Source organism: Lonchura striata, chromosome 6, assembly GCF_046129695.1.
Source record: "Lonchura striata isolate bLonStr1 chromosome 6, bLonStr1.mat, whole genome shotgun sequence".
NCBI lineage: Eukaryota > Metazoa > Chordata > Aves > Passeriformes > Estrildidae > Lonchura > Lonchura striata.
Genome location: NC_134608.1, coordinates 22768916 through 22829863, shown reverse-complemented (window position 1 = coordinate 22829863; position 60948 = coordinate 22768916). Strand labels below are relative to the sequence as shown.

At 44.6% G+C, this 60948-nt stretch overlaps 1 protein-coding gene across 3 annotated transcripts; it reads left to right on the top strand.

Moving 5' to 3' along the window:
* Positions 1–1168: 1168 nt before the first annotated feature.
* IFT43 (intraflagellar transport 43) lies at positions 1169–44217 on the top strand. 3 transcript variants are annotated; one of them, XM_077784019.1, is made up of 10 exons: positions 1169–1258; positions 1794–1883; positions 7573–7602; positions 16817–16884; positions 29226–29255; positions 29725–29771; positions 41186–41258; positions 42600–42675; positions 43013–43075; positions 43880–44217. In XM_077784019.1, the coding sequence occupies exons 1-10, from the start codon at positions 1217–1219 to the stop codon at positions 43988–43990; spliced, it is 630 nt and encodes a 209-aa protein (XP_077640145.1). In that variant the 5' UTR covers positions 1169–1216; the 3' UTR covers positions 43991–44217. The 3 variants fall into 3 exon arrangements, with proteins under 3 accessions (XP_077640145.1, XP_021398470.1, XP_021398471.1); XM_021542795.2 differs by lacking the exon at positions 1169–1258 and adding an exon at positions 1399–1492; XM_021542796.2 differs by lacking the exons at positions 1169–1258; positions 7573–7602 and adding an exon at positions 1399–1492.
* The last annotated feature ends 16731 nt before the right edge of the window (positions 44218–60948 follow it).

Genomic DNA, 60948 nt, shown 5'->3' with positions numbered 1-60948 from the left:
TGTAGCTGTGTTGTTGCAGCAGATGTTTGGAGGAGCTGGGGAGCATTGAGAAATGTGGGGCCATATTCCTATGGCCCTGGTGGTGAAGCATGGTGCTAGGTGCAAACTACCCTCTCTGCCTCATGAATGCTTGAATCTGTAATTAAAAGAAAAGAACAAAATATATGGAAGATCATAATTTCATAAAGCCCAGTGAGCTTGGCTTCAAAAAAGGAAAATCATGTCTCACTTACTGAATTCCTTGAACATGTCAAGATTTGTAAAGGGAGATAATATCTTTTATTAGGCCAATTGATACAGCTGGAAAAAACACACAAGCTTTCAGGCACAGAAACCCTTATTTTATGTTTTTTTTTTTTTTTTTTCCCAGCTGTATCAGTTGGTTTAATAAAAAGTTATTACCTCTGCCCACAAATCTTATTTCACTTAATCCTTAGTTCATCACAGCACAACTACTTCAACATGTCAGTAGGAATGGAAAAAAGGAGAATTATTTGATACCACTTATTTAGATGACTTAAAATTCCTCAGCCAAACCACGAGCTTCTACAAAAGCTAAGCAGGTATAGAGTGAAATCTAGTGCCTTTAGTAAAAGATATTCCTGGGTGGCTTAATAGTTTAGACTTATGGAGTCAATTTTCGTCATTGAGTGTTAGCAGTGCAGTTTGTGGTGGTACAGTTCTCTATCGCAGCAGCAGAAGAAATTATTTAGGCTCATGAGGATGGGTGAAAATTGTGAGGAATGTGAGATAGCAGAAAAAAAAATATAGGCAAAGTGACAAAGTACTGGAAAACTGAATGTTTGTTAAACATGTAGATTTATTTACAATTAATCTGTACATCTGCCGAGCTAAGAAACGGGTCGTGTTATACAGCTCAGTGGACATCTCAGCACAACTCACGGCTGAGAAGCATGTGTGTAATGATCGTTGTGCTTACATTTGATCCTTGGCACTGCCTCCACCGTGAGCTCTGGGGACCGGCTGCCTCATCTGGAAAGCTGTGTTAGAGAGCCAGGGAGAAGTGGGAAGAGCATCAGCAGCCATCGGGAGACTTTGGCAAAAACCTCTATCAGGAGAGATGTGCAAGGCTAGGATTTATCTGCCTTAGTGGGAACTTAAAAAGTGTCTTCAGAAAAAGCTGGAGAAGGCAGAGCGTCAGACTGTTCCTGGCGCGCCACACCGCAAGTGGAATTAGAAAGGGCTGAGAACCCGCATGAGGTGCTGCAGCAGCGGTGTCCCCCTTAGTCAGGCCAAGGTTCTAGGAGTGCTGCGGGGCTGGGTGTCTCTGCGGCTGCCAGGCGCGGGTGCTGGGCCGGGCGGTGCGGGGCTGCGGGCCGGGCCCGCGTTGCCGGGGCTGCGGGCCGAGCCCGGCGGGGCCGGGCCCGCGTTGCCGGGGCGGGCTGTCGGCCGGAAGCACCGGCGGCCCCGGCGGCGGATGGAGGCCGAGCCGGAGCGAGCGGAGGCGCCGCGCAGGGGCGGCGTGGCCGGGGTGAGCGGGGCCGGGGCGGGCCCGGCCTCTCTGAGCGGGGGCTCGGGGCCTTGGGGCGCGGGGTGGCGGCCCGGCTGCCGCGGGCGCCGTGCAGCGGAGGGGCCGGGCAGCGCGGCTGGGCGGGCCGCGGGGCTCACACCCCTCACACCTGCGGCAGCGGAGCCTCCGCGCTGTGCGGGCACCGCGCTGCGGGCGGGGCGCCACGGCGGGGCCGGGCCTTGCGTTCTGCTCCCTGCAGTGAAACGGCTTTTGTCAGTAACTGTGTGCCCTCTGCTCCCTCCTGCTTTCCCCTGCACTACAGGTACTAAAGATGGGCCGTCGAGCCCGCCAAGACATCTTTGCGGGTGAAAATCTCAGCAGGAAGAATTCCTCGTCTGCCTGTCTTGGAGAGGTGGGTGTCCTGGCAGGAGGGCTTGTCTGTTGTCCTGCTGTTTTCTCCAGTGGAGAATTATGAGTTTCTTCTGAGATACCTTCCTACATGGTGTGCTTTGCCCTTTGAATTTTGTCCTTAGATTTGGGACTCATGTGACTGCCTTGTCCCTTTACTGATGTTGCCCTTTGAATAGTAGTTTCCACACTCCTCTCTAGGGCTATGGTTTCTTTCATGTCAAGTATGGTGAGTAGTATCATACAGGACTTGGGGCCTCTCCCTTCTGTGCATACATATATTCCTGATATTTTAATTTCTAGATTTCAAATATGAGCAGGCACATCATTTTGTGACCAGTTTTGCTGCCATCTTTGGTCGCAATGCAGATAAACAGATGCCTTACTTTTGTGCTTTGCTTTGCCTGAGCCAGAGTATCCCTGACATGGTCTGTATCAAATTTGTGTTCTTTTTTCATTTTCTCTGTGTGCGGCTACAAAGGTCATACTAGGAGCCATCCTTGTAGGTAATAATGTGCAAACTCAGCTCCCACTTGTTTTTGGAGGAAAACTTGGTTCAGAGGCTGTTCTATTAGTACACCTTCAAATGGTAGAAGGGGGTCAGGAACCTCTCTTTCTCAGGGGAGTGAGTCAACATCCTCAAGTATCCAGAAATAGATCTGAACTGTTTCAATTGATTTTTTTGCTTAGCATTGCAGAATGCTGAAATTGTTCCTGGAAGCTTGCTGTTGGATGTTAGCTTGGCTTCTCCACAGACATCTCCTGCTAGAAGGAGCAGCTCTCAAGAAATGCCGTACCAATTTTGCTCCCTGACACATACCAGATAGACAAAAATGTCATCCAACTTCCACTTTGTTGCCAGTGGTATTTGTTTAAATGAGGTGATGCTTACCATTTTGCAGTGCCAGTCAGTGGTCACCAGTATACCATATTCTTGTCTTCTTTAAACTGGAAACCCTTTTTGCCCTGCTGGCCACCCTGCCACCAACTCTGCTTCAAGCTACTCTGCTCAGAGCCCTGGGACCTTTTTTCTTGGAGTGACTACTTACCCCCTGATTTCCTGTGCAGTGACAAAACCTTCCTATTACACTGAGTAGCTGTGTCCCAGACATCTGTGCCAAAATGGGTATGGGGGATTTTTCCTTTGAGACCCTGTGATGCTGTTGAAAACGGCATTATTACAGCTTAGCTTACAATAACACCTCATAGAGTAGACTTTTTTTTCCTGGAGAAAGTATGATCTTTTATTTTGATAGGCATAATGGAGAATCATCTTCCACCTAGGAATTCTCCCCATGGATATGCTGTAGGCATTCAGGATGAATTCTGGGAGGGAATGTGCAGAAGATTCAATCTAAGAAATAGAAGTAACCGTTGACCTCATAGGTGAAGAAAGTCTTGGGGAAACGAGCTGGTGGTTTAAGGAGGCGTAATCATTAGCTGGCCTCCACATTACGGTGGCTCGCTGTCAAGATTGTTCTCTTGCTGGAACTGGCCATCCTAGTTCATGGTCTGGTTTTCTGGTTTTAAAGAGCCCAGGGCATTATGTAGCAGTACAGCTGATGGACTGTAACTTACTGTAGTTTGTTTGTGCTTACTGCTCACATCACAAGCATTTCAATAGCTAGGAAGAGATCATAGTGGTTCCAGGACTTGGGCCAGTCTTGAAGAAGATTAAGAAATGTTTAGAGTGTGCTGTTTGAAAGCAGTGAGCTTTTCAGCAGCAGGAGGGTGAGGACTTCCATGCCTTACAACATTCAAGTATGTTAGTACTGGATCTTAACCACCAGGAAGAATAGTTTGTGTCAATAGTCTCCCTTCAGGCAGGTCTTCGTTGCTAAATGTTTGTGTTAATCAACAACCTTGGAGGTACTGGAAGAAAGACAAAATCTACTGTAAATAATCCTCAGCCTTTTCCTTTGCTCCAAAATTGGAGGCTTTTTTTTATATGTGACCATATTTGTTACCAAAGTGAGAATTTAACAGAACTAATATTGTTTATTCCTTCACCCTAGATTGGCAGTCACCTTTTACTTTTTTGGAAGCTTGGCCTTATTTTGCTGTTAAGTGATGGGGTTACAATGGATGTCTCAGCCATCTAGTCATCTTGAAATAGGCAAGATTTTTAAAAAAGTCCATTTTTGTTTTTATGGAACTGGCAGTAGTGAATTAGGCATCATGTAATTTATCTCAGCATAGAAGGTTTTGTTCTTACTGATTTTTGAAGGTAAAGGGGTTTGTCTTAGACCTTTGCCATATTTACACCCTCATATGCAATTTCATATTCAGGTTAGTGATTTTGTCTTCCTCAGAGATTGCTCATAGTTTTAAAACTAGTTTAATTCACCTTGACTCTTTTTTAATTTTATTTTTTTTTAATTCCATGCTAATCAACCCAGTTTCTACCCATCTCACATTTCTGGTATGAACATACCATTTCTGTTACTGTTTGGGTCTTTTAATGACACTGAGGAGCATCCAGGAAGTGTTTTCCAGTCAGAACAGCTTGCTTGAAGGAAGCAAAAAGTACCTGTCTATCCATGTTTCAACATCTGGGCTTATTACAAGGAAATTCACTTAGAGGTGGACAATTACTGTAATTAAAAAGATCTTTGTTTTGAAGTCAATAGGCAAATCATCTGACTTGGAGCATAGATCTTATCAGGTTACTGCTGATCTCTGCTTGGCATGGCCTCTCTCTTTCAAAAGAGACTCCAAACTGTGTGTTGCTCCCTACAACAAATGTGTGTTAAAACCTCCTTCCCCAGGGCATAGTTGCCTTGTAGCCTAATATACTTCTTCCAAGTTCTATGGAAACACTATGATATCTTAGTGTTTTTCAGTGCCTGATGTGTGTATGTATCTCCCACAAGAATATTCTTAACTACAGCAGCAAATCCGTAATTCCTCTGCCCAAATCTACTTCATAATTCCCATTCTTTGTGGAAGTACCTGCGTTCTCTTCAAATGTAGACCTGCTCAAGGGGCTCATGAAAGGTCACAAAGCTCACACTCTGCCCATGTGACATGCAGAGCATTCCTGCCTTTTCAGAAGTACAAGTATTAGCAAACAACTCTGCAGGTATGTGTTATTTCAGCAGGCAAGATGGAACATGATTCTCTGCTGTAATTGGTGCAGTTGGCACCCTCGTGCAGCAGAGGCTGTGTGCGCTTCTGCCTTCAGAGCTCCTTGGTAATTCAGCAGGCACTTCTTGGGCACCCAGGGGAATATGCTGTAACTGGGAATTCCTAGAGATAAATCTGCTTGCTGCATGCCAGAACTCTGCATTTCAAACATTCATTTCAGAGGGGTAATGTATCTCTTTTTCCATTGAGAGGCCTTTCCCATCCCGTGGCTTGATTACATTTACTCATCTTGATGCTATCAACTTTTCTGACAGAATGGGAGAAACTCAAGCTAGTCATATTATTTGTATAATGAGAGGGACAGATTATGTAATGAGATCTGTTGAAGATCTTTGCTATCCCATCCTAACAGGACTTCTGGACACTTCTACAGAATAAAAGTCAAACCTTTTTCTTGGCTCTAACATCACTGTTCCCAACAGCCTGAATGCTGGCTTGATGACATCCATCAGAAGAAGTTGTTTGGCCAGGTTTGGAGCTCTTGATGAGATTGATTTGGAAAGTTGAGTGGAAAAGCCTTTTAAAAATGTATCAGCAGATTTTTCCTTTCCTGTTTCTTCTCTCAACAAGAGTGAACTATTTGCTGTCCTGTATGCAAAAATATTTTAATGTTATCCTACTTCCATGATCTGTTTTCTTTATCCAACAGTAAGGTGATTCCCTTGGGACCTTGTTCAAGAGTTCCCTGGTTTCTGCCTCTTGCAGTCTGATTTTGCCATTGTGTCTCTGGCAGCACTGTGTAGGTCCTTTGAATGGAGACTGCTTTACTAGACAATGGCCAGCCTAAAGGATGAAGGTTTTCTCTATTTTGAGGACATTTCCACACAGGTAGAACAAAATGACTCGATATCAGGGTTTGCCCAAAAATCAAACTCCCTGCTGGCTGTCTGCCATGTTTCACCACAGCCTGGGGAAAGGTTCTGTGCTTTCACTTCTGAAATTGTTTTTTCTCTTGTTGTCCTAGCTGGTATTTTTAAACTTGCTTATGTAGTTGTGGTCCTTGGGTGGTAGTTAAAAAGCATTTCTTGCCGTAAAAATACCTTATTGAGCATATATTCTGTTAGACAGATAAGAACTTGGGCCATTTGTGCTGTATGTGATTTTAGTAAAGCAACTGTCTGGACTTCCACCACCCAGTTTACAAACACTCCTGGCAGTGATGTTTTAGGCTGACATCCAGGCTTTGTTTTAATAGGACTCTACCTAGCCCAAATGAGTAAAGAATAATAATAATAATAAAAAAAAAAGAATTGCTGAGGGTGAGACCCATGTGAAAGATTGCTCCAAGAAGTGGTTATTTAAATGTTTTTCCAACATGTGTTGCCCAGCTGGATTTTCTTCCATGCTAGTGCAAGTCTTGTACTGCTTGGGCTCTGTACATCCAGAGAAGCTTAGGTCAAGCCTTTCTGCTTTTGGCTGTGGGACCAAGCAGGCCCCTGGCTGACAGATACATGCTTCCAACAGATTTTTACCCGTTGGGCAAATCTGTTTTCATTTGTGCTACTCATTGGTAAGGACACCTTTGTACCCCAGCTGCTCTAACCTGCGTGTAGCCCCCCTCTGCTCTTGTTGTAGTGAGATCATAAGACCAGATGACAGCAAAGACACAAAATGAACTCAGATACCAAACCACTTCCATGAGAGATATATGCAGTTTATGAATCACATGGGTTCCATGTTCCACAGGAGAGATGATTTAATCCAGAAGAAAAGTCAGGGGGGTTAGTGGAGTGTTTCCAGCCATCCTGTGCATACTCCTGGTGTAGAGTCATAGGTCAATCTAGGAAACTCTAAATTCTCCTCCTGAATGGTTCTGAAGACTGTGATTTCTAGAATAGCATAGAGATTATTGGGTTCATAATTACCTCCTTACATTTGGTGCCTAACAGCACTGGTTGTTGCAAGTGCTGACAATCTGCTCATCTAAAAGGTTCTCAACCAGTTCACAACTTTCACAGTGATTAACGGGCTGATTTTCTTGAGTTACTTATCTACCACACAACCAAGCTGCTTCCTTACCAGTGTTAGCTAAAGATCATCTGCTGAAGCTATGGCAGCTGTCCTAAGCTAACTGCTACGTCTTGTGCTCCCAGGGGAAAACCTGAGGTTGCCTTGAGAAAAAGTAGCTTCTGAAAAAAGGGCTGTAGCCTGCTACAGTGTATAACCCCTAGTACGACTGGTCCAGCATCAGTTCTGGTGTCTGGCATGGCTGCAGTGACTCTCCATATGAATCTTTCTAGGATCCTACACACCTGAATGATTTGAATTTTATCATGCTATAGGGAGAAGGAACCAAGTCTGTTCTCTTCTTGCTTATGTTTGGGTTTTGGTTTTTTTCCTTTAACTACTGCAGTTGGCATCTGCATAAATGACTGGATATAAAATGTTGTAATGGTGGGATCAACTTTGTGCTTTGTTCAATTGAATAAGGTTGCAAAGCATGTGCTGCAGGACAGTCATAAATGTCAATCTTCAGACTGTTTTTTGTGCAGGCTTCTATAGTGCTTCCTTTTAACTTCTCTCTTTTTCCCTCCTGACCCTTCAAGGATGAAGACTATCAGCAAAAGGTTGACCATGTAAGTCTAGAGGCTTTCTAGGTAGATGCTGGCTCCTCTGAAGGGAACTAGTAGGATTAACCTATTATGTGTCTGGAGATTACCTTAAGAGGGTACTCTAGTACAAGAGAAAAAGATAAAGTTTACTTTGGATGCAGTGCCTTTCCTGCATCCTCTGTTTCTGATGCTGACAGATTTTTAATTATCTTTGAAACAGCTGCTCTTATCAGCTGCTGCATCTTGTTTTGAGGTCACAGATATATATGTGGCCACTAAAAATATGCTCAGTTTTCATTTAAGTCAGGACAGCAATTAGCTAATACAGTACAAGACCTGACTTAACCTAGATTGCTGTCCAGTATGGTTAGTTTGCTCTTATAACATGAAAACTTACCTTTAAGGATGATGAAGTCTTGCTGGTGCCCCAGAGGAGAACGCCTTTGTATTTTCTATAAGTCTTTTATTTTTATTACACCAGCACTGAATGCCAGAATCTGTAGTTAATAATGTCATAGTGTTTCTTACCAGGCTCCTGTTACACACTGATGAGGAATACATATATCCTTTCTTATCCTTCACCAAAGCTAAAATACACCTTAGCATTAAGTTAGCATTAAAAGCCAGGATGATGCTATTCAGAACAACCTGAGAAGTTCTGCCTGTTTCTGTTCAAGTGTTTGGGCTAATTGCTTTGCACTCTCCCTAACCATGGAATTTATATTGCCCAATTTTTCCTGCCTAGAGTTGCTCTCTGCTAGATAATTAAAACGCCTTCTCCTGTGCTCTTAATTCCTTATGCTGAAGGACCACTCCAGTACTGGTTGCACAGTAGATTCATCTGTGAAATTTAAAGCCCAGAAAAGAAACCCGTATCACCCATCTCATTAATTCTGGCCTCAGAAGGGTATGCTCATCACAAGGAGTCAAGACTATTCAGATTAGCTCAGTTTTCTCTTGGTAGTGCAAGAGATGATATTGTAAAAAAGATCCACTGGGTTTATTTGGGAGTGATGGATGGTTCAGGACTATGCCCAGAGCACTTTTCCATTTATCAGGCAGACCTCCCACTGATGGGTATAGTTTTGGGGACTGGTTGCCTAATAGAAATTTTTACTGATAATTGATCTAATCTTCTCCCCACCCGCCTCGCTGGAACCAGTCCTTACAGTCATTTCACTGGAAGTAATTCCACCTCCATACAGTGCCCTAAATCATTGATTCCCAAGGTCTGCTGTTGAGTGCTGGCTGGTCACATGCCACAGGCGCCTTCTTGCTTCTGGCTGCTGAATTTCATTAAAATAACTACTGATGTGACTCTTCCACATGAGCAATTGTTGCTTCAGGGTTGTTATGCAATGGTGCCTGGCAAGGAGATTTTACTTAGTATGAGCAGTCCCTGCTTTGAAAACCATTTTCATTGGGTAATTCCTGTGTTCTTTTTTCAGGCTTATGCTCTTAAGCATGACAGTCACACTTTGTAGTATTTTTCCATTTGTAAAAGTCTGTAAATGGTATAAAATGGTTAACTGAGAGTTCAGAAATCTGACTGAGCAGTAAGCTGCTTGTATCTTATAGTACTATATGCTTACGAACTTCTGTTAATTGTATCATAAATATCTTTCAAATCAACTTAGTGAAACTTTGTTATAAAATGTGATTCAAATCTTGTTGCAGTATATCATTCCCTTAGTAATTGCCTGGCCAATCTGAAATACTTGGCTTCTTGAATCATTTGTCTGAAGTTGGCCCCTTCATCCCCCGGATGGCTCCTACGACCCTTCTCTGAACTCCCTTAGGGCTTTGCTGAGTGTTACAATCTGAACTCTTCCTGGATTTGGTCCCTTTCCTCTTGCTGTGCTGAAGATAACTTTGTAGCTGCTTGAATACTAACAAACAACTTCATCAGGGTTGTCGATGTGAACGTACCTGCTGAAGTCCTGCCCTCCAGCCATCTGCCTGCTCTGAAATTTGTTTTGCATCCTTTGGCAAACCACTCATCTTACATCTGAATTTTTGCCAGTTGAATCACTAATTTGGCTGCACCTTCCAAGGCTGCCTGGGATATTTAGCCAAAGGCTGTGAGGCTAATCAATGGTATAATAAAGGGTGTATCCTAATATTTCAGTTAATTTGTAGAGGCAGAATAAGCAGGACTATGAATGTGGTTGTGAGCCAAGATTTTGCTGGGAACTTTTTGTGGCTTTGCCATAGATTTGCTTTGGGACCTTGGAGAAGTCCTTCCACTAGTTTTCTTTAGTCCCTGTCTGAAAGGAAAGCTAGAGCTTTATGCCTTATCCTCATAACAAAATCCATATCCTGCATTGGGTGCCTGTGTAGTATGTAGATAATCTCAGGATGGGATGGTAAAGAGTGGCTGGGAATGGCAGTGTGTCTGAAACCCTGTCCTTCTATGGAATTCTGGCCCCATTCTGCAAGCTCTGGGAGTGCATATCCTTGCACTACCAGTGAGAGACCCTGATCCCCAATCCTGTGTTTTCTAGCCTTCTGAAGTAGAGCAGGGCTTTTCCTTGCCTTCAGGGACCTCTATTTCCTGAGTAAGCAGATGTTCATTTCAGTGTTGCAACCTCTTGCTTTAGATGTAGAGATTAAACTGGCATCTCCTTTCCAAGCTGGAAGACACTGATTTTATTGTCCTCTTCCTTCTCTGAGAAAGATGTAGCAAGTAATGTTTGCCACCTCCATAGGGAATATTATATTTCATGACAAGCCTATGAGCTGTTCTGAGTTTGAGAAGGTTCTCAGTCCTTTCTCCTGAAGCCACTCTGCTTTGCAAATGGAACCAAAAGAATTTTGGTACCATAGGAAAGACTTTCTAACTGAAGGCAACAACATTTGAGTGGGAAAACATCAGTTCCAATGGGTCCAGCTGGAACCTCATCCTCTAGTTGTGCTTTGGTAAACGTGCCATAGATAGTCTCAAGGTCCTTCACAGACTAAAAACAGGGACAGCAGCTGATTTCTGACCCTTACACAGGTGAATTCTGGCTTCTGTGGCTCTATATCACCCAGTATTTGAGTGACAACATGCTTTAAGGCAACAACTGGAAAGAGGATTTGAAGATTGGACCTTTCCAGAGGGGGCATCAAAGTCCTTTTGTAGTTCTAGTTGCCAGTGCTTCTAAAACATTTGGGTGAAACAATTAGCTATTGCTTTTTAGTTTAAATCAACATGCCAGGAACATTGTTTTCATTGAATGTTTGTTGGGAGAACAACTATAAAAAGAATGCAAGTACCTGAAATATAAAGCCAGTTGTGTTCTTAAATTGCTAGGTCACCCAGTTGGGTGAGGTTGAGTGAGTGTATTTGCATTCCAAAATACAGTGCAGAATGATGTGGAGATCCCCTGGTGAGAAGCAACCTTCACTCTACCTGGGGAGGTACTAGCTTCATTACCAGAAGTACCTAAAACAAGACAATTTCCAGACTTGGGCTGACTCATGTGGATCCTGCTTGCAGGTGTGTCTGCACCTGTGGTGTAGACATGGCCCGGGGCTTGATATGATCAGGGCCTTTAATCAGAGCGGTATTTTCCTGACCCAGTTCTTACCCTTGCATAGTCGTTGGCACCCAGCTCCAAACTCTCATTCCATTGTCTGGTCTGGATCTGTGCAGCAGCCACCCCTCAAGTGCTCTCCCCTACGTTTCCTGAAACCTTAAAACATGCAAGTGAGGAACTCAGCACCAGCTGTACTCAGCTGAATGTTGATCAGGGGACCTTATTTGTGTAAAAATAATCACAATGGTTTGGGCACTGTCTTTCCACTCTGGTTTAGAGAGTTCATGACCTAGGAAGTCATAATTGTAATGCAGTCACAGTAATTTCTGTATCTACAATTTGCACTGCAATAAGATCTAGAGTGTTGGTGTATGGCTGGAACAAAAATTTCCTATTCCCGAAGAGTTTACATCTTACTGCAATGTTTTTCTCTAGCATCCTATTCTCCTCTGTGATCTTCAGCTTGTAGAGGAGCCTTCAGCAGGGGTAGCTGCATTTTGTATATGGTACGTTGCCAGGGATTTGCTTTCTTAGGCATGCAGTTGGGAGTGGGGTGAACTGGCAGTAGATAGCTCTTGAAGCAATTGGCATTTCCGAGAACCTGGGAGGGTTCTCTGAGGCAGAATTTCCCGTGGCTATTGCACACTGTGAATGCCCTCCCATTTACGTGGTCATCCTAGGTTGAGCTGCATTTGTCCCTCCATGTCCCAGAGTTTGTCATGTGTTTTTGTCTTGCATTATTCTAGTAAATACCCTCCACTGAAAGGATCCAGCATCCAAGGAAGCACTGGGTTTTTTACCTGCTTCCATTTTACAGGGTTTGCATATTTTTTTTTCCAGCGGTCTTCTGGTTGCTTGTAGAAATGCTGGACTCCCAGACTGTTCCTGGGGACCTCTCATCTGGAAGTTGGCCAGATTCTCCAAGAGGAATCTCAAAAATGCAGCTGAACTTTTGTTCCCTAATTAGGCCAACTTCCCCAGTGTGAGACCTAGCACTGCATGGCCTGGAGCTCCCCAAGGCCTTGTGCAGCCTCTCTCCCGTGCACCCCGACTGGCTGACCGGCAGGGCAGTTATTTTCAGCTTTCTGAGCTTATCTCCTTGCCTTTTGATGACATCTTCTGAAATAGCATTTCTAATCAGCCATGTTTCCCAGCCTTTCTAGTAGTATCCTGCCTGCTTGTCTACCTTGATTTGGATTAGGGACAATCTCATTGAAAATAATTTTATTAAAAGCTTTTCCTTTTCCACACATTTATTTCATACTTTGAGTGCTTCTGGACCTACCTCGAGGCAACAAAAGAACTGTAGAAGGTGGGAAGGTAGATGGGAAAATATCTGAGCAAAAGTAGCATAAGGTGGTAGCAAACAGAAATGCTGATGCTTAGGAGGGCTGGAGGGGCACTTATAACTATGGATTGTGAGAGGATTCTACCTAGTGACCCCTTGTTCAGAGAATCAGATTGTTGTGTGCTGATTCACTGTTTTACTGCAGGGGAGAACAGTAACTCCTGAGACAGGTTAAGGTGCCAAATGCTGCAAAGGTGACAGTTTTCTTCGAGGGTGCACATCAACTGACAGATGTCACTGTTTTGGGAGAGCAATTCTTGATAGCTGTTTAACAATATGAACTGCTCCTTTACCTGTGATATTTGAAGAATATTTGAAGGCTCCCAAGAACTTCTGTTTCAATAACAATTTCCCTAGTAAAGGAAAGTCAGTGACTGTGAAAAGAAGGACAGTTTGAGGATGAAATACAAATCCTGTATTTTCTGCTCAGTATTTAACACATGCAGAAGTCCTTGGAGGGTATTCATTAAAATCAGAGGCACTATTTGAACCGTTTATGGACATGATAAAGAGAGCCAGCAGAGATGGGTTGTTCTTTGCAAAAAGCCCAGGCTTGCATAGATCTTGGAATTGATATGTTTTTGATATCATACATGCTCTGAGACCAGTACAGATTATTTTACATGGCTGTTTGGGAGCAGTGGGGCTATTTGACTTACAGCTCCTTAAATGGCAGCAATCAAAACTAATTCATCGGGCCTGGTTGTGGTTGTGGAGATTTGCTTTTCTTCAGTCAAGGGAGCCTCTGGCATCTTGCTGGAGAAGAGAATCCTTGAGATTGCCCATACTTCTTTCTTTCCACTTCTTGGTCCATATTGGATAAAAATAAGACACCTACATACTGTGTAAAATCTCACGGTGTTTGTGTATTGGAAAAACATAGCTCCTACATATTTCAGGAGAAATATGACATGATAGAAGAATTGTGTGTCCTCTCTTGCATGCTTTCAATGTCATTTAAGTCCCTGCATCCCTGCACAGAGTGCTCAGTGTTTCAAAGGAGTTGTCATGTTGATGAAGGTAAATTAATGCATATTTCCAGACCCACCTGAGAATCTGAGGGACTTAACATGCCCATAATCTGCCCCTGTTGTGGAAGGTCCTAAAAGAAACTTTGCTGGACCTTTAAGATTCAGAGACACACAGGATAGTTTCTTCCATTAAGGAAGCAGCATCCAGCTGGCACCTTCAGAACTGTAGACATGATTTGACAAGTAGCCTGGAAATTTCTGCTCTAATGGGGAAGCCAGGTTGGAATTCTGCATCTGTCTGATAAGAAAGGGCCTGAAAAACAATAAAGAAGAAGGTAGAGTTTCTACTTTGATGCAGGAGAGATGAAATTCAGGCCAGTCATTTTTCCAAGGGAGAGACAAAATACTGATTATGGATGTAGTATAAAAGTTTTGGTATGGAACGTGGCCTGAGAAACTGAAAAAATGCCATCACAAAAATGGTGAGCTGAATTTCTTAGGAAAAGGACCCAAACACAAACAAAACAAAAAACTCAGACCATGGCAATTTTCCTTGGAAAAGGGAGGATCTGCAGAAACTCAAGTAGAGGAGATCTGGAGATCAATACCAGACAAAACTGACGTGGAAAGGAAAATCCCAGCAAGTAAGCAATTAGTTGATCCTGTGAAAGAGACTGAGCAGCAAGGCCTGAGAGACAACACTGTTATCAGGAGCTGGTGAAATCGCAGTGTTCTGAACACTAAACTGTTTGGATGTATAGCTGTATATTTGGGAACACTCGTACAAATCTTGCCTAAGGTATACCAGTAGGTACCAACAAGTTTTGATCATTTAAATCCTGCAATCTTTTTCACCAAAAAGGTATGTTTAAGAGCACATTTGCTGCATTACAGAAGAACAGTGTACTCTATTTCTTCTCTGATCCCTCTGGGGTTGACATTTGTCCCACTTACTGCCTCAAGCTCTTGCTTGCAGCTGCAAAGTCCCCACCTGTCACCATATTATGGCAAAGCATGACATTGCATTCTCAATTGTAAATTATGTTGAGATTTTGCAACTGTGAAAGTATGTGAAGGTAAATTTATTTACTTGACAAAACTGTATGTGGCATGTGACCTTATTGCAGCACTTTCCAGGCAGCTAACAAAGAAAAGCTATTTCTCCTCAGCTGACAGTTAACATTGCCTTTCCTGTTGCTAGTGCTCCTGTAGGCAATTCAGAAAGAATTACCTAATTTATTGCAAGAGGAATAAAAGACCTGTAGGTGTATATGAGGTGTTTTTCAGGATCTGACAGGTTTTCAGGGTTGCCTGGTGTTTGTGATCAATGAGAACATGGTATAACATTGGCAAGACATTGGAATCAAACCCCTGGATGCCCTGGAGTCATGCCTTGTGCAAAGACTGGGCCAGACATTGTCATCACCCTCTGATCTGGTGTGCCCCACTTCAGTTAGCTTTGATCTGAAGGCTAATTTTGATGATAAGTAAATTAAATTGCAGGGGCATTGAAGAGCCCTGGAGATGCTGCATTTTCCCTCAGCCTTATGGCCCAAGTTCTTTGGTGTCATTTTTGTATGCCCGTGCACCTTTGTGAGGAGTTGCGAGGCTATGTGTTGGAAATATGGCTTGCTGGCTATTGGAGGGATAGTGTAAGGGGAAAGGGTTTTTTTTGCATGGGAAGCATATGTGTGAGAAGGAGTGTGGTTTTGAGTTAGGGGTATGTGTAATGAGAATAGGGATGTTTATGTGGCATGCACGCCCATATGTGGTGTGTGTTCCCACTTTTTTCTGGGCTCTGGGTGTGTCCAGATCAACTGAATTCAAAATGCTCCTTTTTTGGCACTGTAGCCTCTTCTCTGGTTTGGCATCTTAAGAATCTGGGAGAATCATTTAAAGATCAGAAAACTCCATTCACTTGGGCCCCTGAAGGCTTCACATTCTGTGACATGGTCATTCCAGTCGACTGAGCTCTGTCCCCTACGGATGAGCCCATATAAGGAGGCTGTTTCCTGCATTTCACGCTCCCTGCCTGTCCCTCTGCCCTCCTGTGCTCCCTTTGCTGAAGAAAGTTGGTATTTTGGGACTGCAGCTCCTGCCTCATTCCTGCTCCCTGTTTATTTTTGGAGGATGACTATTTTTGCTCCTATCAGAGAGCTATGCAGGGTCATACCCCCTCCCTGCAGCAGGCAGAGGCTGCTCCTGGCAGGGTCTCTTAATTTCCCACACTCACAAACAATGCTTCTATTTCAAGAAATAAACATGTGAGAGACCCCTACCATCAGGGGTTAGCTCGATGCTGTCCTCATTAGTGGCAAGAGGTGATTTGGCTTTGGCTCAGGGTTGACCCCACCACACATGCAAGGTCCTCTCTGAAGTCAAAAACTCCTCAGGAGTCATCCCACTCATTTACTTCTGTAATAAAAGCTGTGGAAGCCACCTGTGCCCCCACCATTCCTTTGCAGTTAGCATTTTTTCTCTGTTTTGTGGCATCTTTTACCCAATCATTCTTTCTCATGATGGTCCATTCACAGGTCCCTGTAATCCATCTTCTGTCACTGGGCACCATCAATTGGGAGCTATGTAAGCTCTGCTTTCTGCGTCTGCTTTCATCATTGCCTGCCATGCAGAACACTGAAGGCAGTGCCATACAGAGTTCCTCAGGCTGGGGGATCCAAGCCCAAGACTGTAAATGACAATGGGCAGCTTCCAGATGGTGGGAATTCATGGCCCCATTTAAAAATTCCCATCATAAGCCCCAAGCTGAATTCCCATTTTCTCTTGCCATGTGGCAGAGTGCCACACAAGACAATGCAAGAATATAGCAGGGGATATCTTTAAGCTCCAGATGATCTTCCCCTTTGGATTTCAGTGGTGGGATTCATCCCAACTAACTTTGGAAGAGTTTAGGTACGAATCACTGTGTCTGAAATTGGCATCTATCCTCCTATTCTAAGCAGTGGACAACAGCAGACTTTTTGGGAAAAACTCCTCATCTAACACAAGATATCTACAACATGCTGTCTTGTACCCTAGGAAAAGCATAATGTGATACCTCCCACTGGTATGTAGGCAACAGTGATGAGCAAGTTCCCAGTGAACCTTATTTTGCTAGGAGAGCACACCTTCTGTGGATCAGTCAGCTACTGTGTTGTGTGTCCTCAAAAAGTCAAAGGGACATAGACCTGAAACTTGTCAAGATACTGATTAGGGTGATGCATTTTTTATTTACAGACAAGACATCCTGTCTTGTAGTTTGTCTTCCTTTTATTTTATTATTAAAGAACATTTTAAACACTAGCTCTCCATTATATAGTAGTGTTACATTAGTGTGTGTGTGTGGACCTCAATTGGCTTGACAGAGCTATCTGTAACATGCCTCTTTCTCTTTATTAAAGGTTCCACCACCTAAACCCCCACGCCGGCAAGGAGGCTGGGCAGATGATCCTGTGCTGGCACCTAGCAAGTGAGTCCTCGCCTCCTTCCTTATTAAGAGGGATTCAGGTGTGGAATAAAGAATCATTACTAGTTGGACCTTGCTGTCACAGACATTGGAACACTCTTCCTGGGTCTTTTAGATGGCCTTTCTTTCCAATATCAATATAACTTGTTCAAGCCATTTGAAGTATTGCTCTTGCTTGGTTCCATTGGCTAATTGACTTGGCAAGGATTAGAACTGAGTACGTGTCCCTGTTTGCTGGAGGCAGCATATTCCTTACCTGGTACAGTGCCTGGAAGGAGTCAAGAGCATAATAAGCATGTTAAATGCAGGAGCTGGGATGGGGGGATTTAACTGGTTCCGTTCTTTCCAGGAGAGTGACATATGACAGCACCACACTGACAAGAGTGCAATGAATACATCAGGATTTAGTGATCAGCCTTGACAGGAAAGGTGAAATTTGTCAATGTTTATGTGTGCATAGGGTTATGGTATAATGGAGATGGATGGAGATGGTCAGCAAGAAGATGTGAGGAAAACGTATACAAATTGTAGAATGTGTGTGGAGAAGTCCGATGCTTACATGAAGGACATGTAAGACAAAGGAAATAGTTGGATGTGGTAATAGAATAAATATGAAAACTAAAGGACGGTTGAGACTGGGAGGAGATTACTTGCTTTCAAATAGTTGTTGTTTTCCAAGCTGAGAAGTTATGCTGATGTTGTATTTCATATTCACAGAGCTGAAGGACTGAGCTGTGGAGTGGTATGAGATTGCTTGTGTAGTTAAAGGCCTTTAATAAAAGTCTATATGTCTTAATAATATATACTTTGGAGGCACTCTGATTTATGAAAAGTTACCTGTTTTCTGGTCTGAAATTGAGAATGGGTGGGAACATCCAGAAATCTGTTATACAGTCAGTATTTTTTGTGAGAGGAGAAGGGTGGTCTGTATTCTGGGGTAGCCTTTCCAAAAAACAGTACTTTTCTGGGAAAATTATCACTCCATTTGTCTGTGAAAAATAAATAGTTTGAAAATCTGAAGACTAGAATAAAGCAAAGAGAGAATAAATCTGGAGACTAGAATAAAGATCTCAGCCTGAACTCCTGTTGCTTTCCAGTTTAACCCTGATAATGGTTATTTTCATAGGGTGGCTGCAGCTAGAAGTTGCCATTGCAAAGATGCATCCACCTCAGAGTATGAAAAAAGTGCCACCAGTGATTCTGGATCTTTGTAGGATCAAGCAGAAACTTTATGGAAATGTGACAGCAGACAAGAAGGTTCAATTTCATTGTTTAGGAAAAATAAGTTATGTAATTGTTGGTTAGGTGAAGGACTGGATTGGAGGTAATACATATGCAGGGCTGTGCCTAATGTGCCCTGAAGGCCAGTGAACAGGTTCCTAATGTAACAGCACTGTGCCACGTGCTATTTTGCCATGTCTTCCATTGTTTGACATTAGCTTAATCCTATAGATTTGCAGCAGTAGCTGTTGGTGGTGCTCCCCCAGCATCTCAACTGCATGGGTTACAAGACAGTGTAGGTGTCTCGAGTAAAGGCTTTTATGGCATTGGATGTAGTTCAAATGGAGAAGCAGAACAGGACCCAGGGTTGTAGACCTTTTTGTCTCTGAGAATCTGCACACTGGGACATGAGACCAAGATGCGTCCCTTGCTCAGTCATGAATGTGATATGTGATATCTGAGAGTGTTAATAGCAATAAGCATTTTTATTGAATAAATGTTATGACGTTTGTTCTGATTTTCTCCAGTCACTGAGGTACAAGGGTTTTGTATAGCTAATTCCCCTGTCTTTCCTTTCCTGTGTATTCTCCCCAAGCTGATCTGTCTTCTCTCCCTTAAGAAAGTCTGAGATGCTGGCCTGTAGGGTTTGCTTTTTTGACATATCCCAGGGTAAAGCCTTCATGTGAAAAGTCTGAGTCATTGGCTGATGTCATACCAATGTTGCTGTAGCTTTGTTGTTTCTGTTTTCTCAGGCTCTATCTCCCCACAGCTTTTCAACCAATTTGACTCAGTTTGGAAGCCCATCAAGTTAACTTGCTCCAAGTTCACTAGTGTAGATGTAGTTAGAATAACATGCTTCTGTTATTATATCTGATTTAGGTTTAAGCCCTTTTTTGACAGTGTAACTGAACCTACACTTGGGAATCATTCTGTAAGAAGTAATTTGATTTTCAGAATAGACAATGCTAAAATCTGTTTTTTTCTTTCACTTAGGAAGAATAAGCAGAGTGGCTACTGTTAGATTTTCTGAGTTATGTAAATATATTGTGTGTCAGATGGAATACTGTGGCCACTTGTGCAACGATCTTGTAGCTATTTTTGCTATTCTTTCTTCATTTGAAGTCTTAACTTTTAGTTCTGTTTCTGACAGCTTTAGTCACTTACAACTGCATATGTGTTGCTTTTCCTGCAGGGATGCTTACCAGTATGAAATGATCACTTGAAATTGTTCTTTTTATTTCCATTTGGCACATGATAGAGTAGAATTTAGTTTGTAACCTGTTTTTCTACCTTTATGCTCTCTTTTAGTCCTTTATCTGCTCAGCTCATTTCATTACATGCTTATGTAAACTTTTAAGTATTCTTGCCATCTTGCTGATTATTTCCAGCAGACTGCTGCTCTCCCAGACTGTTGCAAAATAGGAAGAGGAGGAGGACTCTTAAAGTTTTCCAACCTAAATTTTTAAAAAATTAATTAGCACAGATAATGTGTGAGATACAGTATTTTATCATGAGTTCCCATAGCACTTGCAAGTGTCAGATATTTAAATTGCTGAGAACTATCAAAATTATCTATTTTACTCACATATTCAAATGCCAAATGTGGGAAGATTATTTTGGACTCCTAGTACTCTTATAGAACAGTTGTCATTGCTAAGAGTCCCATTTTGTAAATCTGAGTAACGATGAGGACTACTGGTAAGTGTTTGAGCAAACCCCCAGGCTGGTCCTTTGCAAACAGCAACTAAATGGTTCAAAGTAGTGACTGAAAATTAATTTTTCCGTACTGCCAGGCCATCTGTAGCTGAATCTGCTGTATCTAGTTAAACTTGTACTCAGAAGAATCATTCTCTGTGAGAAGAGGCAGTCTCATTGCTGCCCCAGCAACATTCTAGCCCCAGTATTAGCAGAAAGGGGACCAGCTAAGAACCTGGGCAGCCACTTGGGGCCTAATAACCTGCTGAGATAAATAACAGTAATTACAGCTGGGTTTTCCTACAGAAGCAGCTCTCTAACCACTGGATGGAGCCCAAGTGCCATTCTGAAAGCTGTGATGATGTCCCTAATTACATCAGTGCTGACACTTGTGACAAGCAAAGCAGAGCTCTGCTGTCAGGTTATCTCACGCATCAAAAGGAAGAAACACAAAGTGCCTACCAGTGGGGGAAGGAAAATGGAACTCAGTTTTGCATACTGGTGTGGATTTGATAAAGGAGGGGTGTTTCCATGATTCATTTAATTCCAACTTCTTCTGATCTCATCTCTCTGACTTTTCTCATAGAATTTCTTCCATTTTCCTCTCTAGCAATATTGTAATTTCTTTGCTTCTTGGGTCTCTTTCAATTTACCTGGGGTGCTTGATCCCTTTGGTCTTGCAATGAGCCCCCTAAAATTCCTACAGTTCTGTAGGCAGCGACTAGGGTTGTTGAAGAATAAACACAGCATGTTTCAGGCAGCCCTGCAAGCAAACACAAGTAAGAAGTCCCTTCCAGTGCCTGCACATGTACCTCATTTCTTCTACATGGATCATGGCAGTTTAGCGACAGGTGTTTCAGTTACAATTGAAATTTCCCCTTTCTCACTGATAGGACACGCAGAGTTGTAATAATCAAGGCTTGTTTAGGAAAATTACCATGCTGAATTATTTTGGAACAGAAGTGATAGAGTGCTGTAGTGTCCAGGAGTGCATTTGTCAAGAAGGTGAATATTAAGTGCCTGCAGAAAGGAAGAGGATACAGCTGGGGTGACCTTTAGAGCACGGTAACCCAGCCCCTGTGTAGATATCATTAAGGCTCTGAACAGTGGGCAGTGGTGAGATTGCACCCTGGAGCTGGAGGAAAGTTATTTAAGAGATTAAGGGGGTTTATGATTCAAGGTCTCTAGAGATAAGTAAAGTTAAAAACCTCCTGTTTCAAGAAGGTTTTTCATTCAAGAAGAATGGGCTTAAACTATCCTGTATTCTCTCAATAAGAAATGACCCCTGAGAGTGCCTGGTTTTAGAACCTCTAGCAATCCCTGTCTTGCATGTGGGAGTAGTAACATGCTCATGAGTTTCTTGGTCTGGGAGAGTGGGGGAAAGCTTGTGTCATTGCTTCTGTTCTCTAGTCCCAATCCAGCAGTGTTGTGGTGAATCTCAATCTGGACTTCTCTGTGACACTGCCATGTTAGGAGCAGAGCCAGACTCCTGGCTGCATGGGAGATGTCAGCCTCACTCTGCAACTTGCAGCCATCTGTGGATGTCCTAGTGAAGTGAAGAATATAGGCAGGGAGGATCAAGGCTGCCAAGTGAGGGGGCACAACTTAGAAGGAGAAGAAAGAAAAGGAAGTCTGATTAAGTTTTGTCTTGAAGTGTCTGTTTTTGGGTTTGTCCCTGCATTGATCTGCAAGGGAATGAGGCAAGTAATGGCCCCTTAGGGACCTTCAGGACTTTCCTCTCAATGTCAGCCGTCATTTTCAATCACCCTCTCCCTCCCAGCCATTAATTTTGGCCCAGGATCATGGGGACTTGTCCATCTATCACTCCTAATTGACACTAAATGATCTGTCAGTTTATTGATGAACGGCAGGAGTGGAATTGTCACAATATATTTTACTTTCTAACAACTCCTCCTGACAATTTTACCTTGTCCATCTCACTCTCCTCACATAAATCTCCATTGGCCTCTCATTCCTTCTCCTGGGCTGATCTGGTGCCAGCCACCTCCATGCCATCGGCACGCATCAAGGACATCAAGATGGCGGTAAGCTGCAATGTGCAGGCCCAGGGGTGGGTTTTTTCCTCTCTCTCCCTGCCCCCTCCTCTTTTTTTTTTTTTTTTTTTTAAATAGGCTGGATGTTCCAGGAATGCTAACAAGCTCCTGTTCTCCTGTCCCTTCATGTCATTGCTGGGGTGAGCTCTCCTTGGTGTTTCTGTGTAGACTCAGTAAAGATAACTGGCAGAAAAAGTCCCTAAAAGACAGAAGAGTCACCTGAGAATCTCTCAGTGCTCTGGCTGTCACAGGGGATTTTTATTCCTTTTAAACCTACTTAGTGTGATTTGCAAGAATTTCCTGAGAGGGGAAAGTGTTAGACTTATGTCCATTTATGTGTTTCCAGTGCTCAGAGAAGCATGGAAAAAGAGTTTTACTGCTTCTTTTTCCTTTCCCCCCCTTTTTTTTCTTTTCAAGTTTTTTTTAACCATTTTTCCTATTTTTTTCTTTTTTTTCTCATTTTTAACCTATATTTCTGTATACTTTTTCCCAGTTAGTGATGTTTTCTTTGACTTATTTTTCTGGAAAGGTACTGGGCAATGGGAGGTCTAGTAGGATTGCAGCCTCTTGCTCCCCTAGAAATGAAACTGGCATGACAAAAACAGAACAGAAATGTGGCATTTTTGGTAGTGGTCCATGTAAGCTGCTGAAGTGGCAGAGCATTCTCAGGATGAAGTCTCTTTGACTTTTTTTTTATTTTGTGATTGAGGACAAAGCATCTCCCTTTCTTATTTCTCTGCATCGCTGAGAAATGTCCCAGCAAATTTAGGGGATGCTATTATTGCTGTTCCAAATATTTCTGTTTTAAAATAGCAAAAACTTCTTGAAGATCACATACAACTTCCAACCCTTTTGTATCTGTCATAGCCAAGGCTAAAATCTTGTCTGGCCATTGTAGGTCACCTGTATATTGGCTGTGAAGTCTAGCTTAATGCAGTTTACCTGTTGAAAGGGACCTGAGATGACTTGATATACTTGCTTGGCCCTATTTCCCCCTCCCCCAGCCCCTTTCCCCATAAAACCCCTCTACTACTCTTAATCCAAGTTCTTAAAATATCTTCGTTCAGAAGCTGTTGCTCCCAGATGACAGAACAAGATACCATTCAGTAATAAACACCGAATTCTTTCTACTGTTTTTCATATAAATGTTTTCAGTGAGGCCAGTCACAAGTGAAAGGTCTTTGAACCTCATAATCATGGGTTTGCTCTCTGTTGTGAGATTTGAAAAAAACCCAAACAACCTTAAATACATTTTCTGTCTCCTTTAGCATTCAGTTTTTTCCTATAACCATGAGGATCCAGAGCTGTGCTTTTTTTTTTCTTTAAAAGGAAGCTGAAATGCTCCTGTAACCTCAAGAGTAATTTTTTTGTGAGAGTTGGACTTTGTGCTTACGGGAGGCCAAGAACATGATCCTTGGATAGGAGCCCCTGTTCTCAGGGACCAAAGATATGTAGCGGATACCTCCAGAAACTGCAGCACTGCTTTCTGTTTTCCCACACAGCAGGAATTTGTATTGAGTGGTGTTGTTTTTTCTGTTGCTCAGTGGGAGCTCTGAACAGCTCTGTTGGTCAGTTCTCTATCAGTGAGCGAGAGGGGGAACCCTGAGAACATCTGCTTGGGGGATGATGCAGTGAGTGGGCTGAGGTTAAGTGATCCTCGGGAGCACCCTCTGGCAGCTTGTTCTTTTGTGCCAGTTCCTGAAGTCCTGCTTGCCAGAGCTTTCCTCCTTTGCTGTTTCTGTTAAGTAAGCCCACATATTAGGACATGAGGAGAAATAAAAACACTTCAGCTGGAGATGAAGTGCCTCACAAGTCCATTTCAGCTGGAGCTGGCTAGCAGCAGTCCATCAGATCCCATCTCACAGAGCATGCCTGCTCATTGCTGCAGCCATCCTCTTCCAGAGCCATGCTCTGGGGCAGTGTGTTCAGCATGCAGTCTGACCAGCACAGGCAGCTTGTGAGGGGCCAGAAGATGGACGGTAGGGCCATTACAATTTTAAAACGTGTGTCTACCCAAAAACTCCTTGTAGTGATACAGATGGCCATACATTCCAGGGCTAGGAAGTGGAGGGCTGTGAGGTGACATCCTATGATGAAAATAAAGGCTCATAGCGTGCTGAAATCAATGGCAAAACTTTCCTCGATTGTAGGAGGTGTGAAGATTAAACTCCTTAATTTTGTAAAGGAAAACCTGGCTTTTCCAGGCTGCCACAGGCCAGGAAGAGAGGGTGGAAACTTAAAACAACATATCAGCGCCCCAGAGAAGGTGCAATGGAATAGCTGAGAAGGCACCTTGTGGTGCTTTCCAGCACGGGTAGCAGTTCTAATTTACAGACAGCCTTGGTGAATGTGTCTTTTCCTGTGCCACAGCAAACAAGCAGTGACTGAGACCCACCCTCGGAGAGCCCCGAGAACTATCATTTAGCACATGTGTGTCATATTGGATGTGTAACTTAGTTGTGCCTTAGGCTATTGAACAAGCTGCAACTCCTAGCTCACCGCCCACTCACTGTGGTGATGGGCGCTCAAGGAACATTTGAGCAAGAAAGTACAACGTCTTTTTTAATGTTTTTCCCCTCCTCCCTCAGGCCTAGACCTGAATTACAGTCTTTACCCGAGAGGCAAAAGGCTTCGTGCCTCCCTGTGGGCTGAGCCAAGCCTTCGGTGTTGAGGTGGGCATGGTTTTGGATGGAAGCACTGAGGTAGAACTGCTGACTTGCTTCCAGGGCACCCAGTCTGTCTCTGCCCGCCTTTAGATCGCCTTACTGTCTCCAGATAAAATGCATCTCTGAACATCACAACCTTCTGCTTTTCCTCCCGTTTCATTCTTTTAGCAAGAGGGGTGCTCGGAGCGGCTTTCTGGTTCCACGTGATTCGTAGCCGTGGTGAGGCAGGAAACGGGCCAACGCACACACGGGCAGATGAGTTTCTGTCCCGCTGCCCGGCGAAACGAGAGCAGCCCTCGTTCCGCGCCGGGCTGCCCGCCGGCCCGGGCTCGCAGCGCCGCGCTTGCCCGGCAGGGGGCGGCCGCGGCCCGGCGATGCTGCGGCTGTGGCGGCGGCGCGGGGCGGGCGCGGCCGCCAGCCCGGCCGGCGAGCGGGCTGCTGGCGCTCCCAGCCCTCTCCTCATCCGTACTGGGCGTTCCCGTCCCGCCAACTCTGTGTGCGGTTTACCAAGCTGCGGTAATTCCCTTTTCCTTAGCTGTGCTGCCCGCCCTCACACCTCCCGCGCCGCATGAGAGAACCTCGGTCCTGCACAGAGAGCTCCTTGGGGCCTGGCTGTGGCACGGTGCAGGACCGCGGGTGTGTCTGGAGCTCTCGAGCTGTGGTTTCAAGGACGTTTTTCTCCATTCAACCCAGTTATGTCCTCTGCTAAAATAGGTTAACGGTGTCTAATTAACCACTGCACATTGTCATGCTGCATAAAGATAGCATCCTGGCTGTTCTCTGAGTCCTGCCACTTTATCTCCATTTAGATCTCCGTGGTAGTGCATTAAATGAGAAAGGAACAGTTTAACGGAGATGATGTCTACATTGGAACTGCGTTCACCCTTCAGCACAGAAGTTGCGGGCAGCTCAGCTGTGCATCGGGGCTGTGTGGGAGAAAAGTCTCGGGTTCAAGGTTTAACTCATTCTTATTGATGTGGACGAAGAATTCCTCCTGGGCAGAACTGAGCAAAAACACTCAAGAGAGAGATCAGATCTATATCCTCTGCCCCAGGGCTAAGCTAGGAGACAAATAGGTATTCTGTACTAGGAGTGACGTACCGTGGGATTACACAAGGACTGTCAGGGTCCTTCACCCAGTTTCACAGCTATTCAATACCCGGAAATAGAGAGGGGATAAGCAGCTGTCCAAAACCAGAGGAAATATTCTGGGATTATAATTATATTTGGGAGTGCTGAGGGCCTCTCAGGGAAAGGGAGTTTAAAGGGAACTGTCCAGGTGATGGAGTGAGTCCATCTTCTTTTTCCCTCCAGATGCAATGGACTTGTGAACATAAGTGAAAAAAAGCAGATGTATCCCCGTCTTACAAAAATGGGGTGTGGCTGGTGTATGATACAACAGACTGAATGTATTTCTGAGCACTGCTCCTGGGATGATATTGTTTTGTTTATACTTACTTGAGTGACTGTAGCTGTAGTTCATATTCAATTGCTCATTTTGCAGGTCCTTGTTGCTGCCCTCCCTGGGCTGTGCCTGCTGCTGCAGCAGACAAAGCAGGGCAGTGCACTTTGTGTTGCTGAGAACATGAGAAAAGAGTAGGAAAGCTGTGTATGCTGGCTTGTCAGGTTTGTTCTGCATCTGCTTTCACTCACCGTTAGAAAGCTCATGAGATGAAGAGAGTGCTGTTTATCTAGACCTGATATTTCTGAAGGAGAAAATGTTGGTCTGAGTATGTGGCAATTTGCATTGGCAAGACGAGATTATTCTTAGGAAGGGGTACTCCACAACCCTTAACAAAATGTGATAACATCATGAAGAAATCCTGCCCGTAGTACTTGGAGAGCAAAGATACCAGCAGTTGATTGGTTCTGCAGGAATACTGTCTCCGGGTAGCCCTCAGCTGAGTGTATGGAATGGACAGAATTGAAGGTGGGGCATCTTTTGAAGATCTATTAATGATTTCTCTTGCTGTGTTGAAGGTTTTTAACCTTAGGACACAAGACAAAGCTTATCTTTCCTCTCAGAGTCACTTTGTTACGTAAATTTAGGTACTGCAGTTTCACCAAAAAAGCAAAAAGACTGGTTAAACCAAAAATGTTTTCTGAAATTTTTCCCCCAGTCTGGAACAAGAACTCAGAAAGTAATTTGGCACCAAACAAAAGGAAAGTAAGCTTTATTAAAAAAAAAAAAAAAAAAAAAAGGAAATAGCAGGTTGCATGATATCTTGTTTGCTTGATCATTAGGGCCACAGAGAGTGTAAAACATACAAGTCCTTTCTGTACTACAGAAGCTTCATACTATATTTTTGGGATAGTTTTCTACATGAGAGCTCATGAGCCGACTTAAAATGCTAGTTTCATCGAATAATGCTGTATCAAATAATATATTAACAATCATATCCAGAACAGGCAACTGGAAGCAGATGTCTCTCCTAAACAGAAGAGCAGCCATTTCTAGGTCCTGCTCTGGTGCTGTTAGTATATAAATGCTCTGTATAAACCGCAGTACTGTCAGCATGAGAGACTTGCCTCACACAGTGCAACCTCTAACACAGGGATTAAGGTGCTCTCCTGGGGGCTCTGACCGTGGGGCTATGACTTGTCCCTGGGAAGAAGAAGGAATGATCTTGTTTGATGGGAGAGTTCTAACTCCTGGGCTCTGGTGTTAGGGCTCTCCCATTAAAGAAGCCAGTACTATTTCCACACCCTCCCGCACATGAGTTTGTTCCCCAAATTACTGTTTTTTTCCAATATATAGTGTAGCTGTTTCATAATGAGGTATTTGCTTTTTGTCCTGAATAAGTCCTTTCCTAAGAACAAAGAAAAGCTGAGAAAGCCTAAGTCTCACAACATAAGCAGAGCAGTCTCTGCCTCTAAGACTAGCATGATTGTCTTCCCTGTGGACTGCCTGGGTATCAGTCATGACAGGGAGCTTAGGAAAAAGAAACAGAAATTGCTTACAGGGATAGTAGTAGTGACCTTTTCTCCTGGGAAGTATGAACATGTGGAGTGTTTCATTCCTGCCTGAAGATGGGAGCAGAGATATAAGGAGTGTGAGGACTGAGGCAGAGAGTGTTACTTGGGGTTGGACAATTATCACAAGTAACGGGATCTTGCCAAGAAGATGTTAAGTTGAACCCCCAGCAAATCATCTCACTGCGCATGGCTGTGCAATGTCATATTTGGGATATTTCAGCTTGGAGAGGGAAAGGCAATATGAGATCCAGTTCTGTGAAGGCATAAAAGAGGAATAAAATAGGAGAAATCTTGCATCATCTTTCTACCTCCATCTTCTCAGAGACTAAACACCACTGGGTGCTGGTGGAGGGCTCGCTGAAGCCATCTATTTCTTTCTCAATAGTTTCAGGAGGTTCACAAAAAGTGCTTTGTACTACCACCAGGGAGAAGGAAGGAGCTGGACAGTTCATCCTCACTGGAAGAACTCTTTCCCCAGTTATGTTCCATTTTTGCCTTTGAACAGAGGATGCAGATATAGCTGAAAGCCCAGGTGCAGATGTCACCACACAACTTGCAGTTCTGATTATAGTAGTTGATATTATGGGGCTCAGATCACTGATTCAGTGTAATCTTTAGCTTTTTGCAGACTGCAAGCTCCAGAGAGAGCAGTAGAGACAAAGGGCTTTCTTCTTATACCTTTTTTCTGTATAGCTAGACATCCTCTCTGCCCTCCTCCTTGCTCTTAGAAGAGTAGATTATTCACAGGAGAGCTAGATGAAAACTGTGACTTGCTAGAACAGAGAGCAGATGAGGAAAGGCCTGTGACATGTCACAAAGTGCTTTGAAAAGTACAATGCAAGGCAGTGAAGCAACTTTTCTTACATCATGGTGTGTCCTGGGACAGTGCATCAGATAGGATAGAGCCCCATGTATTCTTTGTCATGGCACCCTGACTTCAGGGGGCAGGAGAATATCTATTCCCAATGCATAGACATGAAACTTCACTCTGCAAAATGGCCAAAGCAATCAGCGAGTGATAGAGTATCTGCTAAAAAGAAACCTGGCATTTAATTAACTTTTCAAAGTGCTGGTTCAGCAGTCTCCATGTTTTACATTTTGAATATTGAACAAGAATCCCTAATCGGGACTGAATTACTTCTGGGCTTGCTGGGGTGGAGAGCAAGGGATCTGCCATTTCCCAGTGCCTCCCTGCCATGTTATTATTATGAGCTTTTGTTAATTCAGCCTGATCAGCCCTGATTTTTTGCTACAAATGCATGTCTGACCTGAACTTGGCCAGCTCAGGTGGGACTCCTAACCTGAAAGGCAACCAGAAAGTCTTTGTGCACAGCCATGGGGAGGAAGAAACTGTTGATCTCTTAGGAGCAGATAGATGAAGTATAGCACCTTCTTCACTCCTTAATGTGCCAACCTCTCTACATAGGTATGGCCAGCTTTACCTGCAGCTGATGGCAAAGGGGATAAAAAAGTATCTGAGAAGCTAAAGAACCAGGGAGTATGGTTCTTGCCATATCTAGGCACAGCTGTCTTTTGGGACCAAAGTGGTTTTGTTTCAGTCTGTAGCACTCGGACTTTTTGATACACTGGCTTAATAGTCACTCAGAACTCTTTAAGGTGTTTATCAGACCTGATGCAGGAACTGTTTTGCACAATAACAATCATATGGGGAAAGGTGAAGTTTTTCATTTTCTCTAGCCTTTTCTAAACATAAGCCATCCTTGTCTTGCAGGTCAGGAAGAAAGCATGCAGAAGTAGAAGAGTAAGTTCCCATTGTTGCTGAGACTTCTTCCACAAATTTTACATCTGATCTGATCATCTGACCAATACACCAAGATCTGAAAGCTGGGAAGGATGCAGAGCCTGTCAGTAATTCATATCATGTGTCCTGGGATGGGGCAAGGTTGGTCATTCTGTAGTTCCCTGAATATGGATGGCTCTGTCACTCCCATAAAACAGAAAGAAGGAAAATGAGGAAGCCACTGCTTTCCTCCAAGACCCACCTCAGGCCCTACTATCTTCAGCCCAGGGGTTTGCCTTAGGTACATCTTGCTTAAGATGAGATTTCTGCTGAGCCTAGCATTGAGGGGTATGGAAGATCAATCTTCCATGTGGGCTAAGCATACTTGGAAGCTCTCTCCTTGACAGGCTTTGAAGTTTGTGGGGAGGAAGGGGGCATAAGATGTTTTTCTCGGCTTGCAATTGAATTTCTTCCTTGTGCTTTGCTGCAGCCATCGTCTCAGACAGCAGAGCCTGGAGGCATCAGATGATGGAGGAGGTAAGGTACTTGACTGCAAGAAGTGCCTTCATGTGTGTCTAGGGGCTTCTCCAGTAAGGTGAGCAGAGGCATCTTGTAAGAAATAGCAAGGAAATTAACAATTCTGGGGGTAAACAAATGTAGGAGCTGCTTAGGTCTCCCCAGATGAATGAGGGAGAAAGGGTAAAGGAGATGGAGAGGGAGGAGGAGGAAATGAACTTGTAGTCTAACTTTGGCTCTTCATGAGCACTGAATTATAGAGGACCCCTTTGGAAAGCAGGAAAGTGGCAAGGACGCACTTTTCTCTGTAATTACCTCCATGGAGAATAGTGGACTGGGCAAAATGAGAACTAAAAGCACAATAAATGTTTAAGAATGGGGAAAGAAGTCCTTGCTCTCCTCTGGTTTAGGTGATAGTAGACTCTGCTTAAAGCATCTGTTATTTTTTGTTGCAATATCCTTGTTGCCTGGGGTTTCTGTCATGATGGAATTCTTAATTGAAAAAATCTGCTTGCCCTAATCCAAGATCATAGATCCTAAGATAAACATAAACACTATGGGTAATCCCATCTCATTCCTGTACAGGCTGCTATGAAATCTACTGAACTCCTAATTTAGCACTAGTTTTCTTTATAGTATATATTACCTGCTCTTTTGGGACTGGATGAGTCAAGAGGAATCTGGAAAAATCCACAGTATGAATTTCAAGACAAGCATTTAGACAACTGTGGGGAGCATAGAAATTCATTAAAGTCTCTAGGAGGTTCCTCAGTTTTCAAGGGCTAAGAATTTTATACAGTGTATAAAAAGTTGCATCTGTAAAATATCAGAAGTGTCAGAAAAATTATCTGGAGTCACAAAGGATCAGACATCAGTATGGTTAATGAGATTAAATGAAGACTTGTTTGGGTCTTCCAGACAGATTAAGCATTGCAACATATGACTGCCAGAAGTGGCACCTTTATAGCATTGGCGTCTTCAGTACAGACTAAATTTTCCCCCTGGGAAGTTTCTTGGGCTTCTTAAATTTCAGCGTATGTCACTGAGGCTGGTAGTCTGTTGTGTACATCTCTGTTTGCATACGTGCTGTCCTTTTTGTTGAACCTTGGTCATGTACTTGGAGTATGACTATCTTTGCTAACCAGGCATAAAAATGCTTGCCACATGTTTGTTTGTAGCATGTGACTTTCAGCACCCCAAGACCTTGGGTAATAAATATAGAATAGAATTGATGCAGAGTGTGGTATCAAGACATATGGAATCCTAACAGACTTCACTTATTTATCTGTGTCTAACCTGTGGTTAGCAGCTGAATTTGGATTGCTTGCAAACTGGCATTTGGCTTTGGATTAAATCTATGCATTAAAAGAAAGATATGGTATGGCTCCTACCCAGGCAGCTTCTGGTACAAACACGCTGGGTTGTGGATCAAAAATTCATGGTGCATTGCATGGTTGTGTTCCTATTTGGACAGGGAGATAAGGCAAACTGTTCTGGGAGAGGAATTTTCCATGTGGGTTCAGCAACTGGAGTGAGGAAAAGTGACATATAAACAAACTCCAGAACATGAATAAAATTACTTTTTTGAATAAGCAGAGAGATACAAATAAGTGCCTAGCGTAGAAGGCAAGGAGCAGCATGCAGTGGTTGTGGCTGTGCAGTATATTGAGCTGTATCAGCCTCCCCTTTGCATAGAACTGCACTTGAGTTTGTGTCCTTAACTGGATAAAGCTTGGATTCTAAACAAACAAAAATCAAGACATAGGTGTATGGATCCCCAAGGATGGGTCACGGTTATTTTGTGCTGCATAATGTCTTAGCTTGTACACCTTAATATGAACAGGCGCAGTTGCGTAATGATTGCTGCTGTCAACCAATACATTTGGATCGCCTTCCTTTAACCTATTAAAAAGCTGAGCTGTACCATTCCATTAACATTGTTTGTCCCCCATCCAACCTTCTCATTAGAAGAATGAAGGACAAAACTATATGCCCTTAAAAAGATGTTCTTGTGAATTTGAAATGTGCTCAGTTGTGATCGTTTATACAGCACTAACAGCCAGAGGCTCTGAGTTTGGAGTCCATTTGAGAATGTGTTAAAAAAGTATAGGGGCTGTAGAGAACCCAGTTTGCCGGGTGGAGGGAAGTTTGTACAGCCAAGCGGAGACTTTTGGGATTGATAGACCTTGTAGTTTCAGAAATAAAAGTAGAATTCTTTCACTGCTCCTGGCCTGTGTATGAGATAGCATCTGATTCCTTATCTCTGTGGGAGTTTGGGGGAGAAGGATGGACACTTCTCAGGCTGTGTGGAATGGCTGAAACAGTATGGGAGGTGGTAAGTGGGTGGACCAGACAGAGACAAGCATGGAATGATCTGCAGTTTCAGCCATCCGTTACAGTTACACAGGGAAACTGAGAAGCTGGAAGACAGATAATCCAGAGCTACTTTTGGAGAGACACTGCACTTTTTCAAAACTAACTGATAGCTAGGTAGATCTTCTACAGCACCCACTGTGATCTTAGTGCTGACCCTCCTGAGCACATGCTGGTACTCATGAGAACTCAGGTACAGCAAATGGGTAACGCCTCTGTTAGTGGATGTGTGCCCACTGGACCTTGTCATGGGGGACCAGGTCCTCTGCATGGTGAGAAACCTGCTTTAGCAGGATTTAATGCATCACACTTGAGGAATAATAAACCTTCACAAGCAACACAAAAGTGTTTAATTCCTAAAGGACAGGCCTAGTTAAGTCACTTTTGGCCAGGGGCAATTGGGGGCTTAATGCTTTGTATGTAGCAATCTGTGCAATCTGAGAGAGAGGAGTTTGAGGGTAATTGCTCAATTTTCTGTCCATGTCAACAGGGAAAATGAGCAGCAGTGACTGAGCTCTGTATGGCAGGGAAACTGCATGAGATGGGAGATGTGACACCCTCTGTAGTATTTATAAGGTGCTATCTGCAGCACATTCCTTCCTTTTCTGTAGCAGCCAAGAGCTTCTGCCATGTGCTGACTATCCTTTGTCATGAAGTGGGAGGGAAGATGGGACAACCAAGCTGAAGTTGAAGTGCTTTATCTTCCCTTTGCTGCTTTCTCCACCAGGGCATAGAGGGCTTTACTCTGCTTGTGTGTCTCTTTCTGGCACAGAGCTAGATAGGGCTGTTTCCTGTCAGGTGAGAAATGCTAACATTCCTCCACCACCTCAGCAATCTGATTTGTCCTTTGCCTAGAAGTTTCTTGTTGTTCCTTTCTTGTCCACCAGTTCTGCACTTCTGTGTTGTATTCCCCTGGATGTCATTTTCCTTACTCCTTTTTCCTTGGATTTTTCTCCTCAGCACTTTATGGGAACCTATTAGCTAAGGTTGTTATCCCTCTCCCAGGTATTCCAACATAGACTATTGCCCCACCATTAGAAGTCCCTTTCTGCTTTCTCTCTGTTACTCTTGGGATGCACAGCTGCTAGAAAAGGGCTTTTCTGGAAGACTGGGATGTGATGTATGATTTTCTGTCTGCAGGAACAATAGCTTGCTATTTTAAAGCAGATAGTGTGTGTGAATGAGACAGCTGATTGAAATGAAAGCCTGACTTTGCTACATAGACAACTGGAACCTGACCTGCAGGTGAGGAAAGCTGCCAGGAGACAGTCACTAGATCTGTGCCCTCAAGGCAAAACCCCTTCCTGCCTGCTGGGAAGCCTTCTCAAGGAAGCAGAACTGATGATTAGACCTCTCTATGCAATGTCAAACCTCTAGAAGGACTTCTTACCCTTCTGGCATGTGCCAGTAGCTCCTTTGCATTTGAACAGGATGAGAGTCCAGACTTTGAACAACAGAGCAGAAGTGAGCAGATGCCATTGCAGGTTCCAAACCCTTCTGGGTAGTGATATCTGTCAGGTGGGAGATCTGTAATTCACACTTCTTGAGCTGCATGCAAATATACACTAATGATGATATTGCTCCAAAGAGCTGAGAATAGAGCACAGGGAGGGTTATGGTTGGCTCTGTCATTCCTGATAAATTTTGCCAGTTGCTTCCCTGGGGAGCTGCTGTTTCTACAGAGCACACCAAGTGCTGGTGGATTCCAGAGGCCATGAATTGCAAGGACATATGCAGTGGTTGAGCATGAGGGTAAGAGAGGGCAGAATCTGCAGGAACAGTCAGGGATATGGCAAGTGGGTATTTCATAGACTCAGAAAGCAGTGTTGGGGTGATTTGGGGAGAGCTAAATGGATGAAAAATTCTGAGCATCAGTGAAATGAAGACAGAGTGAAAGACATACTGTTTTGGGAGTGGTATGAATGGGCTGAATAGAAGGTTTTGGGGCAGAGTGTGTCAGTGGTCTCTGGGACTCTGCATTGTGACTGTGTGTGGCTCTGTCACCACACCACAGCTCTCCCCTTTGCTGCTCCCCATCCCAGTGCACTACTCTGAGTCTCTGTCACTGAAGGGCAGACTCAGCCCAGCCTGATGGTTTCCACTGAGTTGTTGGTCCAGGACAGTTTGAACTCCTCCAATAATTGCTGGCATTGTGATCTAGAGCCTCTGGTGCTACAGGAAAGCTCTCTCTTGAGAGCTACAATGGGCAGGGGAGAGCAGAGTATGTCCCAAGAGACTGTCTGAGATTCTATTTGAAGCAACAGACCACTGGCCAAGGGGCAGTGGGCTCCTTAATGACAAGGGAGCACACACAGCTTGTTGAGGGCTGAAAATGACAGTCTGGGGAAGCATCTTCTGTTGCTAAATTCTGCGATACGGTGGATACACAGTCATATTGGGTCTGTGATTGCTGAGCCCATAAATGTATTTGACGGACTAGGTTTACCTAAAATACCCTTTAAGAAAAAGCTCTTGAAAGATGATTACAGAATTGAGACACCATCATTTAAAACTGCCTGAGGCAAACTCCTTTGAAAATTGCAGCAGTGGAGGGACAGAGAGAGAACCGCATAGCCCTTGATTGTAGTGTCATTCCCTCAGGACCCGTCCCCCCTCCTCCTCAGTTTCTCATCTGATATGAGAGAAAGCAGCAGTAAGATTCCTCATCTGTCTTATGAAAATCCGATTCTGAGTGGCTCTGATCAAACCCGGCTGGCTGTCAGCAGCAGTGGCCTTGTGTGGAGGGAGGGAGGCTTCTGAGGAGTTGCTGGATGTGGAGGTGTCATGGGTGCTGCCGATCAAAGAGGCATTTTTTAATAAATATATATAAGAAAAAATAAAAACCTAAGGATTTAGCATAAAAGAAATGTAGTTTGTCTTGTTTTTCCAGTGTAACATGAAGAGGATGAAATAGAATCAGGCATGCCTGCTCCTGAACATACTTTCACGGGAGCATCCTGAGAAGCTGCTTTCCCTACACCTGTAATGCTCTAATGCAAAGTCCCTTATCTCCAGTGTTGTTGAAGAGGGTTTTGTGTTTCTGAGTTCACTAGACCCTCTCAGGACACCCCATACCTTCTCATCTGATGCCCCACTACCTTCTGTGTATGTTTTAGTAGGGGAGCAGTGCAAAGGAACAGGGAACAGCCTTTGAAAAAACACATGTTACTGGAAAGGAGGGCAGGTGTAGTGCTCTGTCAGGGGCTGTTGGTAAGACTAGGAGCTGTGTTACCACTCTAAATGCTGATAACCTCAGGAGTGTGGTGGACTCCTGGTCCTGGCCTCCAGTCTCTCCTGTCTTCTGCTGCTGATGAACAAACCTATGCATTAAGAGTTTCCTCTCTTTTAAAGTTGTCAGGGTCAGGGTCTGCTTCTACTTCTTGCCTAAGTACAAGCCATGCACTAAGCCTGCACTGAGCCCAGTGACTCATCTGACAGGGCTCTTCTGTGCCTCTCCTCACACTTCAAATGACTGAAACTGGGCAGAACCTTTGTGTCAGCAGCAGCCTTGGGAAGCAGCAGAAATGCCTGATACCTGTCCTCTGCAATATGAACACCACACTATTAAGGCAAGTAGAATGTCACCCCACAGCCAGTCATCCATCTAGCTGAGATGCAATATTATGCAAGGCAAATGTATAACCTTTTAACGCAAGGCTGTAGGGTCAGTCCTGGATCTGCTGTATGACCTTCCCTAGATCCTGTGACTCCTCTGGCACTTGGCCATAGGGTGACTTTTCCTATCAGCTTGGCCAGGTTATGCTGTTACCATTCTCTTCTCAGAAGGGGGCTTTGGGACATGGGACTCTTGGGTTATCTTCTGCTTATATCAGCTTTTGAGACAGTACCCTGGTAGCTGTGGTACAGTCTTCTTTTCACTCTACTGTTGTCATCTTCCTGCTGGTTGATCAGGCAGGTACGCTGCTTCATGATGGCCTGCTAGTAGGGCAATTTCAGTCAGGGGAAGACATCCCTATAAAATTAATGTCACAGCATCCAAAGAAACATTCTTTATTCTCTCCATTTGTCTGCTGCTCTCCTGAGAAAGCTTCCAAGAGGCTTCAAGTTTGTTTGTGTGTTCAGCAGAAGCTGCGTCCCTTTTTCTTTATGTTTTTTTGACTATTTTTTTGACTGTTGCTTTCCACTTTTTTACTTCCTTTTTTTTTTTTAATTCTCCATTTTTCCACTTAGAAAAATTATTTATTGCATTGAGATGCACTAATTAAAGCCGTTTTCTGGTATTTGGTTACTGAAGTGTTTGATGTCTCTGTGACAAGACCATGAAATGCACAGAGTGTCCACAGGGACAGAATTTGCTGAACACGGTGCTTTGTAAATGAGGGGACACAGTGTCGCAGCAGCTCATGAATATGAAACGCCCATGATGCTACCTCAGTGGACTTGGGAACACAGATGAATCCTGTCATGTGCTAAATGAGACCAATTTCTTTCACTTAACTTCATCTTCAATCAGACCTTCCATTTGCCTGTTTAAAATTCCCCAAACGTGATGCAGAAGGTAAAAGCATTCAGTAAAACAAAGTTTTGCAGCAGCAGAGATATTGTAATTATTTCAGTTTTACATTTTATGAGCAAAGCAACATAAAATAAATTAGTTTCATTTTAATACCTGCTTGGTGGTAGGAGACTGCCAGCTCCAGAAGCCACTGCTTTGTGTTCTCTGGATATGGTGGTGTGTGCACAGGGAGGGCAGGACAGTTCCCACCACAAGAGTGTCCATTCTGAATGGCCTTTGAAACACTGAACCAGGTGAAGTGGATCAGACTGTGTGAGATGGAGTCTTCTTTGTTTATGGGTGCCAGGATGGGGCCTCAGGGTACTCTTAAAGCAGCTTAGGGAGTAAGCAGCACACTCTAACTGCAGCTTGAACTGGAATATGGTTTCTAGATGCAGCTTTGCCAGTGATTTATTGCCTGATCTGGAAGGGGTTCTGTCTGTCCCTGGAAGAGATTCTATATGTCCCTATTTATGCCATCTTGTATCTAGCAGACAACTTAGTTTTTTGGGGAGGACCAGATCTTACTGGGAGTTTACAGGATTTTAAGAGACCAACCTGCAGGTGTTGCTACTAAACCAAAAATCAGCCCTGCTTGGGAGGGGAGGTGCAATTTACCAACTTTCAGGAGCAGCTAAGTATTAGATTGGTCCTTTAGATCCATATTGGTCCTTTAGATCTCCTGCTTGTTGCTTTCTGAGGTTGTCTTCTTTGCCTCTCAGTAAGTTATTTGCTAAGAGGTAAAAAAGATTATGTTTACTGCATGTTATTCAATATGAACACATAAAGCCCTCTTTTCTGTATGTCTTGAAAAACTGCTGTTCCTTGCTTATTGTTTGACTGCCTGCATGTAGCATGGGTTGCCTTCATTCTTTCCCTGCCATCTTCTCCTCCTCCCATTCACACACTTCCATCTTATGTCATTGGTGCCTTGCCGTAACTTAGTCACAAAGATCTTTTTGTGTAAGACCTAGCTAAGTTCCGCTCTTGAAATAAAATATTCTCAGTTTTATGCTGGGACTTAGATGTTCTGAGATAATCGGTTTTGTGCAGTGACTTAACTTCCCAATTAGCCAATATTTGGTACTAGTATCTCCTGTCTCACCATAACTTCCATATGAGTAAACTCATTTTGATTCCATCCTTTGTTCATTTGTTCATAACCATCGGGGAGGTGGAGGGGAGTTTGCATTTGTCATCTGGTGTTTGGTGCTCACTCATCTTTGCACAGGCCATTTGTTCACTTCATTGTTCACTACATTGCAGTGACCTGGAATCTGTGAAGGTGTGTCCTTTTTTGCAGTCATTTCTGAGGTTTGCCTACATGGGCATGAGAGCCTGGCCAGAAAAGTATGTGTCAAGATTCTGCACCAGAAACACAGGTTTATGGAAAATGATTTGAAACCCCCACACTGAACAGGAGAGGAAAAATGTGGGTCACAGAGCAAAGCACACAGAGTGGGGGTTTGTCATACAACTTTGTTGTTGAAAAAAGATGCAGTGCGAGATTGGCGTGGTCCTGTGAACAGTTCTGCATATACTAATGTTATATGTAAAGCCTCCCTGCAGCTAGTGGGAGTATTAAAAGTAGAGCATATGCCTACTCTCCTGCAGCACAATAGCCCATGCTGTGCTATTCCCCCCTGCAGCTGCCACAACTTAGGTGTGTTACCAGAACTTGTAGGAAAAAAAGATGTGGGTCTCAAGAAGAGAAACCAAAACAATTAAGAGGCTGGAGAATGAGTGGGGGTAAGGTTGGGTCCTTGGAGATAGGTGAGAGCTGAGACACTTTGCAAACTGTACAGAGAGAAGGAAGAGGGATTGTGCTAAAGTGGCACTGTGGGAATTGGCAGAGGGAAGAGATAGTTATGAGTAATAAGTGAAATAAAGACCCAAATATTTCAGGAATTATTTGTCCCTCATAGCAGTTAGCCTAGGGACCCGATATTTTCTTAAAATCTGAGACATTTCTGTACTGTTTCCTGTCAGTCTCACAGTCCTTCTAGGCATTGCTTCTGCCTAGAAATGGGCAAGGCATCTGCACTTTGCAGTAAGAACAAGTGTGCACTGGCCTTTGTTGGAGGGGCTGGCAGGGGCCCCCAGAGCTTTTCCAGCTCTTCTGTCTGAAATATATTCAAAGCGTCTATAAAATATTAGAGCCTTGAATTTCTTTTGGAAATAATTTCTAAGTGATCGCCTGAATTTTGCTAATATAGAGTGGAGGTTGTGCTCTGCAAGGGGTTTAGAAGTCTTTCCATGCCAATGAGATAACATCAGCACTTAGAGAACCCAGGAGTCTTTGTGAACCTGCAAAATGGAAGGAACATCACTGATCAGGGCTCTAAGTTTGCAGCTTTTTCTAGTGTAAAAAAAGATCAACAAAACAAAACTGGGAAGAGTAAGACTCTTGAAATAGCTGCCAAAATGAGCACTAAGTGAAGAAGTTCAGTTTCCTGCAAGCAGGAAATTATATTTCTACTGTCAAAAGTGGATAAAGATCTGACCTTCTCCTGCTTTGTGGGTAAAGACAGCTCTGTTCCCAGGTAGTTTTTAATTTACTTGTGCTTGCTGAGAAATGTTCATAGTCTCATCATAAAAGGATAAATTAGTTCAGGAGAGGTTAAATGGTTTCTCATTCCGATGCTCATTTTCCTGGACTTAACAGGGCAACTCTGCAGAGAACTTCATTCCCTGCTTTGGACCAATCTCACCAGTCTGCTCCTTCCTTGGTTCTTGATGCTTATATACAGGGACTTCCTCCCACATTATCCCTGAGCAGATTTTACCAGCTGCCTCCACATGTTGCTCTGTCTGTCCATGGAGATGCTTTTGTCCCATAAATGCATTTTGCTACAAGTTTTATCAAGAGCTGGGAGCCTCTGCAAGGAAGAGCCAGTGGGATAGCAGCTTCTACCAGGTATTGTCCTCACAAGCAGAGGTGGGGAGATCTGCCCCAAATGCCCAGCGATGCACAGGTGAGACATTCCTTGCACTTGCCTCCTCTGCCTTAGGGACAGCCTAGGGGCTGTTGCTGCAGTTTCCCTTTAAATGTCTTTGGGAAGTTTGCTGCAGTTGGAGAACCTCTTCACCAGCACCGGCTCCTTGGGAGCTAGAAGGCACAGCTCTGCTGAAGCCGGCCAAGCTGTCACTCCTCTTGCCGTGGCCATGCTCCTGACAGCCCCTGTCCCGCTCAGCCTTCCTCCAGGCAAGCAATTAGTGAGAAATCCCACTGTGTGGCCAGCTCCGGAGGGCCCTGCGCCAGGGCCCGGCTGACCCGTGCCCTGCTGCAGCTGGGCCAGGGCTGCCTCCTGGCCAGCGAGCGGGGGCACACGCGGACGTGCAGCGGGGAGGGCAGCCGAGAACCTGCGCAGCTCTGACAGGGGCCGGACACGGGGCTTCTCGGGGAGACCCTGCCCAGGGCCCTCGGCACCATGGGTGGGAATGTCTCTCCGGCTCCTGAATATTCATCTCAGCCTGGCTGAAAAATGGGGCAAAGCCAGGCTCAGCTGCCTGCTGCCATCCAGCAGTAGCGTTGCTGCGCTGCCGGCAGAACTGGGAGCAGGCTGCTCATTCCAGTGCTGAAGGGCCCAGCTCTGCCTGCTTACTGGGCAAGTGCAACCTTTTCCCTGAGCCAAACCAGCTTCTCCATGGTTTGAGGGCTCGGGGTCTCTGGAGAGCTTTTGTGGCCTTGAGTCTTTAAAGGAGCTCTGTATTGGTGTTCTCTGCTCTTGCTTTGTGCCTCCAGTTACTTTGCCTCTTCTTTCTCCTTTTTCTGCACTCACTTTTTGCAGTGCTTTATCAAATAACAGACTGTGCAGTGCTTTCAGGACCTTGCTTCTTTAGCAGGATGCAAAGCACACTCAGTTCTTCCTCCTATCCTCAATTCTTTTGTTTCTAGCATCCTTTTAAGTTTGAGTAGCCATTGTCCTTGTGCTGGGAATACTCAGTGACCTTCAGCCATTCCAGAATGACACTGGAAATCATGAAAAGGTTTGTGACGATACAACTAGACATGTGTTCCCTAGTGTTTGTATCTGCTAGACCACCAGCACTTCCTTCCTGAGGAAGGTCACAGGCTTCTGCACAGCCTGAGACCCCAACAGCAGATCTTTCAACATGTAGTTTTATGTGGATTCTCTCAGTTTCTGTCCCGTGCTTAATTTTTAACAGTCTAGGTGACTGGTGTCTGAATAAATGATAACACATGACAAGCAAATTCTTGTCAGTTCATGATGGCAACATAGGCAGCAAGTGGTACAGGTGACTTCTTTTGGCTTCAAGGTTGTGTTCAGATGCATAGTCCAAAGCCTGTAGAGCCTTACCTGGATTAATCTGTTCCTCTTGCAAGATTTCTTATGACCTCAAAGTTTTATTGACTTGTTTAAATATTAAACAATGTATTTTTAATTATTGCTAAATAACTGTTTTGTGTTTCCCTCTAATAAGAAACAGGGTGCTTAATATCTGTGAAGCAAGGGACCTTTGGCTTCAGTGAGAGGAGAGCACAACATTCCCCACTTACTGCTGCTGCTTTCTCGTGTTGCAGACATTCCTGTGATCCCTGACTTGGAGGATGTCCAGGACGAAGATCTGGCCATGCAAGTGGCATCTCCCCCTAGGTAAGAGCACTGCCAGGTGCTCTTGAGGCTCTCATCAGCAGTGCAAACTGGCTGGTGAAATTAAACCCATCTTACTCATGCTCTTTGGATGTCAGCAGCGGTGCTGCTCAGCAGGATTTGGTGCGGTCTTTTGTGACAGTAGTGCTGCAAGCTGAACAGCACAAAATTCTTGTTTCCTATTACACAGAGAAAGCAATAACTGCATATTCTCTCTATATATAAAAGACTTACCTTAGAATAATGTATTTGATATTGCAAAACCAAACTCTCAAATGTAGGGAATTTCTTAATTTAAGGTTTCCTGCATAACCCCAAATGTCTCCAATGCACATGCATTATCACACACGCTTTAATTTTGGTGGTTGTAGGCTGCTTTGTTCTCCACAGGATATCCTTATTACTCAAGTGTGTAGTTAATTTGCAAAGTACAATCCTGTTGTTTGAAGGGGCTGACACAGTAGCCTTGGAGTCAGCTCAAGGAAGACCAGAAAGTTTTAAGAAATGAAACTTAAACATACCAGGAAAGTCTTCTTTCCTCTATTGGGCCTATTGCCAAGGTCATAGACTGGAATTTCTGTTGATCCTTATTTGCCTCTCTCACAAGTGAGAAGTAGTTATTGTAATTGTATAGCTGTTAACAAAAATAATTGACAGTTTATGTAGCAAATTTAAAATTAATCTGTCTCTAACTGGAATTGATTTGTTTTTCTCTATTTTTAAACTAAAGTTATCTGATCCTCATATATTCATAGTTTTCTTGCAGTAGAAATGACAAGTGATTTTCCTGGACAAACACAAGAAAATTAAATTAATAGATGTCTTTTCTATTATGTTGGATCACTTGTGAAGGCAGCTATGGTACAAGATTGTATCATCCCCCTACACCATGCTTTTCTTGGAAGGCTACATTTTAGGAAGTCATATTTAATAGCTCTGATGCAGCTCCAACATGAAAAGCCAAAAATCCTTACTATTACCTAGCTCGTATGATGTTGCTCTCAGAGGTTCCTTTGCTAAGGCACTGGGGCTGTTTGAATGCTCACTATGGTCTTTTCTTTCTAGCCCTTGCAACTAGTCTGTGGATCTTCTTTTGGCATGCTGGTTTCTCTGAGGGTGTTCATGGTTGTTCCACTCCTATTTTTATGCATGTGCACACCCTGGTACATAGATTTGTCAGTGACTGTTCATTTGCTGACTGAGCTGTGCTTCTGTCTGGGTACGTCCATCTTAAGAGTCTGCATGGGGGATGTGGACACTGGAGATGTCACCAGATGACTGTTCATGCCACCTATGTGCTTCAACACTGACACAGGCTTGTTCTCTGACCCTTTCTGGCTGCAGTGTGCAGGTGAACCGAGTGCTGACCTACCATGACCTGGACAAAGATCTAATGAAATATGCTGCCTTCCAGACTCTGGTAAGTGGATTTTGCTATGGGCTGGCCAATGTGAATCCCTCTCCTTCTGGACTCATGTCATCCTCCACAGTGATACTCAGTTGCACAAAATACACAGTCTTATCATCCAGAGAACTTGCAGTCTCCCTGTAAGTCTATTCCTCTCTGCAACATGGCTTTTATACTTGTTTGTGTCTGTAAATAATGTGGATACGGTATCTGTTGCTCAGATGAGGTTCTTGCTGTTGTCCTGGACAAAGTGACCCATATGAGGCACATGTGGCGATGTCTAACAAATTATCTGGTGAAATTATGGTGTTCATTTGCTCAGTGTCTGTATGACTCTGTTTGTTCATAGGATGGGGAGGTAGACCTGAAGCTCCTCACCAAAGTTTTGGCTCCAGAGCATGAACTACGAGAGGTAAGTCTTTGTTTTGTGGAAACACCAACAAGGTAAAAGCTTCTTGTGTGTCTCAGACTGTACTAGGAAAGGGCGTGTTGTCAGTGCTGGGGAGAAGAGATGTGAGGAGGAGCTTGTCGAAGCTGTTGGAGGTTTGATTTCCCCAGCACATGATTTTAAAGATAGATAGTTCTTTCTTGGTGTGAGTTTATGGCATCACTATGATTGGCCAGTATGAAGTATGAAGGAGCTAGTCAGGAAAATGTGCGAAGCCTAGTACTGTCAGAGATCCCTGCAGAAACAGGGATCCTTGCAGAATCCCTGCTTTGTCCTTTGGTGGTCACTATTAGCTACAGGTGGTTCTACAGAAAAGTATAGAGGGACAAAGGCAGAAAGCATTTTGGGTTTGGGCAGGGTTTTTTTTAAAGCAGGACAGAACAACCTCAATACAAGTGGGTGGGCAGGAGCTCAGGTCTTGCAGCAAAGGATTTCTGCAGCTTTGAACAGCACATTTCAGCAGAAGTGTGGAAGAGTGGAAGGGCTTCTTTCTGCGCTCTTCCTGGGAGTATCTAATATTAACAATTGTCAACAAATATGTCCTTTTTGGAATTTTAGAATATGAATAATTATTTCCACATTTTATAATTGTATCAGATAGTCACATTTCATTCTGGCTAGTATTCCTGCTCTAGCCAGGTGTATCTGAGACTTCCCTGGTCAGGGCAATTGCCTTTTGGTTTCTCTCTTTGCTGTTCTGGCATTGTTCAGAGAGCTTTGGGTGACATAGTAACATTTCAGCATGTTTGTCTTTTTTCCTCTTGGTAGGATGATGTCAGCTGGGATTGGGACCATCTCTTCACAGAGGTGTCATCAGAACTAGTGACTGAGTGGGACCTGGGACAGTCGGAGAGGGAGGACCACCTCAGTCTCCCATAGAGCTCTGACACACCAGATGTCTCACACATCCATCTCCTGTAAATAGTTAAGCACTTAAATTTTATATTCACTTGTTTGTATTTGAGAATGTATTTTAGACACGAAAATAAATAGGACCTTGCTTCATAAAAAATTGTCTTGGGAGATGTTTTGGCTATTTTTTAATAAGAATTTTTGTTCTCAAAAGAAATTAATTCTAAACACAATAAAATATTTACTTACAAAGAGTCATTCCACCTCAATAGCACCTCTACAGATAACTGCAATGGCTGATCTTTTCTCTATGGAAACACAGTCTCTCTGGAGTGGACCGTCATACAGTGGAGTGTGGTTTGCACTGATGGCATTCATAAAAGCTTGGGCTGATATGACTTGTTTTCACAGGGCATCCAGGTTACCATCTTCCTCACAACGGACACCTCAAGTTGTCAGGATATCTGATTTACATTTCATCCAGCAGCTTCCAGCCTTTCCTTGTTAGTTTAATCTCTCTCTTGGAACATTACTTCTGTACTGGCTCAGGAAGCAGCACCACCTATTAAACTGCTACTTCTTACAGCCCCTCTTTATACCTTGAGGTTTCCCAGCTAAATTCTGACTAGGCATAACCTCACTTAGCTTTTGCAATCACATGAAACCACAGCCTGAATGGAGATAGCTTCAGGCATAGGTACTTTGCAAGGAAAATGTTTATTCCATGTGTATGAAAGAATGGAGCCTGATGCTCTTAAACAAGGTTAACTCCCCGGTGGGTGTCTCCTTGGAAGCAAGTAACTCACTCTTATTGTCATTATCTAAAGAAAAACTCATTTCGCTCTTAATACCTTGTCCCTGTAGAACAGTGGTCATCATTTGCAGGGAACAGTAACATTAGTTCTAAACTAATGTCCTTCAAAGCCTTGCCCTGTTGGAGAATCTTGCTATATACTTCTGGGAAGTACAGGTGCAGGGAGGAAGCTTGCTGTTCTGCTTTGCTTTGCTTGTTTGGTTGGTCTAACAGAGTGCTGCATTCTCCCTTTTGTGACAGCAGGACAGGTCAAATAGCTCACTGTGAATTCACAGAATTTCAGGTGAGAGCTGACATGCCAAACAACTTTACCAACAAAAATAATGGGAGGCTTATCTGTCCTAAGGAAACTCTAAATTTTTACAACCAAGACATCTCTCCTATAACTAGAAAACTAAGTGAGGCATAAGCTTTGGAGGCCATTGTATGGAAGATAATCTGAAAGTCTTTTTCTGAGCAGAAAAATCTGTTTTAGTAGGAGTAGAAACTTCCCAGGTGAGCTAACATCTACTTTTCTGTGACACTTAACGATTCCTGGCCAAAGAGAATTTAGAGGGCTTAGTACATCCAGGAAAAAACAATTAATTCAGCAAACTAAAATAGGTTAGTAAATCAGACAACAAGTTAGTCTAAGAGGAAAAACAAATGGGTGTTTGGGGAAGCTGGGGACCCTGAACAGGGATACTCTGGGGTGGGAAGCAGGTGTGTGTGGGCCAGGCCTGTGCCCAGTCTGGGACCTTGGTAACACAGCAAACACCTGGGAAGAGCTGGAGAGAAGGGCTTGAAAAAAAAATGCCAGCCTCATCTATTTTATGTCAGGAAGAGGTATCCTTGATTATTTAGTCTGACCTGCTATAATACAGGCCATGGCAGAGTCCTGTGAGAGGGAGCTGAGGTTTGCCTGTCTTTCAGAAAGGCAGACAATACTCCTTCCTGGTTACTTTTTAATAGATTATTGCCCTTATGGTTTAAAATCTGCTTTATTTCTATACTGAGTTTTTGAGTTTCATCTCTTGTTTCTTGCGCCTGTTTACTTTCACCTTTCCATAGCCGCGCTGTCAGATATTTTCTCCTTGCTTCAGTATTTATGTGCACTGGGATCAAGTTGTCTCTTTAATTTCCTTCAATAAACTTAATAGACTGAGACTTGTTTCCATGTTTCTTCCATTCCATGCACAGCTGGAGGAGGGGAGGTAGGTGTTGGGCTCCTGGCCCTTCTCCAGTAAGTTGTTCCCACCCACTTTCCTTTCACAGTTGTGTTTTGGTTGCAGTGTTGGGAAGATGAATAAGACCTGTTGCTTCTTCTTTCTCAGGTCATGGTGCTGTCACATGCATGCTACTGTCCTTACTAAAGAAGAACAGTGAGCTGCTCTTTCGTGCCCAGGCTTGTCATGCACCAGTATGTATGGGCTGTGACAAAGCTGCGTCAGGAACCCACATTTCTGACAAGCCCTTTGGAAATAGCATGCAGGAGAGGAAATGGCAGGTGTAACTTTTCCTTCTAAATTGCTTTGCAGTCTCTCTGGTTGAGCCTCCTCAGGTGAGATAAGAAGAAGGATCAGTTTTCAAGATAGTGGCCCCAGTTCCTAGGAACTGAGATCAGCCCTCTGGGCTGTGCCTGGCCAAGGCATAGAGTAGTATTCCCTTGCTGTTCTCCACAGACCCTGTATTGCAGAGGGGTAATGAAAGGTACACTTGTGTGCTTAGGGCCACACAACGAATCTTCAGCAGAATCAGGGTTAGAAATTAAGAACCTCAAGTTCCCAATTCAAACATGGCTTTCATATACCTGGCAAGCGTTTTCCATCTTCAATTCAAACATGGCAATTCAAAGTAGAGCAGTCTTGCTTAGTCTTTGTTCTTTCTGCTCTGCACTTACATTGCTGAGGAAGAGCTGCAAACCTGTCAAGGTGTGTGTGTCAACAGCATGTTTAGCTCAGTGAGCTGGCATGAGGTGTCTGCCCAGGGACTTGATGGGATTCTGGATGGATGTAAATATCTACCAGCAGATAGCTTCTGGCAGACTCAGAACTCAATAGAGCAATACTGGGCAAATGATGAGCTTCATCACAGATAAAGTAAAAGTAGTGAATAAAGGAAAAATGAAATCTAGGTTCTATTGGTTTTAGGACTATCTGGCTTTGCTTGTAATAATCCATATGGTATTTATAGGCTTTCTTGGAGATGCCTTATTAGAGTGCAGTTTGTCAGTAATGGGGGAATATTGGGGCTGAGACAGCCTATGAAACATTGGAAGAAATTGAGGAAATAAAAGCTGAAAAAATGCCAGACCCAGCAACTTTCCATTAAAGAGCCTCTTAGAGGGATTCTGACTGGCTGTGTGATAAAGTGTGATAAAGTGAGTGGAGGTCGGGGGGAGCTCCTATGTTAATAAGCTGGAAAGGCACTGCTGTTCCTCTCTCCAAAGCATCTCAGGGAAAGTGGAATTAATTCATGGCATATGCTCCCAGCATCTGCCACGGTGACCCGGAGTGGCGGGAGCCGAGTGCCAGGCAGTGCGAGCCAGAGGCCGTATTCCAGCCCCTCTCCCGGGCCTGTGCTGGCGTGGGGGCGGCGTGGCTGCTCCAGTGGCACACACCCAGCTGCCAGCCTGCCGCGGCCCGTGACTGCCGCAGCCCGGCCGCAGCATTGCTGCCTCTGAAGAAGGAGAGATGCTCTAGGCTTGGGGAGGGAGAAGGGGATATTTGGATATAGAAGAGACCACTTTGAATGAAAGCTAATCCAGTTTGTCCCAAGCAGCTTAAATTCCTTCCACAGCATTCCCTGACCAAGACCTCCCTTCTCCAGCCGTCTGACTTGTGTCTCATCTCATCTTGTTATGAGTTTTCCTTCTTTCCTACCATATCTTTACAGATTATTTGATCCTCTCCTTGAGAGAGAGAACAGATATATTTGGTGTTAGATGGGATTTCATTCTCTGTTTAATGGCTTCTGGGAAATAACTTTTCACACCTTATTTCCCCTTGACTGACCCAGACCACTAGTACAGAATGCTGTGGTAATCTTTGCCTGTGCTTCATGATCTGTCCATGAGCTTTCCCTCATGAAAGGGTACCCAGGGCCAACCCTCCAGGCTGCTCTTTCTGCAGCCACATCCTTCTACCTTTTTGGACAGCTGCCTGAGATATGGGACACTTTCATGGCCTGGAGAACTGACAGAGCCAGGAGAAACTGGAGTAGTGGGTGATCCCCAGACAGGGTAGAGATGCCTCATGCTGCCTTTGTGCTCTTCCAACAACTGCTCCTTGCAACCTCTTTCCTTGTGCTGCCGTTTGAAATGTGGTGCCCCAGTTCTGGGCTGTGCAGGGATGGTGCTGTGCCGAGTGAGGGCCAAAGCAGGGCAACATGAGGGGTCCACAATTGGGTGCCCTGGTGAGACCAGTCCTGTCAGGGCCATGCTTTATCCAGAGAGTGACCTGCACTCCTGGCAGTCACAGCCTCAGAAGGACCCTGATTGATTCAGTCATCAATGCTGTGTGGCGTGGATGGCCAGAGTTCCTGAGCCCACTAATCTCTCTGCCATGATCCCTGGGGAGATGAAACATTTCCTCCTAGTGCCCTGTTACTTGCATCTGCCCCAGCAGGCTGCTCTGCACAGACCTCACTGGGGCCACAACAGCTCCATGCCATAGGCTCTCTTATCAGGCTCTATCTCCTGTCACTTTCAGGACCACTTCATTATCCTTTTATTAGCCCTCTTCTCCTGCTTATCGTTATTAATAATCACACTGGATCAGCTGGAGTGCTGACAGCTGCCCCTTGTCTGTTCTTTCTGTCTATTTTAATCCTGCCTGCTTATCTGAAATAAACCTGATCCTTTTTCTTTTAATTAAAGAAATTTGGTGAGCCAGCCCCTCCTCCATGCAGAGATAGGACTGATCACACCAGTGATATGGAGGGAGCAGGAAAAGGGGCAGATTACTGGGTGACAGTGTTTTCCACAGACCAAATATATGGGATGTCAGAGTAGAGGCTGGAAGAGACTGAGGCCCATGTGTTGTGAGAAGAAACACAGCACTGGGTCATTGTGAGGTATTTATTTTGGGGTCTCTGTGTCTGATCCAATGTATTGATGCAGGGCTGTGTGACTACACTGCACCAGTGCAATACGAACAAGGGAGATCTGTTCACCTCTCTTTGTTTAGCATGGGTGGCAATAGCAATGCCAGACTCAGAGCTGGTGTGAGTGGCCTGTATGAGTGCCCAGGGCTGCTGGGATCACTGCAGTTCCTACAGGGACTAGAGGAATTTGTTTTTCTGTTCTTTATAGTGCTGCCAGGGGATGCAAGTTCTGGTCTTCACAGCGATGCTCCTGCTTTGTGCTTCCACAGGCATTGCTTCCTGGGGCCACCGATCTCGTCCTAGTCTCTTTAAAATGCCTCACTGGGCAGTTTGCTTGAGTTGAAATATTTGTGATGTCTGTAGGGACAGGTCACTCAAGGAAGGGCTGTGCAAATAGGCTGGGAGAAAATTGTTGTGCTAATTCACACTTTTATGAACCCATAAACTCAAATCTGCATTCATTGCAATCTGCAAAGTGACTGGAGTGTGGGCTGAAATGCTTAGAAAGTGTTAATCAGGGGTCCGTAACAAAGCAAAACGCTCTGAAGTGCAGCAGCAGGAGCTTGGCCATAAGTAGCAGGAGTATTCATCCTTAGTGCTAAACAGGCCAGTGCTTTGGCTCTCAAATGCTTCATTTCCGATGCTCATGTTGCAGGTTGACTGAATGCGTATGTGCCTTCTGCTACAGAATATGGCAACTGGCTCGGATTTGTTGGGCTGTTTCACCCGAGAGGCTGTGGGCCTAGGAAGGGTATAGGGCAGAACTTCCTGATGCTCAAGTGAGAGTGTAACTTTGAAATCCTGTCAAGCAGAGCCATGCTGGCTTCTGTCCCTGTGCTTCTGTTGCTTGTGAGTATTGCAGCTGACTGGGATGAATGGTAACCTGCAGTTGAGATGCTGATGATGGAGCTGCCCCAGTACAAAAGATCTGGAGCTTCACAGATCCTTTAAAAGTACGTGATTCTCTAGCAGTCACAGACAAGAATTGTGTATGGTGACATTTTTGCTGTTGCTTCTACATGAAATGCCCTGCTGCTTACAGAAAATGTCTTCATCATTACTTAATGTTGAACAAAATGTTTGGGAGATGAGAACATGCAGGATTCACTTGCCTAAACTGATATATTTTTAATTGATCAGCTTTTATTATCTGGCCCTACTCCTTCAGCAAATATCACTCCTTTTTTGGACCCAAGTAAGGAAAATTCTCAGAATGGTTTTTGGCCCTGAAATGATGAGGGACACTGTACTTGATGTTGTGGAACATTTTGAATCAGCCAAAAGAGATGGACTTGCTGTCCATGTGATAGACTGAAGTCTTGCTCTGATCATTATCCTGATCAGCAGAACTACTCACGAAGCCAGGAAAATGCCTTGGGAAATTGCCAAAGAATTTGATCCAGTTCAAGCAACCTGAGTGCCTGGAATTCCAAAGCCAAATTGGAGCTAAGCTCGTGGCTCCCTGTGACCTACAAGATTGTATGTGAGGATGGCTGTAGGCTTGGTGAATCAACCTCACAAATAAATGGGCAATAATAGTTCCGTCTATGGTAGCTGTACCTGAGCTCATGCACAGCTAGTCCAGACAGCAAACCCTATCTAACCCAGAGGGACAAGAAACAGCCTGGACTTGCCCTGCTGAGTGCTGTAAGTCCTCTTCTTTAGGACCTGAGCTAGTTCCTTTAAAGCCTCTCTAGTACTGGCCTCTGTATTGCTCAATGTCCCACAGTACTCTTATGCACTTCCATGGCTTTCAAACCCATAGTCCCCAAGACTTAAGATCCTGTGTGTCCCTGTGCACAGGGGATTGGATGCTCTTCATTTCATACAGAGGGACCAGAATTGTAGGCTGATAATTCAAGTTCTCCAGGGTCCCACTGTGAGACTGTGACACAGCTAGGAACCGAATCCAGCACCTCTGAGCATGCATCCAGTTTCACAGCCACATTACTTTGCTAACTGAAATTATGCACAAGGCCGATAATATATTTGTTTATTTTGATTTTCAGCCAAGAGCTGGTTTCAGGCTATGGATCTCCTTCCAGATGTTTATAAACACAAAGTAAATCTTTATAGTGTTTTAAGTCTCTGTACAAAACATCTTCCTCAGGAACAGCACCAGCACACTGCCCACCTGGTAGTATGCCCACTAAGATAGGAAACTGTAACCATGTCCTGCAAAAACTGCTTTCTGCCATAAGGCTGCTCTGCTCATCCCAGAAATAGGCAGGGAAGGGGATGAGTTGTGAATGAGCCTGACTATTTTCCAGTGCAAACTCTGCAAGTCTGAAGCCACTAGGGCTCTTCAGCCCATTGATGGCTCTCTCTACAGAGAGTTCTGCTGAATTCAGCAGAAGATGACCATAAAGAAGGGATGGAAAAACTCCATGCTGAGAGATGCATAGGTAAGGCTTTGGTAAGTCATACAGTAGTATACTGCCTTAAGATTATCTGAGGAAATGCAGTGGGTTATGTTGTTTGGTGGTTTCTTAAGCCACATGGTATTCAAGAGCCTTTAATGAAACTATGGGCCCTGCCTGTTCCAGGGCCTATATGCTCTTGTCAGAGGGTACCCCAACCCCAACATAGTTCTTATCAAGTGAGACTGGTTGTGGCACTGTCTGTGACAGCTTCTTGTAGCATAAAACAGACAAAGAGAGGGCTCTGTAAGATATCTATGCATGACATGTAATTGAGTATGGAGTTTGGAGAATATTTGTTCAGTAAGGGCAACGTCACATTACTTAAATGTACTTGGAATAGTTGTGTGGGTCTAAAACATTCATCCTTAACTTGTCAGATAAACAAGTTTTTTGTTTTCATAAAGTGGACTTACATCTGTGTCATACTGGATACAGGCCTTTACTTGGGTGGAGGGTGTCCCTGTGTCATACATAGCATACCTATATCTCATCAGCTGAGCAGGTTCTGTCTTGTTGGGCCCAGGGATCTGTTTGTCTATCAGTATAACACATATAACACATATACTGATAGACAAACATACAGTATCAGTGCACATGCGCTAGTGATGGCTGGGCTTGGAAGTATTTATGGCAATTAAAATGTTTTGCCTGGAAGCTGTTTTGGGGCTTTTTTGAAGTGAGGATTTTCAGACTTCAAGGTGTTAACAGCTCCTCTAAATGGTTTTGTTTTTTAATTGCAGCAAATGACTGTGGAGCCATTAAACATTCGCCTCTCTGCAGTTGTTTCTAAGCCCTTTCAGTCCTTCTTCTATTTATTCTGTTTAATTCAGTCAGGTAGCTTCAGGGCAGTGAAGATCAATACTTTACTTTGATAGAAAAGAGTCAGGTTTGAAACATAGAGATAAAACTGACACATTTTGTATAAATTTAATTAAAAATGCACCTTTAGTGGGTTGTTGCAAGCACAAAGCCAGCCCTCCATCTAGCTATCTCTCTGTCTCACTCTCTGTCTCTCTCTTCCCTTTCTTGTTCCTAACAGGAAGATCTCTAAATCTGCCTCACCAACAAAGCACCTCGTTTTATGATTTTTGTCTTGAAAGTTTAGCACTGAGGGAGCAGGATAGAAGGGATGTGAAATTCTAAACAGACCTTCTGCTCTCTCTGTGGTCCCATTCCTTTTGGTGGTGGTGGCTGGGGGAGCAAGGAAGGAGCCAGCTCCCTAGTGCACAAAGGAGGGGAAAGAGGCAATTTTTAATTTTATTTATTTATTTATTTATTTTTTTAACCCAGCAGATTGGACACCCTGGGGCACTTTCTGTTTGGATCTGTAGCTTTCCTCCATTCCTGACTCCTCTTCTTGCTTTGTTAAACTGAGAATTATTTTTCTGATTACACGTGCATCCCTGATCCCACTAGGACAGTGCTGGCTACAAGGCAGTGTCTTTATTCTCTCTTTTTCCTCCCCTGCTCCCCCTCATTTCTTCCCTCTTCCTCTCTCCCTAACCCTGCAGCCAGTGGGCACATTTGTCTTGTGTTTTATAATATGGCCCCTTTCACCCCCTTCCTCTGCATATCTCTCTCTGTCTCTCTCTCTCTCTCTCTCTCTCCCTCAATCCTGTTTGGCTCAGTTCATTTTTCACTTGAGTGCCTTTCCTCCCAGACTTCCCTCTGCTCCAGCCTCCCTCTGCTCAACACCAATAAAACACACACAACACAGGTAGAACAAGGTGCCAGGGCTCAGTGTGACAAACGACTCACACACCACTCAATAACCAGGGCTGTAAATTGCCCTCTCTTCACCCTCTGCCGCCTTCTGGGGACAGCAGCTTGGCTGGGCCCTTGCAAAATTGGCTGTCCCTACAGCATGGGATCGGGAAGTCCAGTGGGAATTGGACACTGCCACCACTCTGGCAGAGACTTTTCCAGTGCTGTCTTTTGGGGTTGTGGATTTAGTGTCTTTTGTTCACTCCCCACAGCCATGCAGCCCAAGGGGCTCCAGGGAATTGTTGGAAAATGGGGATTGTGCCACTACAGGGTGCGAATGACCTGCCTGGCCTACACACCACCTATTTAAGTTATATTTTGTGTCTGAGAGTTTCAAGATTTGTTCCATCCATACAAGCTTTGGAAGGGTTTTAAAGGGAAGGATGATTCCTGAGGGTCTCTGTTTATTGGCTGGCAGCTCTGGCTGAGCACCATGTCACCTCTGAGAGCAGGGCCTCCACGGCTGGTGTTTCCTGTGTCTGCACCAACCCAGCTTAAGCACCTCAGATACGTACTCCCTACTGCTGATCCATGGCCTGGCCTTCCCTGGGAAACAGCATTGCCCTGGCTGTGCATTCACCTTGCACATTGTGTTGGTGCAGTGCTTACAGGGCTTGGAGCTGTGCACTCGTGTTCAAACAAACTTACAGGAGAGAGAAGCAATCCACCACCTGAGAAAAAGAGACCACCTGTCAAGGGACAGGCAAGGGCAAACAAAGAGTAACAAATAAATGTGAGCAGCACCTCTCACAAGCCATTGGCACCTGCAATTGGCTTCTTCCTGTGTCTTTAAAAGCCCTATATGCTTTGTACATTATGGATGGTGAGGAAAAGGGAGCGAGGGGACACTAAGCAGATGTCATTGGAAGAGGCTGGACAGAAAGAAAGGAAAGGATCTAGGAGATAAGCTTGACCCTCATACACAGGCCAGGCGAGATTGTGAAGAAGGCTGAAGGACAAAGAGGCACAGCTGCATATACTGAAGTAGCAGCAAAAATTAACCTGCCTGATGGGGCAAAGGAGACGTGGTGTCTGCTTGCCTCTCCATGGCCCAGGTGATCTGGGGGGTGTGTGTTGCTGTCTGTGGGTCAGCATGCAGGCAGTTCCCAGCTTGAGGCAGAGCAGGGGCTTTAAGATCCAGCAGCAGAGAGAGATGTGCAGCTACTGCTCAGAAATGTACTCTTTGAATCCCATTGTGTCTGACTTCAGCTGTCAAACTGCAGTTGCTGGGAATTTTGCTTGAGAATCAGAAGATGCTGTACAGGTGGTGCTGAGTTGTGCATCCCACAAGATGCAAAGTGGGATCCACGCCCAACAGATTTCAGGTGCCAACCCCTCTTGTCTTAGACAGTTGCCAACTCTGGCAGATGTGCATGTTTCCTGTTACTGGTTTCATTTGGCTCTGGGATTCCTCACCATCTCTCCCTGAGTTAATTTGTGGCAGTAATATACGTAGAACATCTAGCCTTGTATTTGCAGGAGGCTGCATTTCAGCTGTGAATGAGGAGCGCATTTTGTAATCTTTTAACTAGTGCTTTCGCTAGTCAGTGTAAAAGGAAACTATTCATCTTTGATCGCCCTGTGCCTCATCCTGTACTGGTGTCTCCTCTCTGCAGCTCAGGCTGCTCAGTTTTACCGGCAGTAAAATCACTTTACCAGCTGTAAAAGCAGAGAGTTGATGAGCTAAAGCGTGATGAGTTAATTCTGTCAGTTTGTCTACATAATATCGGCTGGAATACCAGTTCAAGTTCTCCTGAGTATTCGTGGAGGTGAGTGCTGGGGGCTGGTTTCTCAGGGAATGCGCCGGGAAGGAGCGTGCCGCACACTGCGCGTTGCAGACGGACAACTCTCGCGTCTGCTGCCTTTAATCATGGCAAATGAAAGTTTCTAAACAGCGGAAGATGCCAGGCTTTGTGCTCTGCCACCGGAGCTGCCTCTGCGCCGCCGTCAGTGCCGGTAATTGCAGACAGAAGCTGCTTTGTGTTAAAATGGCATCGGTAATTGAAACGGAATTCAGAATCAGGACCCTGCAGGCACCGCTCGGTGAAAGAAGAAATAAAGATCGTTTGGGTCACATCTTTTGTAATTTGCGTTTAATAATCGTACCAGGAGGTACATACAAAGGGAGAGGAGAGATAAGACACAGCCCGCTCCCCCTCCTCGCTCTGCCTCGCAGCCTTCCCACGGAATGGCGCTGCCTGGCGGGAGCCCCGCGCGGCCCCGCCCGGGCTGGGCGCGGGGCGCTGCGGGCTCCCTCCGCCGCGGCTCGGGGCCAGGCAGGAGAGCGGCTCCTTGCGTTCCTGTTAGACTGGATGCTTGATTCTGGTCTTACGGTTAGGCTGAGGATTTATCGGCCCAGGTGCTGGCTCTTGCCCAGTTGGATCTGGTTCAGCATCAGAAGGCACTCCCACTGGTCTGCAGTTTCTGAGGTTCCCATTGAAATGGGATCCTTTTGTTATCCTTCGACGGGCTTCTGCAGTTATGCCTATACTAGTATATTCAAGAAAATGCAAGCTGTAGGACATGGATCATGATGAAATGTCCTAAATTTCTCCTGCCACAGCACAACGAGGCCTTCTCTGTTCTGCTTCTGGGAAATGGAATATTGCCTGTGCTCCCCACGAATTTCAGCCAGGCTGTGCCTGAGAAGACACAAGTTGGTGGGTACCAGCACTGTGCCAGGAAAATGCCCATGCTGGAAAAGCCCCAGTACTAGAGCTTGTGCCCTGGTAAATTAACTTGTGTGAATTGTGTGAACCACAAAGCCTTGTGGTTCCTTCTTGACCTGTTTGGTGAGTGACTTTTGATCTCAGAATATTGGAGTTACCAGGAAAAAGCCATGTAGTAATAAAAATATTGCAGATGCTCAGGAGAGAACTGTGGTACAAGACACAAAGATCCTGTCAAAGACTGTGAGGAAAATGTAGGTGCATTCTGAGTGCAGGTAACTTCTGTTCTTTTTGGCTTCATGCTATGCATAGCTGGTGCTTGTTTGTCCCTGGAAGAAGATGGATGCAATCTCTCTTTCCTTCATATTAAAGTGCTTAATCACAACAGTGCTTCAGCTGTAGCCAGTGCTGTTCCCAGTCTGCCTTTTAGAGCAGGATAGTGGGTTGGATAGCCCTTTGGACTAAGCTGGTACAGCCTATTTCTGTCATGCTCCTGGCAGCTTGTAATGGTGTGCTTCTGCTGGGCTTGCCATGGAGGTTGGGCTGAAAGCCCCAAAGAAGCCACAGCACGGTGGTGATACAGACCTCTTTCAGCCTCATACTGTTCAGGGACATTCAGCTGTTCCTGCAGTGCCCAAAGCGTGCACTCCTAAGTTTCTGCTCTGAAGGCTGCATCACCCAATATAGGGTTGCCTTGTTCCCCTTAACCTAAGGCCCTGTTCCTGAAGGAGCTAAACCTGTCAGATACCTCCACCATAACCTCTGGTGTGGTCGAGACCTATGACATGTCATCTGAAATATGAGAACCAAGATGATCTGGTTCTATGATCATAAAGTCTACTGATCTGCCATGTGATTTCCCTAAGCTTTGGCTCTGTTGAGCCTTGCTGTAGTGCAAATATAACCCAAATTTCTTCTTCAGTAAAAAAAACCCCAGCAACATTTTTATTTCTTGTGCCAAATCCAACCACAGGAAACTCACACATAAGAAATGGTAGTTTCCATTTACATATATTCCACTTTGGTGATTTTAAAACCCAGTGACAACCTGGGAGCTACTCTAAATCCAGATGCGATGAACACTGATGCAAGCAGAAACAGACCATTCCATCCTTGAATGGATCTTTACCAGAAATTTCTAGTCCATTACGGGGGAACAAATGCAGCTCTGTTTATCTTTGTTGGTGTCCCGTTAATTTCAGTGGAAAGAAGCACATGTTATTGCCTGGGTTTATTTCATGCAGTGTACATTTTCTCTACCATTAGGCTTGGCTCAGGGACAGGCTTCATTGTCACTTTTGAGGATACAAAGGAGACATCTCCAATGTCTAGCAACTTCCCTATGCTCTGTATTGGTACTGTAACCTCATGGTTTCCCTTGCACACAAATTCTGCATTTCTTCCTTAAGCTGCTTCTGGCAGCTCACCATTTCACAGTTCTCGCCTATGGCCAGGAAGAGCATCATCTGTCAGCTACATCTGGAGCTGCCATCCTGCCTTCTCCCAGCAAGCCCAAGGGGTCCTTTTCAGAGGGCCAGAGCAGCAGTTGTGACAGGAGAAATTTAGGCTGGGGAGAGGTACCTTGACTTTTGCTAGTTGTAATTGCAAGGAAGAATCTTGTTAAATTTTAAGAACAAATATCCTGACTTTTCTTTAGCCTACAGAAGGCTAAACATGACTTGGCATTCCCTTGCTCAAATGTTGTCAGTAAGTACTCAGAAGTAAATACCCAGACACCAGGAATCAGATGAAGGAGAGTATCTGAAAGAGGTAAAGAGTTTCTCATCATGGTAGAGAGAGTGTCCAAGCTCTGTGTAACTATATGAAGACACACAACCTTTCCTTCTGCCTGAGAAACTAAGGCTGAATTAGCTTTTGGGTGCAGCAGCAGAACTGCTGGGGTGCCCCTAATTGGCTTGAGGCAATCCATGCACAGAACTGTGGATGCTTTGGCTTTCTCCAAGCCTTCTTCTCACTTCATGGATGGCAAGGATTTAGCAAGCATCACCACATTAATCCTGCTCCTTGCCAGCATTTCAGGAAATGACAGTGTCCCAGCCCTGCAAAGATCCCCAGGTGAGCTGCACTGCTGCATAGGCATGGCCTTCTGGCTGGGCATGCACGTCCTACAGTGTCATCAACCATGGTGAGGTGCTGTGGCAATACTGCCCTACTGCTCTCTTTTCTCCTTGGTTCAGAGTCAAATCCTCAGGTTTTGACATCTCCACACTCTTCCTCAGTGGAGAACTAGAGAGCTGAGGTGGGTGGTCACACATTAGGTGATAGAGAGAAGAGAAATCTTGAAGAAGAAATGAGCCCTTCAGGCTTTGCCTTGCTTTAGTAATACTCTTGGGAGGCAGTTTTCATGGACCTGCTGTTTGGCCCTCCGACAGCTGTGTCTCCATTATGCTGTTCTGTTAGAGCTCCTTTTGTGTGTTTGCAGAAGATGTTAGGAGGATGAGGCCAAAAAACTGTTGAGAACATCTTTCCTGTACATCTTTCTCACATGCCCCTTCCATCACTACCCATCCCCACACAGAGATTACATCTGTACTTCCCATAAACTCACCTGGGAACCCCATACACCCACACCTACACACACTGACACAAATGCACCAGAGTCTTATTTTCTGTGTTCTCTGACCTTCCTTTCCTCTTCCCATCTGTTTGTTGAATAATTCCTGGCTAAATAACTTTCTCTGGGCAGCCCCTGGGCTGGGGCACAGGGACTTGCCCCCTCTCCTGCCTGGCTGTCCAGGGGGCCTTTGAACATGTGTTTCTGGGAGGCAGACACCAGCTGGCTGGGTGACATTTGCATAGTCAGCTAAAAGCCCATGAGCTGAGCTGGGAACGTCTGGAGGAGCCCATGGCAGGATGGAGGGAAGAGGGAAGCGCTGGTCAGCTTGAGGTCAGCTGGAACAGATTTCTCAACAAACAGACAGATGGTGAAAGGAGATGAGGGGTGGGGGGAGCATGCAAAGGCTCCTACATCAAATATATTAGTCACTGAATGCAGTATAAGTGACCAATGCTCCTATGGGGATGGCAGTCACCATGTTGCTTCCTTCCAATTCCATGGGGTGGATGTATAGGGCGAGCACAGGCTCTCATTGCTCTTTGTGCAAGGAAGGGGAACAGGGTGGACCCTGGAGCAGGGAAGGGGCAGGGAGAGGCATGGGCCTCTATGGGGTCCCAGTGCTGTGAAGCAGCAGCAGGAGCTGGAGACTCCATGCAGCCTCCTGCAGTGAGCCAAAGGGGCCCTGTTGCCCGAGCTCCATGCAGGCACCAGCAAGGCTGCATGACCATGAGGACTGACCTCCAGTTTGTCTGGCCACACTGACCTCAGAAAGCATCACCCATCTTGGCAGGTTTGAGACTGGGGTTTGTACAGTCCCAAGCACAAGGTACCTTCATCATACAGATCCCTCACGTGGCTGTTGTTCCTTCCTGATGCTTGCCCCACTTCCCCCCCCTACTCCAGCTAATTTAATTGGACTGAAAATAATAAAGCAATCTGTATGGTTTTGCTCCTACAAGGACATGTCTTTGCCATTCCAAAATAACAGCAAAACATATTTACGAGCCCCTGTGCTGCCTTTGCCCTCTCTGCTGATCACCGTTCCCGGCTGCCTGACTGCTTTCATGCTCTTTTCCCTCTGCACAGCCCATTCCTCAGGACAGAAAATACTTTATTTTTCATCCCACAGCACCTTTTGGAGCACTGGAGAAAAAAGCATTCCCTTAGCATGGGAATTACTCAGGCAGAGAGAACTGACTTTTGTCCCCAGTGCTTAGAGTGGCCACAATTGGATACTTCAGGATAAAAAGGCCAGGAAACACTATAATGGACAATTAAGGTCTAATCCACCTAGAGATTACTGTTTTCCTCTTTCCAAGGTGTTTAGCAATTGCCATATGTCCTTGACCAGAAAGGTTTACAAATTACTTGTTGTCTTTAAAATCCTGGGCTTCTATCCTCCATGTACCATTGGTAACTGCTAGAGGCTAGTTATGCACTGTAATATGAAGTATTCCCATTACATATACAGTTTTGTTTTATTCTTCAGGAGAAATGGAAATGTAATTTATGTAATTTTTAATGCACTTTGGGGTTTACTTTTTTTTCCCCCCTAATGCTGTTGCCTAGATGGTGCTAAAACCTCTCCTGAGGGATGCAAACACATGTTACACATGTTCCCCATGATGACTGCAGGCAGACAGATGTTACAGGAATGTATAAGGAAGGTTGTCACTCAGGCCAGCTAGAAGCAGGGAAATTCTACATAAACTCCTTGTGTGTATGATCTCATCCCATATAAAGTGGGTCTGCATGTTAAGCAAAACTGACAAGGTTCTGATGGCACCAATAAACCTTAATTGCCCTGGTCTCACCTGGGACCCACACCCAGGAGCTTCATTTAAGCCCAGCTTGGGTCACTCATCACCCTCCTGAGCTGTGTTATAGTTCTGCCTCTCTCTGGCTTGGCCTCATTTCCTGACCTCAGACCTATGCTGCAGCAGTGTCTTCAGCCCCAGCTCTTGCTGCTTCTGATGGGACTCCCTGTGAGCCCTGGGCCTGGCTCATCACTTTGCCATGCTAGGGCCATGGGTGGGCCCTGTAACCCACATTCAGCTTTGCCTCTGAGCACCTGCTCCAGCTCTGCAGGACCACGCCTTGATCGGTGAGGACACTGTCTGGGCTGGGATCATCCTTGGCTACCATCTCATGCCAGAATTTCATTGTCACTTTTACCTTGTCCTGGCTTAGCTTCATTAGCAGCCTCTTCATGGTGATGGTTTTTTTTTTTTTTTGGAAGTCCAAGTAATGGTGTCTCTTTTCTCACAATTATATCCAGAGATTTCCAGTAGACTATGGATGGCTGATTTTCTTTTAGAAAAGCATTTCTGACTTTCTCTTGGTTTCCATTCCTTTTTGATCTTCCAGTTTGGTTTGTTCCCTGTAGCCTGGAGATGCTAATGCACAGAAGCCACTTACAGCCTAGACTGTTGTGTGACCACTGGTCAGTGGTATAATCCTCTGCACCCTAAGCAGTAAATACAGAAATTCCCCCTGACTGCTCAGATCCTGCCTTCGACTTCTCCAGTTAACTCTAGAGTTTTTTAATGTAAGAACACCTATTGGGAAGAAATGGATCTTATCTTTCAACAACACTGCCTGAATTTCTAACCTATTAAGTACTTTTTTAAACCCATAGTTTCTTAAATAATTGA

What these genes read in the sequence shown, in the direction of transcription:
- IFT43 (XM_021542795.2), top strand. Translation starts at nt 1,439, where the DNA reads ATGGAGGCCGAGCCGGAGCGAGCGGAGGCGCCGCGCAGGGGCGGCGTG. An exon ending in ATCAGCAAAAGGTTGACCAT is followed by an intron (nt 7,603 to 16,816) that starts GTAAGTCTAGAG and finishes TCTTTATTAAAG; the next exon opens with GTTCCACCACCTAAACCCCC. An exon ending in GGCATCAGATGATGGAGGAG is followed by an intron (nt 29,772 to 41,185) that starts GTAAGGTACTTG and finishes CTCGTGTTGCAG; the next exon opens with ACATTCCTGTGATCCCTGAC.